The sequence below is a fragment of the Centroberyx gerrardi genome, chromosome 7, assembly GCF_048128805.1.
Source record: "Centroberyx gerrardi isolate f3 chromosome 7, fCenGer3.hap1.cur.20231027, whole genome shotgun sequence".
Classification (NCBI taxonomy): Eukaryota; Metazoa; Chordata; class Actinopteri; order Beryciformes; family Berycidae; genus Centroberyx; species Centroberyx gerrardi.
The window spans coordinates 8909293-8980538 of record NC_136003.1 but is presented as its reverse complement, the minus strand read 5'-3'; the positions used below and the strand labels follow the sequence as shown (position 1 = coordinate 8980538).

The 71246-nt window shown below is 43.5% G+C and overlaps 5 protein-coding genes across 7 annotated transcripts; 2 read left to right on the top strand and 3 right to left on the bottom strand.

Moving 5' to 3' along the window:
• Positions 1–1335: 1335 nt before the first annotated feature.
• syngr3a (synaptogyrin 3a) lies at positions 1336–7629 on the top strand. The gene is made up of 4 exons (XM_071896813.2): positions 1336–1437; positions 5166–5400; positions 7055–7200; positions 7411–7629. The coding sequence occupies exons 1-4, from the start codon at positions 1336–1338 to the stop codon at positions 7627–7629; spliced, it is 702 nt and encodes a 233-aa protein (XP_071752914.2).
• A 6053-nt stretch (positions 7630–13682) lies between these two features.
• znf598 (zinc finger protein 598) lies at positions 13683–26040 on the bottom strand. The gene is made up of 12 exons (XM_071896809.2): positions 25804–26040; positions 24547–24659; positions 22307–22436; positions 21934–22145; positions 20846–21063; positions 20539–20629; positions 19451–19863; positions 19006–19090; positions 17917–18863; positions 17188–17359; positions 16059–16203; positions 13683–15602 (listed from the first exon to the last, which is right to left on the bottom strand). The coding sequence occupies exons 1-12, from the start codon at positions 25975–25977 to the stop codon at positions 15222–15224; spliced, it is 3081 nt and encodes a 1026-aa protein (XP_071752910.2). The 5' UTR covers positions 25978–26040; the 3' UTR covers positions 13683–15221.
• Positions 26041–27683: 1643 nt separating this feature from the next.
• Positions 27684–33225, bottom strand: slc25a17 (solute carrier family 25 member 17). Of its 3 annotated transcripts, none has more exons than XM_071896810.2 (9): positions 32989–33225; positions 32226–32286; positions 32068–32134; positions 31535–31686; positions 31099–31215; positions 30827–30975; positions 30092–30187; positions 29836–29921; positions 27684–29342 (listed from the first exon to the last, which is right to left on the bottom strand). In XM_071896810.2, exons 1-9 carry the CDS (start codon positions 33061–33063, stop codon positions 29189–29191), a joined length of 957 nt encoding a protein of 318 aa, XP_071752911.1. In that variant the 5' UTR covers positions 33064–33225; the 3' UTR covers positions 27684–29188. The 3 variants fall into 3 exon arrangements, with proteins under 3 accessions (XP_071752911.1, XP_071752912.1, XP_078140818.1); XM_071896811.2 differs by having other exon boundaries at positions 32226–32245; XM_078284692.1 differs by lacking the exon at positions 32226–32286.
• A 556-nt stretch (positions 33226–33781) lies between these two features.
• On the bottom strand, positions 33782–39334 carry rpusd1 (RNA pseudouridine synthase domain containing 1). The gene is made up of 6 exons (XM_071896812.2): positions 39275–39334; positions 38476–38680; positions 36955–37078; positions 36536–36638; positions 35807–35908; positions 33782–35630 (listed from the first exon to the last, which is right to left on the bottom strand). The coding sequence occupies exons 2-6, from the start codon at positions 38664–38666 to the stop codon at positions 35215–35217; spliced, it is 936 nt and encodes a 311-aa protein (XP_071752913.1). The 5' UTR covers positions 38667–38680; positions 39275–39334; the 3' UTR covers positions 33782–35214.
• Positions 39335–49965: 10631 nt separating this feature from the next.
• LOC139909621 (uncharacterized) lies at positions 49966–51000 on the top strand. Its single transcript, XM_071896793.2, has one exon. The coding sequence runs from the start codon at positions 49966–49968 to the stop codon at positions 50998–51000; it is 1035 nt and encodes a 344-aa protein (XP_071752894.2).
• The last annotated feature ends 20246 nt before the right edge of the window (positions 51001–71246 follow it).

Below are 71246 nucleotides of genomic sequence, written 5' to 3'. Positions count from 1 at the left end.
GTGGAACGCAGTAGTTTATAGTTATCAGTTGCCACTCTAGGTGTGAATGGGCCTCAACAGCTCAACACCTCAATTTAGGCGCGCTCATAACACAGACTTCTGTCATCCTACTGTGATGCTCTTATTAAACAATAACAACAAACATCTCTGACTGGTAAAGGCAAATAATTGACCTCAGAATAGATGTCTAAGGTGAGCATTGCTTCTGTGTGAAGAATGAATGGAATTATTCTACTGCGCTATCTCAATGTGGCCATACCAGCGATAATTGTAATAATTTTGAGCTTAATGCATTGATTCTAATTTTATATTTCATGGCAAGATGTGGCCTTTCTTATTTCATAGTGCCAGTCGAGCTGTTTAGGTGGTTTGCTTAATTTTGTCTTATGAAAATCCTGGGAATTTTAGCGCCGCCTATGCCTCCAGTCAAGATCAGCGTTTCTCCGTCCCTACTGAGAACAGCCTGGGTCATATCCTGCCTTCCCCTCTTAAGTCACAGAATGGTTTTCCATAACCTCTTTGAGGCCACCTGAAAGTCATTCTCCATAGTCTCTCCATACTCCTCCCACACCTGGGGCTTTTGCTTCTGCACCTACCACAGCTGCAACCTTTTTGGCTTGCCTCTAGCTGGTACTTTTCAACCTCTCACCCCAGTTCAGGCTCCTTCCCCCACCAGAATGGTCATGTTTCATGTTCCACAAGCCACTTTGCCAAAATCCCTCCCAGTGAGCCCACAAGGAAACAGCCTTGCACTGCTTTTTTGGCTTGTGCCCGGCCGAACTATGAGGGTCACCCAGCCACCAGTTGCTCATCAGCGAGCACCACTCCCAGCCTGTCCCTGTTCCAGGCAAGGTTCTTGAAGAGTAGAGAGTAGAGTTTATAGTGTGTCAATGGTACTCAATAGTGAGTTGATAGTGACCTTGTCTAGCCTACTTTTTTTTTTTTTTAAATCTCCTATGGTATCACTTTAATATCCCAAAAATACTCATTATATATGTTTATAGTTCTGTTTGATACTGTGTAGCCTAGTAACCTTCGAAATATATCCCATTCATTCCTCTTTGTTTACACATCTGCAGACTGGGAAGAGGGGAGCAGAGGAACCACAGACTATAGCGCGGGCACGTCAAGTCATGCACGCCCAGCTCGCTCCAGAGAGAGCGCAGCCGTGACCGTGTCCGCGCCCGCGCCCGCTCGCTCTCGGGTGCGCGCAGGACCCGTCCCTACAGTAGCAGCAGCTCCAGCAGCAGCAGCAGCAGCCAGCAGCAGCAGCGTATCCAGCCGTGGAGCCGGGAGCGTGGAGCCGAGAGGAGCGCAGCGAGCGAGCGACAGAAGATGGACGGAGTGGGATCGTTCGGAGCGGGCCGGGCCGGAGCCAATATCGACCCGATTGCCTTCGCCAAGCAGCCGCAGACCATCCTCAGAGTCCTGTCCTGGGTGAGACCGGGTTTTTACGGTACCGATGGTGGTGGTGGTGGTGGTGGTGGTGGTGGGGAGGGGGGGGGGGGGGGGGGTACCTCTCTGTTGTCGTTGCTTCGCGGGACCCGTGACGTGTTCTCACCGCAAATAGGCTCTAGAAAATCCGCCGATAATTGATGGGCAGGGTCTGTATCGAAAGTCACGGTGGAATAACGGTTTATATCAGTGTATATTAATAATGAAATGTGTCATAGGGTGTACGCCTAGTGGCTATTTGTCATTCTGCTGGGTATCAAACTGGACGCGGGCCATAAAATTGATTTCATTACAGATGTTTTAATTGGGCAAGAACCGACCTATCCGCTGTGAAATTAAACTATCTTTTTTTTCAAAGTGCCTGGCAGTGCTTTTACCAATGTGAGATGTGTAATAGGCTGGGCCCGTATATACATTGGTGTTTGTGTAGAAATGAGGAAGACCACCATATTCATCCTACAGCATTCCTCAGCCTCGTCGCTGTTCTCTATACCATCTATTGATTTTTTTTCCCCCTCTCTAAAATCTAATAGCATCCTATACCGCACAGACCCTCTGATTTCATATGCGGGATCATATTTTCAGCGGAGAGCTAATGATCGTGCCGATTTACCCGAAACGGTCGTCGTCCGTCATTCCCACCTGTGATTGGTCGGTGATCATCATTACGCACGCCGGGCTCGCGGGAGACGCGCTGTTTCCTGACGTTTGATTTACCGCATCACCTTTGGGTGACACGGAGAAGGTCTTCTTCACCAGTGCAGCCATGGGGAGGAAATCTGGGATCACACACAGGCTGAAAGCACCGAGGGAAATCCAAGCGTGTGCTCAGTGTGTGTGTGTGTGTGTGTGTGTGTGTGTGTTCAGGCTTGTTGTGAGAGGCTATGGTTTAACCTGGTTGTAGCCTCATGTTTTCCATGATGGCAAGGCGCTATTTTAGGGCAACAGGTTTTTTAGGCTACCCAAGATAAGACAGGGTGTGTGTGTGTGTGTGTGTGTCACTCCTTTGCAATGTGTCCTCCAGCATCCCTTGATTCTTCACACTGCATTTAAAGCACTAACACCTTTACAGTACTTGATAGGTTCACTGTTATTAAAACATTTAAATCATTTTTCATCCAAATGAGAAAGCGAGTCTCTTATTCCAGGACCCAGGTTCATTATATTTTTCATATATTGGGTCTAGTGCGGGTGAATGGGTTAGGGTTAGAGCGGGATGGTTCTGGAGCAACAGAATTTACTACTAAACCTTCTGTAGGTGATGTGGGCCTAATTCAAAGGTCTAAGCTTAAAGGAAGAATCCACCCAAAACACTTTAACATGGTTTAAAACAGCTCTTGGTGATGTACCTTGCATTTCTGGGCCCATATAGTTATTTGGTGGTGTATTTTTCTTATTCCCACTGAATTAAAGAGCGAGGTCTTCTTTCTAGACTCATTTTGCACCAAGAGACGTTCAACAATCATACAGGGAGAAATCCACCGTAGAAGAGGCAGAGAGACCAATTTCTCCACTGACAGCAGCCTCAATAGACCAGAATGCAATGCAGCCACAAGACACATTTTGAGCAAGGCGCCCAACTCTCACTTTTTCTCGACTGAAAAACTCTCACTCCACTATCATCACTATTGCTATCGTTCTCACCACCTGCATGTAAAACCCACAGCTGAATGCAACAAGTTCAGGCTCTTTCTGTGGGTTGTCGAAAGGCATTCTGAGAAATATTGTTAACTAAAGTAGAAGTAAGACGAGGCCAAGAGTGAAATTTTCCTTTTATACCAGAAAGGCCAAGCTGCAGTCGCTTGTAATCAAATATACAGCTACATGAGATTCTGTGTATTAGTAAATGCTTCTCTTTTAATGTGGAGGCCCATCAGTTTGGGTCCCGACCCATATTAAGCAGCACATAATCAACTTTATTATGCCGACTCAGTAATAACAGCTGTGTATCTATTGAAAGCTGTGTAAACACAGATATGGTTCGTTTTAAAATGTGGAGCCGACAGTGTCCCATTGTGGGATTAAAGTGTTCCTCCTCCATCATATGACCTAAACCCCCCAGTGTGAGTGTGTGAGTGTGTGTGTGTGTGTGTGTGGGTCACATGGCCCTATTCTGCCACCAAGTGTTAGTCAGCTGATCAGTGTCAGTACGGGAGGTCAGAATGAAAGAGAGAGGGAAAGACAGAGAGAGTAAGGAAAGAGAGTTAAAGAAGCTTGTTATTGATGGAAAACAATAGAAAAGAGATAGAATGAGAGAGTGTGGCGATAAGGGGATAAACTGAGAGAAAGTAACAGAGAAAGGGAATATTAGCAGAACAGGATTTAGCTGTGTTGGTGGATGACATGACAGAGTAATTGCCCTGATAGCTTAATTTAGTGGAAAATATTGATCAAAAAACATAAAAAAAACCCACTATCGATCTCATGTTCACCTCTGGAGCATGTGATAAACACACACACACGCATGCTTGCACACACACAAACACACCCATAATATACACTGAGACCTCCTCCCTTCCTCTTTCTGTACACATGTGCACACACATTCATATAAACACACACACACACGCGCACACACCGCCTCAGGTCCGTGTGATTCTTCCGGGGAAGTGAAGCATCCACCTCTTCAGTCACTCAGAGAGAGAGAGACAGGAAATTAGGTCATGCCTTTGTTCTGAGCACGCTCACAGAGATGCTCTGGCGTACCGCTGTGTTGCTATGGGGTTTTCCAGTGAGGCTGCAAACGCTGTGTGCGTTTGTTTTGTTTGTGTGTGTGAGAGAGAACGAGAGTACGAGAGAGAGAGAGAGAGAGAGACAGTGAGATTGCGTTTCTTTGAACATATCGCTGTCGTCGGGTGAAAACCTTGTATCTGTGAAATGTCAGCTTTTCAGGAACTGAGAAAAACAGCCTTGTTCTCAGCTTGGTCAACATGTATTTTAGAGTTTATACAGTGGGGTTTGAAAAGGTTTCATAAGCCTAAGGGTTGTAGAATTTTTTCAACCCAAAGAAGAACATTTAATCCTTCAATTGAAGTAAAAACATGAAAATCACTTAAATTGGAGTTACAAGGTTTTCATCTGACAGTGATGATATATTACTTTGTGTGTATCTTGTATGAATCTGCAGCTTGTGTCCTTGCTCACTCACTGACTCACTGACTCACTCACTCACTCTCTCTCACTCAGTCACTCACTCACTCACTCACTCACTCACTCTCTCACTCATTCACTCACTCACTCACTCACTCACTCACTCACTCACTCACTCACTCACTCACTCATTCACTCACTCACTGACTCAAACCTCACAAGATGACATAAAGTGATTTCTACATAGATATGTCAATGTCAACTTCACACAGTTCATAGTTGTAGCCTCATTGCTTTCCATCTCCCTCTTTCTTTCTTTCCCCCTTTCCTTTCCTATTCCACCTTTTCTCACTCCTCTCCCCCCTCACTTCCCCCATTCCCTTCCCCGTTTCCCTCTCTCCATCCAACCCTCTTCTCTTCTTTTACCTCCCTTCCTCCCCCAATCCTCCTTCCCCTCCCCTCTTTCCTCCTCACTCCATCCCCTCTCATCATCTCCTCATCTCCTTTCCCTTCTCCTCTCCTCTCCCCTCTCAACTCCTCCTCTCTCCCCACTCCTCTCCCTCTCTTCCACGGTTACTCCTCCACTCCTTCCTAACCTCTTCCTGCCCCCCTTCCCACAGATATTCTCACTGGTGGTCTTTGCCTCCATCGTGAACGAAGGCTACGTGAACATGGGCAGCGAGCGTCTCCACTGCGTCTTCAACAAGAACGCCGATGCGTGTAACTACGGCGTGTTCGTGGGCCTGGTGGGCCTGCTGGCCTGCTCCTTCTTCTTCCTGCTCGACTACAAGTTCTCCTCCATCAGTTCCGTCAAAGACAGGAAGAAGGCCGTGATGCTGGAGATAGGCTTCTCAGGTAAGGAGACACATGGACACTCATATAGAGGCTTTGTAGCAGCGGCACAAATGTCCTAGTAACCATGTTTTCAAGCCATCATGGAGGTCCGGGGGAGAATTGGCTAGAAAAAGAGAGATACCTGAAAAAGACTGTTGTGGTGTGGGTGTAGGTCAAAAATTGAATCTAGTGAAAGTTGTGAAAGTGAGTCTGATAAGATAGATTTGTTCTCAAATTTAGGTTACTGTGACACAGAAAACTGTTGTCTTTAGCCCATGTCCCTTTGGTGTCAAACCACTACAAGTTGAAGAGTCAGCTCCTAACTGAACAAACACCTGGCTTCGGTAGCTAGCTAACGAGCTAGCAGGCTAATTTAAAAAGCACTGATGTCAATGTTAACATGTCACTAGTCACTACTAACGCGAGATTCTACTAAATACATTAGCTAGTCAGATGTGTTTACAACAAGGTAGTGATGGTTAACTGACCAGATACTATGGTTAGCTAGCAAGTTCACATTATTTAAACACAAAATCAACGTGTTTCACTGGGGAAGTGACCAGTTCCCAGTCAAAAACAGAACAGAAATTAACTAAGTCTGTTTCATACTGTTTGAGACGGCCAAGTTGTACGTGTAGAAACGCCATTCGCCGTTCACAGCCACTGTTGCAACTTGCCAGAGAGCTGAAGACCTCCAATATGGCCGTCCTTCACATCTCTTGAGCTGCAGTTTGGACATTTCATGGTTAGCCTATCCTTGTGTCAAACAGGCTTTTGCAGTGATACACTTTGTTACTAATAGGAATAAGTGAATAAGCCACTAGGCTACTACAATGACGCTAATAGATACAAATATATCAACTTTGAGTTACCTGTAGTGACCGTAATGTGTGGGAATTTTAGTATTCTTTAAAATGAGGGTGGGCCTCCAAACTGTGTGTGAGTGTTGGAGGGGCACCAGTGACTCTCATCTAGATAAACCAGCTACATCCAGACAAACACACACACAAACACACACATACTGTACATACACATACAGTGAGTGGGCACGCATACAGATATCCAATCCAGTGCACTTCCTATATCAGTGCTTGATGTGAAACCAGATCGAAAGGCTGGGTTTCCCCCCCCGAAATGCCTCTAGGCAAACTAGGCCTGCTTCTTTGTTCCAGATGATCAATTTCTTCACCACAAGACCACTAGAGAAAAGGCTATAAATTTCTACAGTAATCTTCAGCCCTCTCTAATAGAGGAAATGAAGAGTTTCGTTCCAAAATGAGATAGCCACCATTTAAAAATAAATGACACCCACTCTCCCATATTGACTGCTAGTATGGTTATTGAAGTTAGGAGTCATCTTACGTAAGACATTGGCTTATAAAATAGTTCATCTTTTGTGGACAGAATCATTTATGTTTTTCAAATATTCCCTGATGTATTTCAGGTAGCAACATTTTTCCAAAATAGATATATAGTAACTTGACATACAAAGTGCCAAAGAAATGAGAATATTTTTCATTTCAAAAGGGAACAAAGACCTTCTTCAGCTGGCCGCGCTTTGAGAAATCAAAACCTGCAGTGCATGCTTTTTTGGTCTCAGCTGTGTCAAAAGTTCACGTGGAAGTTACCTTAATTCTGTTCTAACGTTGCTCCAACTGTTTCTGGTTTCTGGCAGGTTTCTGGGCCTTCCTGTACTTTGTGAGTTTCTGCTTCCTGGCCAATCAGTGGTCTCGAACCACTGCGGACGAGCTGCCACTCAACCAGGGGGCAGATGCAGCCCGGGCCGCTATCGCCTTCTCCTTCTTCTCCATAATCACCTGGGTAAGAACACACACACACACACACACACACACACACACACGCAAACGCAAACAGATGCTCATTACATACACATACACTTGGATAGAACTACTAAAATTAAAAATACACCTGTCTTATCACCCTAAATCACAAAGTGGGGATTCTTCTTCTCTCCTGCTCCCACTCCCTCTTCTTCTATCTTTCTCTCTCTCTCTCTCTGTCTCCCTATAGGCTGGTCTGACGGTGCGCGCGGTCCAGAAGTACCTGCTCGGCACCGACATGACCCTGTTCACCACGGAGCACATGGACGGCGCCGCGCCCGTCCAGCCGTACCCCTCCAACGCACCGGCGGGGGGCACCGCCACCACCACCGAAACCGCGGAAACCTACCAGAGCCCGCCGTTCACCGAGAACAACGCAGCGCCCACGTACCAGGTCCCCATTTACTAGATCAGATAGACGAGACGGTGGAAGAGGAAGACGGGGAGAGGGACACGGAGTGAGAGGAGGGTGGAAGAAAATGGCTTTTCCGTGATGTTGTTCATCCGTTGATCCGGGCTGAGTTTAGATCGTGTCAAAGTGGCCTCCTCCCCCTCCGTCTCCTCCTCTTGTTTCCTTTCCTTCCTTAACATTCCAACTCTTATCTGCACAAACTCCGTAGAATTCGATAGACAGATAGCCTTTAGCGATTTCCAGTGTCTGCAGATCAGTGTAGATGAGAGAGAGAGAAAGAGAGAGAATGAACGAGAGGAGGAAACACAGGAGAGGAGGTCACTTTGCAGCATTCAAACACTGTTTCCACTTCACACAAAAAAAAGAGTCCTACCACAAGTCCTAGTACCAGATATAGTGCAGAAGGCACTCGCATACAGTTCCTTAATATTCCTCATTGTTTAATCCATTCAACACCTTGAAGAAGTGTCAACATCTCCTTTCATGCCAAACAAAATGGGGGATGTTTTAGGTCCCTCCCCCCCCCCCCCCCCCCCGCTGCGGTTAAAAGTGATACGCGTGTTGAATCTGCATGTTTCCGAACTTAGAGATCAACTAAGTGCCATACTGTACTGTGTGTCTCAGACAGTGACTTAATCTAGTAGATTTCCACATGCTGTAAAAAAAACAACAACAACGACGACAATGTTTTGTGACCAAGTGCAATATCTCACATTCTGTAGATATGTAGGTATGTAGGCAGGTTCATAGGTAGGCTAGCTACTGTCAGGTTAGACCAGTCATAGGCATTGTCTCCAATTACATCCTAGCCGCTTCTTTTTAGCGCACTACTTTTTGTCCAGAAGACTGCAGAACCTATTCTCAGGCAAATGTAATTCATTCAAATTGATCGGGGTTTGATTGAGCTCGCCTGGCGCAGCGGAATTAATTAGATGCTGTATATTTTAAAGGAAAACAGTGCCAAGATTCAAAATATTCCTTGAATACATTTATAGCCAAACCCATGTAGTTCTGGTTTAAAGTAATGCAGGGTCAGCTTTCCCAGGCTGATTAAGCCTAGAATCGGACCCACAAATAAAGAAAGACTCAATGGAGAAGCCGTAATCCACACTGAATGACTTCGGAGTCGACTCTGGGTTCAGTGTGTGTGCCGGGGAAAGTCTTTAGTGTGTCATTTGAGACAGTGGCCTATGAGAGTGCTGTGTGTCTAAAACGGGGCGAGTGGGGGGAATCCCGGGGCGGAGTCAGGTCCGTTTATGTTTACGTTTTTAGAAGCTGCCAAACTGCCCTGTGTTCTTATCGCTGTCGTCTGATTATCACATTCGTGCTGCGTTGTTAACGGCTCTATGATTTGATGTGTTCACAAAGCAGGGGCAACGGAGGAGGGGAGATACTGAACGAGGGAGATCAGTTCCTAGATGCAGGTTCGGCGTAGTCTCAGGCAAAAGAGAAATCACCCTGGACTTGAAGTGAAACAGGGATGTGAAGGGGCTGATTCATCGATCCTGCATTGTGAGTGCAGTCCCGCCCGCTGGGGGGGTCAGAGTTTGTTGCCATGGCGACAGGGTCCGGGGGATGAGAGGGTCACTAAGGGGCCCTGATGTAGATAGTAACCATGACAACCATGTCAGTGTATAACAGTGTCTCTGTGTCGTGGTTCACTCACCATCGATGGATCTTGCAGTTTTCGGTGTGTGTGTGTGTGTGTGTGTGAGTGCGTGCGCTCTCGTGTACATGGGGCACACATGCATTGGTGTGTGTGAGAATCTGTCTGTGTGAACATGTGCGTGAATGTAATTAAACTCTGTGGTGTATAAAGTTATTTTCTTGTATCTGTGGAGGTTTTAGCTGGGAGGAAGAAATCTTCTACTCTACAATCTCAATCAGCAGTTCTCCCACTCTGAAACAGGCTGTCAGCGAAATATATATTATCTAACGTCACTTTCAAGAGAACCGAACGACAAAAATATGAACCCAAGACGGTTTCTTTGTTGATGAACAGAGCCAAATATGAAAATTATATGTGTAAAAAATTCATACTAGAGTGATATAATTGACTTGTAGAATGCCTTTGCCTGCTCTCCTGTCTGATCCCAGGTGAACAGCGCCCTCTGCAGGCGGGACGAGGCGCTGCCGCAGGGGGACGCCCGGGCTCTCAGACAGGTTTAGAAGTAATCATGATGATAATGCATGAAATCGTTGTATTGAGCTCGTTACATATTGAATACTATGTAATTCTTAAGTTGATCCAAGATGTGCTTTGATTATGTTTTATTACTTTGAAGAGCTGATTTTGCAATTTGAGATTACCTTGAGATTACCTTCATTGATTTATTGATAGATTTCGCCAGCCATCAGTGCAGCTGACAGAAATCCTGCCTTGTTAACGCTGATCAAACTTTATTGACACAATTGTGTTCATATACGCCCGAACACCTCTTGGTTTCCTCGGTGACATCATCTCAGCCTGACGATCCAATTGGTTGAGGACCAATCGCAGTCATACTAGTGCAGCGTGCGTGTTTGGGATTCAGTCATGTAAGCTCCAGGGTGGAACCGCTCCTGAACGCTGACTGGGGATCAGCTTTTTTTTTTTTGCAACCATTAATCTAACCTTAACCCTTAGTGAAGAAATCGACATGTGGCCCCAGACCCAGGGCCTGAAGTTACAGAATGCTTTCAGATAGAAAATGTTAGCTGACTTTTGCTTATGTGAAGTAATGTGGATTTCCTAGAAGCATCTTAGTACCCGTGACTCTCTGGGTCCATTGGGTTACAATGAGAAAATAAAGTTACTTTCCAAAATGAGAGCCACTCCTACAAAACAATTCATAGTATGAAAGTAAAAGTCATTATTAATGAGGTCATTAGCTATTGTCCAACCTTACAAAGTCATTATACATTCAGGTGAAAGTATTCATCTGCAGTTGTCAAGTTGTCAATGAGATTTGGAAATGAAACCCCTTTATAAAACATCATAAAATACCAGTGTTGGGTATGGATAGAAACGGCCTAGAAATCCTCTATATGTAAGTGATTCACTGCTGACTCAGCTTTGGACCACTTGTCAGTTTAAGAGCCACCCGTGATGAGCATGCTCTCTAGATACATTTCATTCACCAGACTCCCTGTTAGTGAGTGGGTAGTTCAGTGAGGATTTTGTTTTAACCCAGCTGTCTGTATCTGTCCTTCCAGGCTGGTGGTTTGGGGCGGGGTCAAAGCTGCTGGGTGTGACTGGGGTTGCAGGGAGTATTTTGGGGGTTGGGTGGGGTTGGTTTGGGTCTGAATAATTTCAGGTACTTGGGGGGGGGGGGGGTACTGCTGGGTCAAACTGGGTGCAGTAAATTCTAGGTGAGTATTTGGGGGGATATTAACTGTGGTTGGGTGCCACCGGGGTACCGATAGGTGGCATTGGGTACTATTGGGGTAGTTTTGGGGTACTGTTAGGTCAGGTTGTATTACTGTTCTCAGTGCTTCAGTCTCTTCTTCAGTCAGTGTGGTAGATAAAAATAATAATAAAAAGCATTCTCTGTGTTTTGTGCTCTGGTCCTAGGCCCATGTACACTGCCGTGGTATTGGTTGATTGTAAAATTCAGTACGTTATTGAAGTAAATGGAACCTGTGTGTGATGCTGTCCAGGGTCTGGTTTGTCCTGTACTACTACTAATAATAATTACTAATAATGATTAATTATTTATTGATGATGATAATAATGATAATGCACTCTTTGTTGGAAAATGCTTCGTTTGAGCAATCTTAAAGGGGCTGAGGGCGCCAAAATCAAAGTTTTGTCCGATCACGCTGTTATTTTGCTAGATTGAAATAAAAAGAGGTTATGATATGCAGTAATACCATACAATACACTGCAATGATGTCACAATTCCCCCCCCCCCCCGCATACTATCGATGACACGCACCCCGTCAAACCAACAAATGAATGAGCAAGCCTTGATTTTGTAGCGTGCCGCCCCTTTAACGTTGCACTTCTTCTGAGTTGTTTCTTCCTGTTCTGAAGGTGTTTGACCTCTTCAGTGTATAAACGCTGTGTACAGAGATGTGTGTCACTGTCTATTACCTGAATGTCTCTGGACTGCAGTCTGACCGTCACTCCAATAAAAAAGCAGACATGTTTTGGACTGCCTGTCTCTGCTTTCACTTGGAAGTGGGAGGATTTGTGTTTATCATACATGATAAACCTGCTAAAGTCACTCTTAAGTTTATGTGTTGCCATGTGACGTGAGTACGACTGTCTCATCGTCTTGCATCATCAATTACAGAGGATGCTAAAAACACGCGATCATCTGCGTATGTATTACTCCACTCACACACACACACACACACATACACACACACGCACACACTCCGAACAACAAAGATCCACAAACAGTGCGGTGCTGACAGAAACAGCTTTATTGGAGCCAGATAGAAAATACAGAGGAAGCTGCTGTATGATGTATACACAAATTCTGTACATACACACGCACACACACATACATACACACATTTAACAAACACACCCACACCCAGGAGGGCAGCAGTGCAAGCTAACGGTCCTGAGAGAGAAGATGAACAGACTGTGTAATCAGTACTTGGACGCAAACCGGTTCCCCCCCCCCTAACAAACAGAGTAAACATGCCTGGTGTGTCACAGCTAGAATTCAGTCAGAACTACAACAATCTTTCTCTTCAGATCAAGTCTTCATTCACACTTGCATCCAAAAAAAGGAAACGTCCACCATTTGAAAAACAAAATGACTGATAGCACTAGATGAGAATTATAGTACATTGTAATGGTTAACTTAGATCCTGCGTTAACAAAACAACACCTTCACAGTCTGGATGCTCTGTATTTTAGAGATACTGAGTCACAAACGTTGGGTCCATTTTTTTTTTCCTCTGCAAAATGAATACACAGCGTTTTGAAATTACCTTCATTTTTTGATCTAGAATTCAAAGGGGGGACTTCTTCTGTGGAGTCCCCGCGTGGCGAGAATAACAATATGCTGTGATAAAAGGAACATTTTCACTTTGGTCTTGGACTGAGACATTTTTTTAACCCTGTATTTGCTTTACCTCTTTTTCTACTATTCTGTCTTCTGAGGAAACCCATGGTTTCCGGCATCAAGTCAAAGAATCCCTCTTTCCTTGCAGCTTTTTTCGATTCCTTGCCACAACAGCCAACATATTTGCAGTATTTGTAGTCAATGCAGATCATTTGGAGTGTAAATGTTAAATATCACCTGAAAGCGCACAACCAGTCTGTGTTTAACTATGCATGTACACAACACTACACTGTAGTCTTTAGTCTGAAAAGCATCAGGAAATTTTAAATGGACTTATGTGGTTCTTTGATGGCTCCTATTATTTACTAGACAATCTGAACATAGATCCACCTTCAACTACCTTCATAACTGACTGCAGTGACTGAAAGGGGATGAGGGGGTCTTGCTAGCACTTTTGCATGCATGTTCCGGGTTAAATATGGTATTTTATGGGAAAATATAGGAGTAGAATACATCACCCACTGCCTTCAGGGTGTGGTCAGTGAGAGATCACAAAGTCAGCAGCAGCATCTTCTTCATATTGGCTCTCAAAAATGCAGGTTTAAATGCTAGAATTACAAATAAATATTAAAAATAAAATCGTTTTACCCAAGCAGTCTGGTATTTTAAGTTCTGATGGTGACTCCATCTTTACCTAGGTAAAAAAAAAGGTGTGCATTCTATATATCTGTGTGTTGCAAGCATCATGGATGTGTGAAGAGTTTCTTAATTATAAATCATGAAATCAGAATTTATACACAATATTAAAACTAGTAGACTGGAAAAATACAGAGCTACAGGTGACTTCAGTGAGTATTGTCTTCTTGTCTTACTTTCTTATAACAGGGAAACCTTGGATCTTATTTCCTAACACGTGTAAATAGTTCATTTTTCAGACAAAAAACATGAAAAATTTGTAGCACCTACCAGCCCCTACTGCACCTCAAAAAGGCCTGATCACTGAAACTTGAACCACTTGTCCATGGATAATTGAAAGAAACGTGTGGAGAACAGGCAAGGAAACTGTTTAATTAGTTTAGGGCAAATATAAATAGTCCTGTAGTTTCCAATTTAAGGACCATAGAAATTAAGCAACACGGTGGCCCTGAATCATCAAACAAACCAATCAATGAAGCATTCCAATCAACCAATAATCCACATCTTATGCAAACGGAGAGTGCCGAGGACAGATGCGAAAGAGGAAACAGTATACATTAGATTACAATCAATACAGTGGCTTGGGACTTTCAATTCATGAGCAACCCAAAATTAGTCCCAGTTCCTGAACCGTCTTCCTTTCTCTGTCCTCTCACCCTCCTGCACGATGCCTCTAACCAGGAACAAATGATTCACTCAAACAAACAGTCAACCGAAACCACGTGGCCTGCAGCAGGCCTTCTTCTGTACGGAGCGCTCCGAGGGCCATTTAGTAGAAAAAAAAAACAGTTGATGTAGGAATCCGTACTCTCAGATTTGGTATGGTTTGACAATCTGTGCGGTCAGTTTTGTGAACTGCGTACAGTTTAGCAATCTGTGACCTCAAATGAACTTTTCCTGCCGCAAACAGACATTGTTACCGCCAATCACTGCAGCCATCAGCATCGGGCATTGCCGCCCATGTATGTAAAACACAAAACACACACAAAACACAAGAACATATGATGTTCAAATAAAAAGGCCCATACATCTTTCAAAGTGACAAACATGCTTCAAAAACCAGATAAGTGTATTCTACTATACTAGCGTCTGGCTGCAGTTTGTGGCTGGACTGCTTGTTTCAGCTCAGCTTTTGTTTTTTGCCTTTTCATTTTTGCAAATGGTGACAAAATGCCAAAGCTATATCTACGCATATGGATGCATATGGTGCTAAACAGCTGCTTAACAGTGCACACGAGTTTCAAAACAGTACAGATTGCGAAACTGTAAGCACGGGTTTCAAAATTTAAAGTACGGATTTCAACATCAACATTTATTATTCCAGCAAGCGGCCCCTCCTGGAGGCTCCATACCTTCGCCGTCAAATCTGATTTTAATAAAAGCCATTTTCACCATCTTCTGGAAATGTGGAAATGTGAAAGCGCAGAGGAAAGGAAAGAAAAGAGGAAAGAAAAGTGTAAATCAATGTACAGAATTATTTTTGTAAAGGAGCATCGTGTTGTACTCTTCAAGTAAAGCATTAGTTTGTCTCTGCTGTTTCTTTATAAACTGCCAGTTCTGGTTCGGGGGTTGCCAGTTGAGCGCCAGCTGGGAAGGTCCGCGAAGGATCCGAGTTGAAATAGGGGGTTGGAGAAGTGGCAACCCTGTCTGTCTCAAGTGTAGAACCTTTCACACCTGACCCATCGATTCAGTCCTCGTCAGAAAGTAAAAACCAACACATCTCAAATTCACCTTCTTAATGAAATACAGGCCCCAGAATCCTCTGGGACATGGTCACCATGGAAACGGGCTCCTCATTTTCCACGCTGGCTGGTGCCGGGCTTTGATAGGTGCTGTAAGGGCGCTTGGAGGTTTGCCCGCAAGTACCAAGGACTAAACGGGCAGGAGGGGCTAGCTGATGATGCGGCTGATCGACTGCAAGGAAGGGAACTCCTCGCTCTCCCCGATGTGCGAGGTCTTATGGGAGTTGAAGTCTTTGGGGGCCAGCACCTGTCTGCAGGTGGGGCACACCTGGCAGTCCAGCTCGGCGGCGGCGTTAGCGTTGGCCAAAGAAGTGGGCGTCTGCCAGGCGCTCTTCTTGTTCTTGTTCTTCTTCCCTCCTCCGGCCCCCGACTGCTTCTCCGCGGCCTTGGAGTCTCCGTGGGCGGTCAGCAGCTCCTGCTGCTTGCCGGTGTCCGGGAGGAGCACCAGCAGCTCGTTGAAGATGCGGTTGAAGTTTTCTCCCAGCAGGTCCTTGCAGCTGCGGTGGTACTGCGCCGCCGATATCAGACCCTGGAGAGGAAGAGGAGAGGACGAGAGGTAAGGAGTGAGGCTGGTATTTCTGTTGGTTCTCATGTGTAACCAGGAAGCTGACAAGGCCACTGATCAGGGCTGCACACTTCTATTGTGTAATCGTATCGATTTTTGTCTCCACAGTTAATAACTGTAGAGTATTGGCATGTTGTCATTACTGAAGCATTTCATTTCTTTCAGAATGCCCTTTGTAGTTGAAAATTCGCAATATATATTGATATAAGATGGAAAAATAGTGCTGTAAAACAATTCCACTCCTCAAATCATCAAGACCAATAATTGTGATGAACAGACGTGATTGAAACATCTCGCAAAATAAATAGAACTATAATTTTAGCCATAATCTGAAGCCTTATAAGCACTTGGAGTATTTTTTTAAATGCAGCCTGGAAAAAACCCCACAAACACCCCCAAAAACAGCTCCTAGCAGTCTACCTGTCTGAACTGTCCGGAGTAGTTTTTGAACTGGTTGAACTGTGACTCGTCGTTGTGGAGGTAGTTCCTGATGGACTGGATCAGCTCCATGTTCCTCTGCTGGAAGTTCTCTGGCACCAGGTAACCGCCAGCCATCGGAGGGGGCCTGGGGGAAACACACACACACACTCTCAGTACTTGACTACACAAACCAGTTACTAGGAGTAGTAGGTAGGTAGTAGGTAGTAACCCAAGTAGAATAAGGGGGATTGCTTTGCATTTAAGATTATGTTTATTGTAGTATACAGTGTCTAACAGTATTGAATGGTCTATGTATCCTTCAATCCACTTGCTGTAGCCTTTCATTAGACCTTCTTAATGTGATTTGGCCTACAACTCTACTCATCTCTCCATGATACTGAAGGATAATTTTGGTGTGTATTTCAAATTTTTTGTCCAAAGACCAGTTGAGTCAGTCATCTGCTTCATGGTCTTCTGCATAACGTTAGTGTTTCCCACCCCGAATTTGATGTAAATCAAATATGACCACCAATGACGCCAGGAGTTAAATACTTCCTCACTGCCTCCAGTTTTTCAAAGCAAGCTAAAGCTAGCAAGCTGTGCTAACAAACCATTCGATAAGACTGCTAACTTACATGGATAATACTATGTTATGTGTGTTAAGTACTATGGTTTATCACATACCACTGACAAACTGACTATGTTACACAATCTCAGCATTATTGGCAATATCACTTTAGTAGTCAAAACTATGCAAAAAGAGCAAACCATACTTGTGTTTATGCTAAGCTAACATAGCCAGACGACCCTCTCTGCCCTGTCTTTCCTGTCTCTCTCTATTGTGAATGTCTAAAATGAAGCAGAAATGCCCAAAAAATATTCTTTAAAAAAAAACCAAAAAAAAAAACCTCACTGACTAATGTGTTTCAATGTTTTTTTCAACTTTTTTTTTTTGCAAGCAAAATCGTCCGTACTTCCAGTCTCACTCTAGCTATCGCTAGCTGGCCTGACGCAGTTCAGGAAAGGAAACATACGCAGCCAATGCCAAGGAGTTTCCCCAAATTTCCCGAAAACATGAAGTAGATGGAACAAACAGGACTCTACTATGAAAAAGGGGGAAAGGGCTCACCTGTTGCCTGCAGAAGGCACGGGCGCGGGCTCCAGCACGTTGCTGTTGAGGGGGATGCCGGTGAAGCCTGGAGGAGGCTTGCTGGGCGCGCTCCCCAGGCCGGGCGGAGGGGGGGGCATGGTGGAGCTGGGCTCAGGAGACGAGGCCTTCAGCGGGAAGGAGCTCTTGAAGCCTGAGAGAAACAAACACAGCGTGTGTCGTTACTACTAGTAGATGACCTAAACAATTCAATGTGAAGTAGAATCATACTGGAAGTGAGGCAATTCTACCTTCAAAATAAAAGCGGAAAATATCACTCCCCCTCCAATTTAAAAAAAAAAAAAATTAAGTAATGTTGGCATATAAATATGTGGTGTGAACAGGATTTTTCGGAATAATACAACAAGTATATTTTCATTCAGTCCCTCTTAAAATATTAAATTGGCTGCTTTGGTACTTTGTATTACTCAAAAAACTGCATCATGTTACCATTAATATTGGTTTTATTCTGAAATTTTGACCATAAGGTGCCTTTTTTTTCTTATTCTGGTCCGTTTGACACTAGTGGGCAAACCAACAAGAAAATACTGAAATGACATGTTCATTTTCAAATTTATCATTATTATCATAAGCATTTTCTTTTATTTGATTGATAATTCTTACAGTTTTCAGCGCAAATTGTGATCAAATGAAGCACTTGCTCCTGTAATTGTTTTATAATAGGCAGCATGACTGATTATTTCGTTGTACCTGGTGGTGGTTTCTTGGTGGTGAGGGCAGGGAACTCTTCCTCCTCTTCGGGAGGGGGGTCCGGGTTGGGATGAGGCGTTACCAAGGCGACGGTCTTCTTGGTAACGGGCGGCGACGGTTTCTCGGCGTGCCCGTTAGCCAAAGTGCTTGTCACAGCCGAGGCCGTCGTCGCAGCGGCGGAAGAGGGTTTGTTCCGAATCTTTTCCGGAACGTTCTCCTTCTGCGCCGCCGTTTCCATTGAAACGGTAGTTACGGTTGCCGTTGTCCCCGACAGCGATGACGTAGACAGAGAAGGAGCGGGCGTGTTCTTTTGTGGCTGCTGCTGCTGTTGTTTTTTCTTCTTGGCGGCTTTGGAAGCTGGGGGGTTGGTGGTGGGGTTGGGGGTCGGGTTTGAGGGGTTGGGGGTCAAAGTTGCGGGTTTGCTGTTGCCTCCTTTAACGGTGAGCAGAGAGGAGATATCCAGCATGGTGGGCACCGTGCGGAACTCCTGCTGCGTCATTCCTCCGCTCTCCTCGTCCGAAGACGGGAGAGAGCGGGCAGGTGCGGGCTTGGCGTTCTCCCCTCCCTTCTTTTTCCTCCGTGACGACGAAGAAGAGGAGGAGGAGGAGAGGAGCTGAGGACCAGAGGTGGAGGCAAACGAGAGGGGAGGAGGGTGGTGGTTGGATGGGGGTGGTTGTTTGGAGGAGGGAGGGGCCTGGTTGGTGGGTTTTGGCCCGGCGGTGTGGTTGGACCAGGCGGAGTTGCCGCCCGCTGAGGTTTTGAACGGCCGGATCTTGGAGACGAGGGCGGGGAAATCCTCTTCGTGGAAGGAGGAGGTCTTCCTGGGCTGGGCGGAGTAGGCCGGGGTCATGGGGGAGGAGACCACGGTGGTAGCCGACAGGCTGGGGAAGTCGTCCTCCTTCAGAGCGCCGCGGGCTGCTGGGGCCACGGCAGGGACTGGCTTCACACTGGACGGGACACACACACACACACACAAGCAAAAATCAATAACTAACATTTCAGCACAGCCAGACTGTACACAGAAGAAAGGCATAGCAGGAATCCGGTGTGTGTGTGTGTGTGTGTGTGTGTGTGTGTGTGAAGCTGTACCTTGGCATGGGTGTGGCAGCAGTGGCTCCCAAAGCTGGGAAGTCATCTTCTTCCACCAGTGGATTGTTACTCTTCATGGTCCTCACTGTCAAAGGGTCAACAACAAACAGCATCAGACCTTTCTGCTGTTTAAAAGACTAATACTTCACAACACAGACACTTGCAGTGATTTTCAGCATCTTAGCTCCAAGATTATTTTGTTGACTTTCTAAGACACTTGAAACCAAGGATGGGGCTATGGACCAACTTCCAATTAATATCCTATTGCGCAACAGACTAGCGTGAAAACAGAAAGATTAATTAAGATAAAGAAAAAAAAAAAAAAAAAGATTAATAAATATATGACCTGTTACACATTTTCATTTCTACTGGCAAGACACAGAAAAAGAAAAGAAAAAGTTACACCTGGCAATTAATTCATTGGTAATGTTTTGGGTTTTTTTACCTGGAGGTTCGGCTACTGGTTTGATGGGTCCGGTCCTGTATCTGGAATCGTCTGTTTCCATCCTGTCTGTCCTGTCTGTCCTGTCCGTCCTGTCCGTCCTCTCCGTCCTCTCCATCCTCTCCATCCTCTCTGTCCTCTCCGTCCTCTCCGTCCTCTCCATCCTCTCCGTCCTCTCCATCCTCTCCATCCTCTCCATCCTCTCCATCCTCTCCATCCTCTCTGTCCTCTCCGTCCTCTCCATCCTCTCCATCCTCTCCGTCCTCTCCATCCTCTCCATCCTCTCCATCCTCTCCATCCTCTCCTCCTTGCGGTGCTTGGGAGCGCTCCTCTCCTGCACCGCTCCTCTCTCCTCCTGCCTGCGAACTGCCATGGACGCCCTCATGGCAGCTGCCACGTCCCTGTCCTCCTCCTCGCTGCATGCACAAGCATGCACAAGCACACACACACACATACACACACACACACACACACACACACACACACACAGGAACAAATGCACCATGATTGACAATAGATCGGAATTTGATTGCAACACTGAAACACTGTGCAAAAAAGGTGTCTCTTTTGTCTAAGGTTCCAGGTTGATGAGACACCGTCGACCCTATTTTACAGAGCTTACCGACTTTTTCAGTGACTTGTTGGCATGGTGATCTTACAATTAAAGAGAAAAACACTTTAGAGAAGAAAGTAAGAGTGGCCAGTAAGATAGCACAGGTCAGTAGAATCACAAGAATAAGCCTCACGTCTCATTTTTCAGTTTTCTAGGTAGCATGAATGTATTTTAGGAGGGCAGGCGACTAAAATAGCACCAGAGAACACTGCAGAGACTGCCAACATTTCAATACTGAAACTGCATGGAAAGAAATGTCATTCATGCGGTACCGCATAGCCTTGATAATCCAAAACATAATAGTGACCTTGTCGTGCTGCCACACGCCAAATTCCTTCCGTGTTTGTTTCCTCATATAACACCGGCATGGCGCTCATGATGACACCCACACCTTCTCTACCCCGCAATGTTTTTGTTTACTCGTGGTGCACAGTCAGAACCTTGTCCAATCAGCACAGCTTTGCCAACTTGGACTCACCGGGTGTACCTCCAGCTCTTCTGCTGTCCGCCCTGAGACCTTCCTCTTCGATTGTGACGCATCTCCTCGTAGTCCTCTCCTGTCACCATACCTGAGCGCACACACACACACACACAAGCATTTACCTACCACCTCAAAACCACAAATACGTCAACAATAATCCTGACTTGAACAGCAACAGTGGTGACAATCTGACAGCATCGATCCTTAAGGAGAGCTCGAACATATGAAGGTCAGGTCAGTCCTCTCTCTCTCTCTCTCTCTCTCTCTCACACACACACACACACACACACACACCATCACCAACCTTCATTCCTCCTCTGCGGCCTCGGCGCGTAGGTGAACTGCAGGTCGATGTGGCGGTTCTGCCGCGCCTCGGCCCGGTTCTTGCTGTGCGCCGCCGCCTTGTGGGCCTTGTAGTCGATCTCGGTGCGGAAGGCGTGGGTGAACTGCTCGGTGGCGCAGCGGCCCTCCTCGCACAGGTAGTGGCTCTCTCTGAAGTGCTCGCTCAGGTACTGGTAATCACTGTCAACAGGCAGGGTTACCAAAAACAACACTTAGCAGTTGATAAAAACAAAGTGACAAAATACAATGATTGAAGAATAAAAGAAGAAACAAAAATTACTAAAGCTGTGCAGGTGAAATAAAACTCCAAAAGACTCATAAGAACATCTCATCTCAAAACAGAAAAAAACAGCAAAAAAGTAAAGATGACAAGCAAAGACTCAAGTGAATTAATTAACCAAATTCTGACTATGTGTGTGTGCGTATGCGAGTGAGGGAAAGTGAGTGACAGAATGAATGAAAGAGCGAGTTAGAGGGCTACTCAGCACTACTCATGTAGAACTTCAAATACTTTTGTATAGTAGAGTTGGTTACCTTGGTCATTTCTCTACCCTATCAAAATGTCATTACTTTTACTTCCTTGAAAACTGAAGATCTTTAGTGATGACTTCATTGTGTACCAGGAAGCATACATAATCAATTCCAACCAATAAAACCATCACAGATTTTTTAACAAGCCCGCCTCTCCGCCCCTCCCATCAAATAAAACAGCTTTTCTCTCCCTAACTGTTATCCCATTGGTTTACACATTTGAATGACCCTCCCTGCATTATGTGCCGCCCCAACATCCTGTTTCAAGAGGAAATACATCACATTAAGGAAGCAAGATGCTCTCAAAATGCCGTTTCATTGTGACTTTAAATCCTTTTGAGTGTCGTGGGGAGGTTGTAGCTTATCCCAGAATACATTAGGAGGAAAGCAGGGAAACCTCCTGGACAGGTTGCCAGTCCATCACAGGGCTAACACAGATAAACACACAATCACAATTCATACATATGGCCAATTTAGAGTCTCCAATCCACCTCCAACTGTCCATCAGCTGTAACGCACCAGTAGTACTCCTGGGCACCGTCGGCGTCGCAGAAGTGGCAGAAGTAGTGGTCCCGGCGCAAGTGCTTGAGCAGCTCGTCGTTGTCGAGGTAACGGTCGTCGCAGAACTTGCAGAGCGGGTGCCCGCGGTGGCTGGTGTCGTCGGGGTCGCCCTGCGTCCGGTGGCGCGCCAGGTCCTTGCGGTTGTACCATTTGCGCTCGTGGGAGAAGATCTGGTGGGAGAAGAAAACCATGTCCGTTTAGGCCTGGTTAAAAAAAGAACACTCCACCTTCCCTCTACTGGTCAAAGTGTGATAAGAGACTGTCACCGGTTTCATGCACTGATCAATGATTGATAAAGCCATGGATCAGCTGGCTGAGTGATGAGTGTTACCTTGAGGTGCTTGGTGCAGAGCTTGCAGCAGAAGAGTTCGTGCTGCTTCCTCATGTGCTGCTCCAGCTCCTCGAACTTAGAGAAGACCTTGGGCTCCGGACAGTGGGGGCACTCCGGCAACAGCAGCCGCCTGAATTAATCACACACACACACACACACACACACACACACACACACACACACACACACACACACAAGGGGAGAGCTCAGTTAGAGCAAACACACTGGACATACAATCAGATTAGGGCTGGGCAATATATCGATATTATAACGATATCGTGACATGAGACTAGATATCGTCTTAGATTTTGGATATCGTAATATCGTAACCTACCTATCGTAAATATCCTGGTTTTAAAGGCTGCATTACAGTAAAGTGATGTAATTTTCTGAACTTACCAGACGGTTCTAGCTGTTCTATTATTTGCCTTTACCCACTTAGTCATTATATCCACATTACTGATGATTATTTATCAAAAATCTCATTGTGTAAATATTTTGTGAAAGCACCAATAGTCATCCCTACAATATTGTCGCAATATCGATATCGAAGTATTTGGTCAAAAATATTGTGATATTCGATTTTGTCCATTTTGCCCAGCCCTAAATCAGATATGCAGATTTCAGCAAATCTGCGAAGAAAGGGGTGGTAACACACACAGGAGCAAGGAGAAGAATGGATTAGATGATCTCAGTGAATGGGGCATAGCACTAACACTGCCGGGGTCAGGGGTTCGCTTCAAAATGGGGCCACACATACTAAAAATAGATGCACTCATGATGCACTCAGGCCCTTTGGATCAAAGTGTTTCACAGCATATACTGTGAAACTAACTTCAAATTAACAGGAGAATACCAGTGTCATTTAGAGTTATAGTCCATTTATTTCTGTCTACGTCTAGTTTACATTTCCCCCAATCATTTTGCAGTTCATGCAATTATGAGTTTTAAACATTCACTCATTTTTAAAAACACAAACTCTATGGTGTCTAGCTTGAGATTAACTGCTGTCCCAGCTAACAAAGACGCCCTGAAAACAAAGATATGGATGTGACAATAGTGTCATAATAATAGTTTGTAAGGGCATCATTTCCTGGAGGAGACTTCCATTTCTCCCTGTGGGTGTCAGATGATTGACAGTAAGCAGAGCATAGCATAATGTGCACACTGATATGAAAACACTCAACTCGGCACAATGAAATAACTGTAAGTTTTTCCACCAGGAAGAATGTCACTGAGAGGGGAAACTTAAGACGACTGGCACCCACTGGTATTTGAAATCACAGCCAGTTAATAAGCACCAGCACACATGACACATTTTATCAAATTACAACAAGTGGCAAATACACATCATCTCTCCACAGCCAGTAGCCTGGTGGATGTGAGTGACATGACTGATGAGGGCAGACATCTTGCTGCTTCAGGCTCTCAGATGTTTTGACAGACAAGCCAAGAGCCTGGCAGCAGGAAACCGACATGAAATGTACGCCACAAGAGATGAAATATGCAGAGGGTCAGGAAGCACAGCACACACAAGGTATTTTAGCTGGAATCCAAATATAACCAGTTGGTTTAAGAAATAGATGCATAGATGTCTCTAATAATTATATTACAGCCTGTCTGTGATACACAAAGACCCAGGTGCTGTCTGTTGTTAAAGCAAAGAAACATACAAATTGAGAGATTTTGAAATTACTACATCTATACCTGGCTGCTGCAAATTCACACAAAACACACACACACACACACACACACACACATATTGAATGCACACTTTGGCCTAACCGTTAAAAACAAGAACAGCGCCCAGAGCGGAGCTATCCTGAGAAGACAACGCTGGGGGCCTCTCCTAATTTACCCAGCTATTTTTGGTCATGCTTTTTCTGTGTGTGTGTGTGTGCGCACATCTTCCCACTCAGATTAATTCATCATAAGGCTATTGCATACCGAGATGACAAGAGGTCCTTTTAAGACCGTGGTGTCTTAAAAGGACCTGTGTGGTGTCTGTTTATGTGTGTGTGCCAGTCAGGGGTCCTGATCATTGTAGGAAAGACAATGGGCAATATTGCTGGGTAATGGGCAATCTTGCCTTTAACTTGGTTAGGAATTGGCATGAGGGTCAAAAATCAACATTAGTCCATGGGGGAAATGAATATAAAGAAACTATGTTAATGATGATGAGCAGAACTGCCTGTTTATATGGCCTCAGAATGGAAAAGAATGGAGTTTCTGAGCAGTACCTGAACTGGGCATAGATCTTCCCATCACTGAAATAGATGTCATGTTTCTTCTCACACTGGAACTGCTGGTAGGGCAGACTGGCGAAGGTCTCCAGTTTCTTCACAAACACCACCTGAGGACAACATGACAGTCAGAACATCAGAGAGCTGCACATCTCCAGGTCGGTCTACTGATGCAGCTCACACTCCTTAGGGAAGATGGCAGGATTATGCAACTGTGTGCACTTTGGACTATATTAAAATGGTATTATATTGTGAATGATTTCGAGGCAATGGAAGCATACACGGGAAAAAGTATTGTGTCAAAATATACATACATTGCCTCAAAATGTTGCTCATGCACCACCATCATCTGATAAGACTTCTTGAATAATATGTTGAGTATTCTATGGGATAATGTGTGGGCCTGGTTATAAAGCCAAAAATGAGCAAAATCTAGACACTAAATGGGTTTGGGTTGAATTTACACCAAACTCAGCGACGCCTGGTCATTTTTTAGATTACATTCAGCTGTCAGAGTAGTAATAATAACCTAATATCTGCAAGTCTTAACGGTAGCTTCCGAAGTTGTTGACAGCTAGCTAACTTCGTAGGGAGTGGTGGGAAATGATGGCCTCATTTGAATGACACTGTCCAGCTAAGTTGACAGAACGGGACGGTGATGTGTAGAATGGCTGCTAAAGTTACTTTAGCTATCGGTACTTGAGTGGGACACGTTGATTTCCACACGGTAGAGGTGACTGCCAGACAGACATGCTGGTCAGCATTATTACCTGTTACATAATCACCAAGTAGTAACAACTACCTAGCTAGCTACCGCCGACAAGCTATTTAGCGTGCTACTGTTTGCTAATTTGCAAGCTAACTGCTAATTTGTCAGATTAAATAAATAGACAGTTAGCTGAGGCACACATTTCCCTCCCTGTGAAGTAAATGGCATAAGGCTGGCAATGTTGGTCAGACTGGTTACACTTGTCAACTGGTTACTAACGGGACTAACGCGTTACGTTGATGGGTGTGCTAACGTTAGCTACCATGGCTAGATAGTTAGCTAGCTAAGAAAAGTCTGAGTAGTTCGTAGAAACAGTAAGCTATGTTTTGTTTGCCAACAGTGATTTTGATTAATAATTAATAATCATTAATAATTCATCACAACTCTTCGGCTGGTTCTTTTTTCAATCAAACTGCCATAACGATGCGGCCTAGCTAACACAACCAGGCTCCATCCCCGAGGTGGAGTAGCGGAGGACGCCGCACCTTGTCGAGCTCCTCCCGGCAGACGGCGCAGTACTTCTGCTCGCACAGCACCCTCATTTTGGTGGAGCAGCGGTAACACACCGGGTGATCGCATTTTCCTAAGGCGAATATATCGAGGTCTTGGCAGCACAGGACGCAGTTCTTCTCGGCTTCCTTGGTGACTCTTGAATCCATGGCAGTGAAAAGGCACAAATTAACCTTAATACTAGGTATGTTGTCAGATAGGTCCACAGACGTTGAAGTGCTTACGTAATTGTGAAAGTCCGAGCTACAGCCACGCTCAGTGTTGTTACTAGGAGATTTGTATAGCATCGGGATAGACCGATCACCGTTTGACTGCAGTGCTAATCCGTGTGCTTATGCCTATCACTCGTGTGTCCGTTTGCGCAGGCGCTCATTACATTTCCACGTGTCTGTGCCGATGCTGCTTTCAAGTGCTGTCGGGAATATGGGGAATATCACAACGGTTTATACGCACGTGAACGAAACACAGTGGTACATAGACTGGGAAAGTCTGGAATTTTTTATGATTCCCCAAGTTGCGGAGATTTGACGTTTAGAGGGCAGACAGTATTGAATACGTGTCAACAATTGCTGGCAGAAGTACTATATACAACAACTGTTGTCTAATTCATTAAAACATCAGTTTCATAAAGTGCGAGGGGCACATGAAGGCAGCAGAAAACCTTGAAACCGTGATTTGACTATAAAATGACCCTGTCCACTCAACTCCACACAATGACCTACTAGTGACGTAATGGTAAATAACTCTTAACTCCAGCAAATGATTAACAGTTTATATGGTGAACGACCAATATATAAACAAAAGTACAGATTGTATGTGTCATTAACGGTCTATTCTGTCTTCCACTGCCAGCAAAATACACAGTTGCTTACATACTGGTGTGACTGGTGAACACATTCAGTAGGATCTTTGTCCTATTAATTTTCTTGGTCACTGATTTTTTGTTTGTTTACTATTACATATCTGCCAAATCTGCCAATAAATAAATTAACAATGGATGGAGTTCATATTATTTATCTGATGACTAATTTATATCACAAAGATTTACATTATCTTGAGAATGTGGGTAAAATATAAATAGGAAATGTGGCTAACCTGGGTTTATGTGGATTTGTGTTCCACTCTCTTCTGCCAACTCCTTTGGCAGAGGTAAGAGAGTTTCACGCAACACCATGAAACGTTGTGGAAGGTTTGGTCATTGTGGCTTCTCATAAAAGGCACGTAATTTCCATCAAACAACACCATCAAACTTTGTGGCCTATCAGCAGACATAATAAGAGGCAAACCCTCCATTATTAAGAAGGGTCTATCTGCTTGCCATTATTGCCCCAATCAAACAACATGGGGGCACTGGAGAGCTGATTTCCAGTTTAAACATAACCGTCCTGCCAATTTTTCCAAAACATGGTCCAGTGGTAGAAGGGCAGCCCTAATGGAAACTGAACAGATATAGAGCTGATTGGTCACGCAGTGTTGTGATAATCAGATAAAATGATTAAAAGTGGCAAGGATTTGAACAGGCAGATCTCATGTCCCATTTCAGGTCCAGTCATGAAAATGTGTGCATGGAAGAAATGATTAACTTTTGATGGAAATTCGACATGTGGAACTGGCATCTATTGACAATTGCATAGTGTTGGCGGTGGTATGCGCTCTACTGAGTGCCATCTAGTTTCTTTCTGTCTTTGACAAATTTGTTTCAATAGTGGTCTTTGTTGTTCCTTCAGCTTGTAAGGTGATGACATGCATCCTACCAAAACAGCAATACAAGTCAAAGGCATACAGTCACAGTACATCCCTGACTGCTACTCATCAATACAGTTGAAATCAATGGAAGAAAACTACGATATCAATATATGTATTTATTATAAAAAACATTTTGTGGAATTTTATGTTTGCACAGTCATCCATACCCGCCAGCCTACGGAAGTACATTCTCATGACATCTTAGTGCAATTATAATAGGACAAGAACAGCCATGAAATTATGAATAACACCACCGGCACAAACAGACATGTCATCACTGCAGTTTGTTGTTTGTCAAGCCAGCCACTGATTTAAAAGAACTCCCAAATGTCGACTTTAAAATAGCTATCGCGTTAAGACCATGTGCAGTGTAAGAGATAGTCACTATCAATAAATAAAGTAAAACATTAATGTAAAGTAATTAAAGGAGGTACTAATGTACTGAGATGTAGTGGCATTCAGTAATCATATTCATTCAACAGAGGCTGTACTGGTCAATGCAGAGGTCAAAGTTTACTACAGTGCTTTAGGATGAAGGTTCCCAAAACATATTCATGTCAAGGACTCAAAAAATGACACACATACGACCACAGACCCTCATTTGATCATTTTAGCTCCATGGGCCCAATCGAAGAATATTGTTGTTCGTATAGAGTCACATAATAATAAGTTATTATCCTGACACATTCCTTCGTTGTGAAAGCATAGTGAAATTAATCTATTAACTATAATTAATTGATTTTTCTGGAGAAACCCTGGAACAAGGACCACTGGAAATTCCCAGTCCTCACTATGGAAGAATATTGAATAAATGACTAGCACAAGATAAGCATATATATACATACTGTATGTATACACATATACACACACACTGGGTGTTTCAAACTGTATTATTACATATTTTTCCTGTTTCCAGGTGCACCTATTACACTATTGACAGACTACTGACTGATGAATTATTCTGTTAAAATGACTAAAGAAGTTAAAAAATGACTAAAATGATACATCTGTTTTTCATTATAATGATTAAAAACTGTATAGCCATTTTTGAAACATACTGGTATATCACATTTGTCAAACAGACAGATCAAGCCCATGCCAGGTGATGGGAACAACACATCCATCTGTGCTATATCAACAGCTGTTGATAAGGTGATAAGGATAGGGATTGCAGTTGTAGAGGGCAGCACCCAGGTACAGTATGTGTATGCAGGTCACACATCCAGCTCTGTTCCATGACTTTGAAGCCACCTGCTGTATTAATGGACCGTATTCTCATGGAAGAACCTGAAGGCCGAGTGTTACAACAAACAAGACGGATGAATTCAAATGAAAAGAATAAAGTACAAAGCAGAGACTGTCCAGTAGGCCACATATTCCTGAAAAGTCAACAATCTGGAGATACAAGGTTTTCACCCCACAGCGATATGGATTCATTTTGGAACGCTCAACAGCCTTCCATACATGACAAATATCTACCAAGATCTTTTCCTTCTAGTGAAAAACACTAATGTATGCATATGTGTATGCGAGGGAAATGTAAAAACAAACACTTCCTCGGCCAGTAAGCGCTGCGGTTCCTCAGGCGGCCCTGGCTGTGCAGCGTCCGGCCGGCTAGCGTTTCTTGTAGACCGGCCTGGCGAGTCCCATGACTCTGAAGGTGCTGTTGGCGATCTTCTCATAGAGAAGGAACATGAGGGCGGCGGTCAGCACCGTCTGCAGCAGCTTGGCCTCCAGGCCTTTAAACAGACCCAGCATGCCGTACTTCCTGCAGCAGGGCACCAGGGGTCGAGACAGAAAAACTCAGTTAAAGTCTTGTCAACATTTATGCAATTTGAATATCGTGTATTGTCTTCCTGCACAGAGTAGGTTTGAAATACAGCTGCATGATTATGGATATGATGATAGATATTGTGATCACAATTTGAAACACAATCATTTAAAAAACATGTTATTCTACCACTCTTTTTGCATCTTCTATCAACATCTTGACTATTTAATTGATGCAGGCGTTCTTAGTCAAATTCAATATTGCAATATGCATGATTACTGATGCAGAAACTAAAATTGAGCTATACAATTATACACAATTAACTGTGCAACCTTAGTTGAAAACCTAATAATATTAAGCTTAAAAATCATATAAAAAAGTTCAAAAGTAGTTATGTTGGTAATATTTAAAAGCAGTTAATGTTGACTGATTTTGAATATCTTTGTGTGTGTGTGTGTTTGTGTGTGTGTGTGTGTGTGTGTATACCCACCTCACTCTATTGGCCAGCAGACACTTGATAGTCCTCAGACTGGTCAGTAGTTGTGACTTGTCTGTTGGCTCTTTAAGTTGACCAAACTGGTAATAAAAATAGCAAAGAACATACAATTAGGCTTCAGATATCCTTGTATACTCACAAAATCAAAATCGTAACTCTGTAGACTACATGTAGTACACTACATGTAGACATCTACACCATAGGTCATTTTACAAGCATGCGTACACACACACACACACACACAACCTACCCTAAGGATGGACTGTATAGTCTGTAGTGGGTATGTAACAATGGTGGCAACAGCTTTGGCAACGGCGCCGATCAGGAAGACTTCCAGAGATGACAGCTTGTGGGAAAAAAGGAAAATAATCAAGTTTCTACAAAGACAATAAGCTCTATCCATGTTTGATACCTACGCCTACAGATTATGTGCATTGTTATATTTCCAATCAGTGGAGCAGCAGTAGCTTAAAGGTTAGAGAAGCAAGGGGGGGCGCTGGGTTCAAACTCCCACACCAGCTGGGAAAGTGAATGATTAACGCTCTCCCCTCCTTTAACAGCTACCATCAACATGTCCTTAAGCAATACACTCAACCACAATTGCTCCTGTGGCGCTGCTCAGTGGCCAACAAGAGAAGCCTGTGAGTTTACTGGGATGTTCTTAAGTGTGAATATGTGAAAATGTACAAATTGGAACCAGTGTGGTGTGAAAAGGAGCATGCACAGCCAACAAAATTTCCCCTTTTCCCCGATGTTGTTATGATTGCTTCTATATTGCTTCTCTCTTCTGCTTAAGCCGCACATAAATCAGGTGAATAGGATTAACAAGCCAAGTGTTTACTCATCCAGATGATGGGATGATCTGATGCAATTTCCCTCCTTTGCATTCCCACGTTGTTCTTCATAAATCCTCCCTTCTTCCTAAGCTCGTCCTTTCCTTCCCTCACTCGTTTCCCTCCTTCCATCCCTCCTCTCTCTCTCTCACCTCTTTGTGAGCTCCTCTCCTCAGCTGCCTCTTCAGGCCTTCGTAGAGCATGAACTGGATGGCGGGGTTCAGCACCAGCAGCAGGGAGGGGAAGGTGCCGTTCCACAGCGCTCCCAAGCCCTCGTCGCGGACGATCTGCACAAACGCGTCTGCAAAACGGGAAAAAGTGAGAAGCTATGGTGAGAAATGAAAGAGAAAGCTGCCATAACCCGAGAGCATCATGCCACAAAAGTTCAATCAATCAATATCCAACTCTGACAATAGCTACTTACCCAGAATGCCAGAGTAGCTGGTGGGACGGATGTCTGCGTTGCGAAAGTTTGACCCCTGAAGCTTCAGCCTGGTGTTGACCACCCACAGAGGAGTGGTGACCAGTACATTCACAACACCTAGAGAGAGAAGGGGGCGGATTAGAGTTGAAACTCAGGCCTGGTGCCAGTAACATCACTAAAGCAAATACTAACTATACTATTTTTTTTTTGTTTTTATCATGATGTGTACCTTTTAAACTAAACACTATTGTGATGCTCACGTATTTCAGATGACTTGTCAGCTGCCATGTGATTACTTAATAAACGTAATAAACTAAACATCCCAGTGGTAGTTGTGTAGAACAATCAGCGGTCCTGTACAGCATGATGAGTGGAGCATGACAATAGCACTGCCGGGGTTCAGGAGTTCATTTCTCATGGGACGATCCCCTCTCACCTGCAGCGATGCCTATGAGTAAGTCACTGCCGGGCGTGGACTTCTGGCCCCTCAGCCAGCTGGCCTTCAGGCTGTGGAAGCAGTAGAAGTAGATGAAGTTGGAGCAGCACAGGCTGCAGATGACAGGGAACCAACCTCTGTAAGGAGCCAGACTGCAGGGGGCACAGGAAACAGAGGAACACGTGTCACATTCAGGTGAGGCTTATCTTGGTCCAACTGATTGTAGCATGTGTTCTTCTGAAAGCAGCGCGGACTAAAAAATTATTATGATCATTAAAAGTTGGTACATTTTCAAGGTATACACCAGATGTTGGATACTGAAAAAGGTGCCCAGGCTTTCTATTGATCTTGACTCATGTCCGGTGGTGGGGCAAAAGTCCATAAAGTCCATTTGTTTATTTATATCTGCAACCTGACCAAGACCCACGCATCCTTTCTGTTAGTGGGAAACAGACCATAATCAAATCCAGGATTTCCCACTGACTGCCCAAGACTAGGGTTCAAATCCAGTCTGTTAGTGTCATTGTACTCACAGTCCCTCCTCCTTGACAATCTCTGCCAGAATGGCTGGTGTTGACTTGGCCTTCCTCTTCTCATCCACTGAACATAAACAAGAGGGGAGTTTAAATAACAAGAAAATGGTAATTACTATTACTTATGTTAGTATGACTACACCATTACTATTATTTACCTTGAAGTCTTAGTCTGGCACTATCAAGGGGGAAGAACACCGTCATTGCAGTCACACTTCCCTGAAATACAATAAGTGTTCATTAACATGTGACCGTCTATCACGGATAGACAAACCTCAATACGTGCCTTTCAATCGTATGGAGAAAACGTCATGCTAAACTCCATTTAAAAATCTGGCAATTTAATGTGGCCTTGCTTATTGGCAAAGGAACACGTATAAAATGTAACTCAATATATTCACTGAACCGTTAACGGACACTCTTCAATTCGGCATACAGGTGATTCACCAAGTAGCTCACATTTCAATCAAATCCCAATTTTTGTAACTGGCTCACACTACCGCCCTCAGAACTGTATTTTGTTGGGGGAAGTTTGAGGGAAAACCAATTCGAAAAGTTGAAGTTTTACTCAAATAAGTTCTGCTTGGTAGATTATATGCATGCCGAATCGAAAAGTGGATCTTAATGATTCAGAAGTTAAAGATTGAGCCACAATTTCTGAGTATAAAACGGTACCTTTGCGAAAACATAAGGCAACATTCAATTTTGAATGGAGCTTTGTGTGACGTTCACTCCATATGTGAACGACATGTATCAGTTGTATTAGTGAGAAATAACCAAACAGACTGACATTGTTGCATTACCTAAGTGAAAGCCAGCTAAAGAAAGACAACCTCTGTATTTTCCAAATCATATTGTAGAGCTATAATGCTAAACTCATAACAAGGCTATTCGACATAAGGAGTCAAAACGTTTACTTACTACTGCTCCAGCCACAGCATGAACCAAACTCTCATACGAGAAAACCTCAGAGAATCTGAAGTCCTTGGAGCTCATTTTGACCAGGTACCTATTTCTTCCTACCTATAGCTGGGCTAAATGTAAGCTAACAAGTTTTTATTTCAGTTTCATAAACATAACAGCTGTAGTAATCCTACTCTGTGCTACTGGTTTTCAGACTACGGTGCAGGTTCATCCGATTCAGCAGCAATCACTTGTAGTTTCATTTCGCAATGCCAATCGTCAGACTTTCCTCTGACTTCCTGGTTGACCTGCCAACTTTCTACCAAAGCACTGTGGCATTATGGGTAATGTAGTCTTAGCGCGTAATTGCTATGAAATTATGCTTTCTTGCTTTCAGCCAGCCTATTTTAAGTTCACTCCAATCAGAATTTCATCTCAGATCAGTGTTCACTCTCTCCTTTCTCTCTTACTGTTATTTGTACTTGTAGGAGTTTTTAGGGGGGTTAACCTCACTGTTAGCCAGGAATTCACTTTTTATGCAAGTTGAGCTTATGTCAGTAGCCTACAGCAGAAAGCCATGTTTTCATTAAAGTTGGTGGGAGTCATGCATTGAAGGCCGAGCTGTAACTTTCTACTGTTAACAGCAGGAAAATGCTTAAACCAGCTTCTTTCTGTTTGTGTTCTGAATTAGATTTTCATTTCACCCCCCTTCACCTTTTTAGCTTGAAATCAAAGTTTTCATGCAAGTTCACACAATTGAGCCAAACCCTCTTTTCAGCCTCCGTACAGAAAAAAAAGAAGCAGTCCGGGATCAGTGGAAAAAGTCTGATTTAATGGGTTTTCATTTAATCTCCAAGTTGACAAAGCATTTGATCCATTTCAATTTGCAGGTGGTTGTAAGATGCTATACTTATATTACTTCATCTGTGGTATCCACGTCTATAGGCACCAGAGACTCAGAGGCTCCTCTGACTTCTCTTCAGCCTTTAACATCAGCCCTACATACTTGCAGGTAAGCTTGTGTCACATTTCAAGTTAGACATGAGCATTGTGGGCTGGATATAAGCAGATCTCAGTGCGTTCAGGTTAACGGTTCCTTCTTGGAGTGACCGTTTTCATCCACTGGCTCCCCCAGGATTGTGTTCTTTCCACTTTACTAATGATTGCTGCAGGCGATGTGTAGACTGATTTTAGAAGCTTACAACCTCTTCCCATTCCTGCTACAAAAGGCACAAATACTGAACTGGACAACTAGAAATAATTATTGTGGATGAAAAACTATGCTTTGACACAACTACAGATTTTAAATGAACTCTTTTGACGTGGTAAAAAAAACATCCAGAAACGTATTTATCTCCATGGAAATTTGCACATGAAATAATGTAGCTTCTTGTAGCTGTATAGGAACTTTGTATTTTGCATTGAGACACTTTTTTACACCATGTTGAGCTATTACCACCCTGTCTGACCTTATCGAAGGATGTTTGTCTGCATGGTCTATGTTGTGGTGATATTATGCGTCTTTATTGTATTTTATGTTGTGTTATATATGATTGCTGGCATGAAAGAATCATCCTTGTTTTTGAAATGTTGACTGATATTACAGGTAGCAAACATTTTACAAAATGGTTATGTTGCATTTTGGAATGAAACCCTTCATGTGTTGGGACAGTGGTACCTAACAAGGTTTGAGCAGCAGGCTTGTGACTCCAAAGTCACTGGTTCAAATCTCCACATCGGTTGTGGATAAATCCCCTTCCCCCACACCTCATCCAGCTATCCTTGAGCAAGGCACTTAACTCTCAGCTGCTGCAGGGGAGCAACCCAGTGGCCAACAGTAGAAGACTGGTTGTACTGGGCAGCTCCCAGTTGGGAATGTGTGGATCTGCATGAATGTGGAGCAGAAAGAGAGTATACATGCTCATCAAAAGTCTTCCTTTGATACATAAAGATTAAAAAATAGCATTTTATAGAAATTTTAGTGAACAAGGCTAATAGAAACAACCAAGAAATATTCTTCTCTTCTCACTATTCATATAAGTTATTTTCATCTAGCTTAATGTTTTTAGTAGCTTGTATATGACAGTGTTAGGGTGTTGGTGAGCTTCCAGGTATGAATGTGTGTAACTGTGTGAATGTAAAGGAGCGGGTTGCTGCAACAGAACATGCTCAACACGCCTTTCTCAGATAAATAACAGCTAAAATCAACTTAAATAAATAACAACACTGTGCTACTGAACAGCATCAGTCCCCAGCCCATTCACTCAGCCACTCCTGACAGTGCCTCCTCTGCTGCTCGCTCTCCTCCTCGCACCTCTGTCCCCTCTTCCCCTTCCTCCTCTCCTCCCTCTCCCTCCTCTGTCTCTCCTCCTCCTCCTCTCTGCTCTTCCTCTCCTCCTCCACCCTGCGCTCCAGCAGAGCCTCCGCAGTGGCCTCCGGCGTCCGTAGTGAGCGCTGTGGGAGCCACTTGGGGTCCGTGGCGGGAACGAAGGGGTCTCCGGCGGACACCTGCAGGGGCTGGGCTTCCAGGGGGATGTGGAGGAGGTGCGCGTGCAGCATCATGCGGTAGGGGGCGTTGTCCGCTCCCAGGCTGTAGGTGAAGTCTCCGACGATGGGGTGGCCCATGGCGCTACAGTGCACCCTTAGCTGGTGGGTCCGGCCTGGGGGGAAGGGGAGAGGGAGGGAAAGAGAGTTTTTACACATTAAACTTGTTTAAAAGCTGCTACATTCCCTGTCATTTGATATCGACCACTGGAAAAAGTGGCACTCATTCTGATCATTTCTGCCATGAAAGTACAACTTATTACTAAAAAAAAATATTGATGAGTGCAGTTACCAGTGAGCGGTTGCAGCAGCACCTTGGTGACAGGATCTCCATCATACGTTCCATACTCCAACACTGTCACCTCAGTCTGGCAAGGCTTGGGGTTCTCACAGCCTGAAGGGAGGAGGAGGAGGGGAGGAGGGGAGGAGAGAGAGATGATGAGAGAGTCAGAGAATTTATCTATAGCTACGTTTCCATCCAACTGTCAAGTGATTTTTATACAAACTTTTGAAATGTCGCAAAAAATAAAATGCGAATTAGGTGTGTTAGGTGCGAATAAATAGGCTTCTTGAATGTCAATAAAACACATCCACGGGAAGAATAGTGTCTTTCAAGAACTGATTAGTATTGGTCACACACAGACACACACACACACACAGCTAGCTGTGGCAGGTTCATGTTCCGGGACGGCACGGTTGCCTCACAGCAAGAAGGTCCTAGGTTCGAACCCCGGTCCGTCCCAGGTCCTTTCTGTGTGGAGTTTGCATGTTCTCCCCGTGTTTGTGTGGGTTTCTGCCAGGTGCTCCGGTTTCCTCCCACCATCAAAGACATGTACGTTAGGGTTAATACTCCTGTCAGTGCCCCTGACCGAGGCACTGGCAAAAGACCTGGAGTTGGTCCCCGGGCGCTGTACAGCGGCTGCCCACTGCTCCTAGTGTGTGTATAGGATGGGTCAAATGCAGAGGACAAATTTCCCCACGGGGATAATAAAGTATACAAATACAAATACAAAAAATTTACCCTCTGTTCCCTCGATACACATCATGTGTGTTTTGCCCTCTGAGGAGTTCTTGCCAATGGAGAAGTCCAGAGTTCGGGTCTCCTCTTCCACCCAGCCACGCACCTGGAAAACAATAATACTAGTAATTTTGTTTTCTTATCATCTTTTATTATACACAAGTGAGAGTGAGAGGAGTAGGAACCAAGCACTTTCAGATACAATAACAGTTATATGCAATAGGAAATGCAGGTTATAATATAGTTATGTTATAATTAAAAAAAAATGTCAGGAACAAGCAAATGACACACAATAATAATTGGATATATGTAATTCAGACATTTTACTATTAAGATATATTATAGACAGAGTTACACAGACAGTAGATTTGCTGCCTTCTGAATAAGCTCTATAGTGTGTGACCGTGTGTGTGTTTCCATACCAGGGCGAGGTAGGCCTTGGTGACGGTGCGGTCCTTGAAGCAGCGGTAGGCCCGGCCGGCAGCAGCCTTGTTGAGGGCGACACACAGAGCCCCGCTGGTGGAGAAGTCCAACTGGTGACAGAACCTGGTGGGGGGCGAGGGGAACGATGAGTCCCTTTCTCATTAACACTTCTCTGTAATGGTTCTGGTGTCTTTCTGCTGGTCTCTTTGTCTCTCACTGTCTTGCACATATTTCAGTTAGCCTGCCCAGTGAAAAGTACTACAGAAACTACAGAGTAAACTCTCGTAAACTGGGATTAATGATCGATTCTTGCTTTGGCTCATTCATTATGGTATGATACTGATTCTGTAAAAAGCCTTTGAGAGGCTTTACAAACATCAGCCTAGAGTAACTTCATCCTCTAAACACACACACACACACACACACACAATACTGTTGTTTGCTCCCAACCACTGCACATTCACTGCAAGTTTATTTCTGCCAGAGCAATGATTCATATGGCGATTACGATGACCAATACTCCAGTCGTACTACATGTCTCTAGATGGATATATATCAAGTTATGTATACAGCAGCCAGTCACAAGTTTTCTCTCTACTCCTGCATTTTTACGACTCTGCCCTTCGCTGTGGTCTTCTCTCGCTGCCGCCGCAGCAGCTTTTGACGAGTTGATGAGCTGTCATAAACTGTAGTGTCAAATTCTCGCTGCCACACACTCTGTGGATCAGCTGGTGGCCGGGGAGACAGAGGCTCGCACTCGGGCTGCAGTTTATTCTTGCTGACAACTTTGCTGATGTATATGAAGATATGCAATATTTCTGCTCCGCAATGCTGAGGCTGAACAATACGCTATTTGATTCACCCTTTAGGTAACCTTCACTTACCAAATCTCCCCACTGAACCCTTAAACTATTCGGTCTTAGTCTATGTCCGTACACATAGGCACTAGGCTTGGGCAATATCCAAAATTGTATATCACAATACTGTCCCGCCAAAATATCACCATATACAGTTTTATCATGGGGGAGTTCTTTTTTTGGTCAAGTTTTTTTTTTCCTGTTTTGGCATTTTATTTCTTCTACATTAAATCAAATTTCTAGTCTATTAATGTTAATAATAATTATCATAATTATTAGATACCGCCAAATCTTCATGAAATATTGTGATATTCAATATTATCAAATATCAATATCCGATATCGAATATCGGCCCATGCCTAATAGGCACACACATAGACACAGCCTCTCTAGTAATTTTTTGGAGCTGGAAAAAATAAAACACACTTCTGGCTAGTCAATCTCAACACCACTACCCCATATCAACTAATTTCTCACTCACACAAAGATATAGAAAGTTGAAAGTATGTATGTAGAGTGATATGTATAGCTTACAGTCCACAGTACAACTTACACATGCCAATATGTAGTAAGAAATTCTGTAAGTTATCAGCATGTCTCTGCACCAGTGACTAAGACCCATTCCTGTACATGTGTTGTACCTGGTGTTACAGTGGTTCTGACCTGAAGCCATAGTAGGTGTCAGGGTCGGCCAGCTGGGGGAAGCGGAGTCTGAGCTGGGCCTGCACGGTGTGTTTCTCGTACCACATCTTGCTGTCGATGCGGATGTCCCAGTGCTTGTCCACCACGATGTAGTCGTCGTTCTGGTACAGCACGCGCAGGCTCTCCAGGCTGGCAGACTCGGTGGCCGTCATCCTCACTGATGGCCCTGGAGAAACAAGATGGTTGCCTTGATGTCGTGTATGGGGTGTGTTCTTCTTTCTCTTTCGGTTTTATGGCAGTTTGCAACTAACGTCTATTTCTGGCTACTGGCTTCCCACAGAAAACCAACTACTTTTTGTGCGTTTTAAAGTCGAAAGCCATGACCAGGGTTTACCTTTCATATCAATAAAAGAATATGCTCATAAATGCTACTAAATAGTCCAGTTTAACAGAAGTGTATTGTTTGGGCGAGGATTAACTTCGATTCAATTTTTCTTAGTTTAATATTTTTACTCGTGCAGTTACTGTTCTAAGGCTTTGTGGGGCATAAATCGGTAACGTATGCCAAATAATACACATACACCCAAATACACCAAAATGGCATTACTCAAACCACCACTTAAAAAAAACTGGGCAAATACTTGTTAGGGAGCAGCACCACATAAATGATGGTTTCAGCAAACCCCACTGAGAAGCCAACGCTGGTTAGCATGCTAACACAGTTAGCTGTCTGTAAATCAGAGTAACAATGCTATTTGGATAACTAGCCCAGGAAACTACCCACCACTGCCGAAACATAAAATATAGCTAGGTAGTTTACCTTTACAGACGAGATTGCGCAGGACACATGGAAACACGGAGATGTAAACAAAACCACCAACTGTCGTCCGTCAGACGCATGCTCAACGGAAACCCGGAAGACGGCCGGAAGACACGTGCGCATGATGCAAACCCCGCCTGTACTGAAACCAATCTATGACTATGACCGAAACACCTGCTTTCAGTGATTCATATTAATTTAATTGTACCAATACTAATTCTATTGTACACCACTATCTATGACAGCGGGAAACAGTTCCAAAATCAGACCATGTAGTTATACAAACCATATATTATAAGCTATCACCTTAGTGCTAAGAGAAGCACAACATAACATTAATTCAGTAAAGAAAAGAGTGGGAGATGTCACATAACTCGGCACTATTTGTGTCAGGTGCCAGAACTCTTTTGTAAGTATTTAGTTTAGTATATAGGCCTAATGTTTGTACACTTTGAAGCTACACTGTGTTGTTACACTGTTGTAAGTACATTATGTATCAGGGAGATTTTCATCAGGTACCTACACAGTAATATTGTGTGCTTACAACTTTTCCATAGGTCAGTACACAGATTAATACACTAGAAAAAGGCCATTGTAAAGTGCCACCCAGGTTTTAATTAAGTGCATGGGTTGATGCACAGGTTGTTTTGGAAAAGAGAAATTGTACACCTGAAAAGCTGACTTGAAGATGAATAACTTCAGCAAAATCAAATTATTTTCCTAAAGTGTCCCCTCAGATATGATAGCAGGTAAGATTAGAGTGAGCTAACTTGTGGCTTAAAACAGTGAAATGCAATAGGAATGAGCAATTAAATGGTCAAAGATGTTTCCTGCATAAGAAATAGGGTATCTTAATACAAATTCCAAATATTCAGTTATGTGTTTTTTAATCATGTTTAGGTTATAAACCATAAACAAAGTGAGACATCTCTGTCATCAAAGTTTACTGGGGCCTGAGCTTCATCTGATGAATCATAATGCAGCTGGACAGAATGCAGCAGAGTTCATAGAATTTAGAATGTCAGTGTCATAAAGACAGACTGACCTGAACACAGACTCAGACTCACAGTTTCATCTCTGATCGCTGTTCACCTGCACATTGAGACAGAAAACTCACGTTGCATTCGTTTGGAGAAACATCAACAACAATATCTACCTTTTAGAAAGGAAAACATGGAGAGTGATTTCCATCTTGGTAAGCCGCATGTATTTTTAATTTTATTACTTAACAGAAAAAGATTAGTAGGCTACAGAGGATTTTGCTGAACAGACAAACAAGAGACAGACAGTCAGGATAGACTAGTTGTTTGTGCTGAAGTTTTTGCATTTGTGTCTAGTTCTACCTTAGTTTGATTTACATTGTAAATTCACAGTTAGATTTGTTGAAACAAAACTATGATGAAGCATGTTGACCTTGAGTGAAGCTCCATCAGGTGGCCTTATGGTTATTTGATCATTAAGATGCATCAATGCAAATGGTCGCTCAACTCAATGCCCTTAATGACGAAGCAGTGAAAGTGTATTAGTAAATATATGTTGGCCATTAACATTTTCTTTACCTCTATTATTAACAATATAATCAATATTTATTCTAAATGTGGCTGTTTTTTCACTGAGAGACCATTTTGCTTTAATTTTATTATTAAATTTTTATTATAATTGTTTTTTTTTGTTTTGACTTTCCATGATTTTGATTTTTCTTCGGCTATGTCAATATAGCACATATAGGCCAATGGAAATAAAGCATATATATTGATAGATAAATACACAGATAATGAACTATAAACATCGACTACAAGCAATCCTACAAGTATCGACTACAAGCCGGCTTACCTTTTGAGCCGGCTCACGAGGTAATCCTGATATCAGCAAGGTTTCAGAAATGTTTTGGCCGTTCATTTGTAGCACTCAGATTTCAAAACAGCTGGATCCACATGGTTCCACTCATTCAATCAATCAGAGAATACAGTGCAAGAGTAATGGATAACTAAATTGGATTTGTATTTTGAAATTTGAGAAAAGCAAGAAAAAAATCATGGGTACAAGGCTGTGTACATAACAGCCTTAGCTCGGTAAAGGACTGCAGTTTACTGTACTGTAGCAGGCATTATGGAAACACAAACATTATCTCTGAGATATAAAGATACTGGGGTGGCTTGCCTATGCTCAAAATGAGATTTTCTTTTCCTTGTTACATGTTCATTACAGTAATTGAGTAGTAGGGGAGAAAAGAAAGCTCTCGGGTCCTCCGCTCTGACCGCATTATGCAGAGAAAGAAAGAAAGAAGAATTCCAGCCAAATGCAATAGTGTTCTAGCACTACGTGCTTGGACCCCTAAAGCCAAAGCAATGCAGTGCTTCACTTGCAGTAACACTGCAGACATTAACAGTTTGCAATGTTAATAGTTTTATAGTGAATAGCTAATTCGTTTTCAGCACATAAACAATAATATATTAATATCGACAACTATAGCAGCAACAGTACAATCAAAATGTCTGTCTCTCTCTGTCAGGGTCAGAGTTCTACAGCATGACAGTGATGCTAGCATTGGTAATCAATATGTTTCCTCTGTGAACCGGGTCATCACTGGAGATAAAGAAGCAGTAGCTGTTGTTCTCATTTCTACCACTAGAGGGAGATCCTTTCTCAATTTACTGTTTTAAATTGGTAATAAAAACCCAGTCAATCCTGTCTGTCTGTCAGACAGATAGGAGAGACAGAGAAACTGACTAAAAAACAGTCAGACACTATGCTCCATTTGGATATTGTATTAGCCCCAGGCATATATTGATGGGACAAATTGATTTTCCCCCTTCTGTTTCTGCTTGGTCTTACTAGGCCTTCAAACATGGTCAAATGTACTGAGGCATTCCATTCCTTTCCTTTCCTCTCCTCTCCTCTCCTCTCCTCTCCTCGTGTTGTAAAATGTCACATCCTTCTTAACTGTGTTCTGAAAGACTGAATCCCAATGTCCAGACTCTGGATTATGGGCTCTGCCGTTACGAACATTGTGTGAACTCAGTCTCTCTGTCTCTTTATCCTCCAGACATTAACACTGAGCTGCTGCCTTTACCGAGCTTGATGCCTCTGTCTCATGCTGTACTGTAATCTTCTTTCCTTCCCTCTCTATTTTCTCCTCTCCTCTCCTCTCCGCTTCTCTCCCCTCCTCTCCGCTTCTCTCCCCTCCTCTCCTCTCCTCTTCCCCTCCTCTCCGCTCCTCTCCCCTCCTCTCCGCTTCTCTCCCCTCCTCTCCTCTCCTCTCTTGCCCTCCTCTCCGCTCCTCTCCTCTCCTCCCCTCCCCTCTCCCCACTACTCCCTCTACTTTTGCAAACTTTGCGTGAACTTACACCTAAAATCTAGCAGTCCACCATCCATTATTGAGGTTTTTTTTTTTATTTATTTACTTTTTTCCCCTTATTTTTTGCTTCTATCTGTTCACTCACCCATAATTTGTGGCGCCGATAATCCCTCACCTCAACCTCTGACACTTTTATCTTGCAGGGGTCATCGACTCTAATAGCGGTCTCTAAGCAGTAGTGTGTGTGTATGCATGAGAGAGAGAGAGAGAGTTGTGTGTGTGTGTGTGTATGTGTGTGTGTGGTGGATCTGTCCTAATATGGGCCTGCTCTTTTTCCCACAGAAAAAGGCTGTGTGTAGTTGAAGTGCAGCAGGGTTCGCAGCCCCCCGAGAGAGAAACAGAGAGAATAAATGGCCGGAGATCTGAAAGAGAGAGGAGCTGCATACCAGTTTGTAGTTCTGCACGACTTTTTTTTAAGAGCGGCAGAGTTTCATGTGCCAACATTGTCTCCAGCGAGCCAGTTTCTCTGTTGGCACCAACAGGTGTGTGTGTGTGTGTGGTGATTCAGCCCCCTGTGCGTATGCAGTAGGGAACAGCTGATTTAAATTTAGCGTGTGTAGGAGGGAGTTGGCTGGCCCACATACATGTTTAGCATATACATATCACAGAGAATAAGAGCTGCAGAGGAGAAAGGCCATTTTTTTTTTAGAGTTTTTTTTTCTTGGTTTTCTTTGTTAGTTCTGAGTAAGAACATGGTACTTTTTGATGACAAAGGTTTGGGGGAGTAGTTGCAGGAGGTGTGAGAGTTACATATGAATACACTCACACACACCTCAGAGATGCCCAGTACAATCACAATGTATGGTTTTGACAAATGTTTATTTTTTCTCAGCAATATTAATGACAATAATGATAACAACTACAGAAGAAAGAAAGAAAAAAGCCCTCCAATTTTTCTCACCCTTACTCATCTCACAAAAAACAGATACATACTGTAGATACATACAGACATAACCATATGCATACACATAAGAACCTATAATAATAATAATAATAATAACTAGAAAAGACAAAATTTTCTGAAGAAAATTTAAGTGTGCTTGCTGTCCTAGCAACAGTCCCTTTGACTTGGTGTTTGTACATGCACTAGGTAGTGGTAGTAGTTGCAGTAGAACTAGTAGTAGTGATAGAAGTGGTAGCAGTAGTAGTACACGTAGTAGTAGTAGTAGCAGGGTTTCCCATTAATGTATTAAACTGTGGCACACCGCCACAGTTTAATTTCTGCCGCCAGTTTCACGTCGCTGAGAAAGAAAATGTTGCCGTTGTTATTAGTAGTTTTACTATTGTTTTTGAGGTCTTTGCCTTCATAAAACTCAGTCTCCTCTCATGGGGCTGTCCCTCCCCCCCTGCTTTGGCAGGTGCTGCTAAACACACCCCCATCCCAATATGTGTGAGATGAGACGCAAACATACGCACGCGCACACACACTACGTGATACTGCGGACGTCTCTCATTGAGGAACGAAGCACAAGCCACGACCTGGAATAGGGATGTTGGAACGAATTTGGGAATTCTAATATAATTTGAATATTAAAAAAAATAATACTATTCGAATGCTGAAATTGCCATTCGAATGTGTATTTTTTAAAATTTTTTATAAATGTGTTGGCTAACGTTGGCGAATCTCGCCCTTCTCGCCTTGGCCTACCTGCATGTGAAAACGAAATGCTTTTGTCACGTGTGATGAACTATTAAAGTTTTCTGAGTTTGAATCACAATCTCGTTAAACGTTCAATGTGCACACTAACGTTACAATATCAGAAATGGCAGAAAGCGATGCACCGGAGATCACCACTCCTGACCATTTAAGAAGTGATGTGTGGAAAGTTTTTGGATTTCCGTCAACAAACGGGAAAAATAACAAATAAAGATGTGAGTAATCTGCAGAATATGCAAGGTCCAAATAAAATATCACTCGACAACGAGCAACTTGAGGGCACACCTGCTAACACTACACCCTGGTAAGCTAGCCGAGCTAACGGAGTCCGAGGAACAGCAGCTAAAGCAGGCAAGAATTACCTCTTTTTTGCCTCCCTCCTCATCACGAGGCTTACCAGCTACTCGCCAAACGGCGATTACAGACAAATTGACACAGTTTATCTGCAAAGATATGAGACCGATTAACATCTTGCAGGGGTCTGGGTTTAAAGATTTTGTCCACGAGCTTGAGCCAAGGTACGCGGTTCCTAGCCGCGCGACCATCACCGACAGAGTTGTGAAACTCTACGATACCAGAAAAATTATTAGTGGAGAAAAGATCGCCCTGACCACAGATGGGTGGACATCACTAGCCACGGAGGCCTATGTGACAGTCACCGCACATTTTATAGACGAGGAAGCGATACAGTCATGACAAAGATGCCTTCATGCTGCTTAACACTGCTAGCTACCTCGACCCGCGTTTCCATCGGTTGATTCATTTGGAACGAGACCAACAGCAGGAGGTACGTGAGAAAGTAAAAGGGGAGCTGACAGTGATTGCGGAGGAGGAAGACGAGGAGGGAGCAGCCATGGCTATGGGGACACAGCGCCAGGAGAAAACCGCTCTCAGTGCTATGGGGGACCTTTTTGGGAATGTTTATCGCCAAGGCGCAGACGCATCGGGTGGTAGAGTTATTGGAGCTGTGCTACAGCAAGAAATGCTGATGTACGAGAGTGAGACCCCACTACCCACCGACAGCAACCCATTGTCGTGGTGGAAGACGTCAAGGTCTAAGTACCCCCAACTTGCCCAGCTAGCACGGCGCTACTTGAGCATCCCGGGCACCTCGGTTAGAGCAGAAAGGGTTTTCTCCACGGCTGGGATTATAGTAAATAAAAAACGCTCTGCACTAGATTCAGAAAACGTGGATCGCCTTGTGTTTTTGGCCAACAACCTTTAGGACCAAATCTCGCCAATGTTGTTTGAAAATGTATTATTTATCTAATGTTACTATTAGCGCAGTAAGCGCACTTTGATTTATTTTCGTATGACATTTCATTTAATTTGTTTGGCGAGTGGACCAGCGAATGGACTGCAAGTGGACTGTTTTTGACCAACAGTGACAAAATACTTGTTGAAGAGATTTAATTAAAATGTTCATTAAAGTTGACTGTGCAATGTACGAACCATATGTTTGCTTCTTTATTAAACATCATTGCTGGACTATTTCTGATAGCCTATTTTAAATATTCTAGATGTTCCTTCTAGAAGTTTCATATCGTGTTGGACTGCAGTGCATTAACGTGTGCTCATTAAAATACGATGGTATCGATTCGATAAGTATCGATACTAAAAATTTGAAACGGATACAATACTCATTTGCAACACTATCGATACCAGCAGTGCTTTCTCTTAATGAAAAATCAAACATTATTCTCCGCCTCCACTGGCCACACACACACACACACACACACACCCACACACACCCTGCACCGCTGCCCACAGCCCCTCCTCTCACTAGCAGTCAGCTGGGTTGTTGCCTCAGTCAGCAAACAATGCTACAGAGTGGTGCCGACGAAGGGGGGTAACACGTCAAACTTGGCGAAGCACCTTAAGGACCGACAGCCAGTCTATATAAAGAATTTTGAGAGGTTAGCGAAAGCTCCGGTTTCAACATCACTGAAGCATTAAACATTTATCATAAACGTTAACGTACCCTGCACATCATCCGTTTTAGCTAGCAAACCAATCAAGTAGGTTTGCCAGATGCCCGGTTTTTGACCGGACTGTCCGGTTTTCAGATGCATTGTCCGGGCCTGGTCAGAAGGCTCGACCGGACGTTGAAATGTCCGATTAAAATCATTCTGTCAATAATAATCCACTAACTCTCATTGGTGGGTATCTGTTGCTTCAACAAGCTAAAAGTGTTCTGATAGGCTGATGACTAGAGCAGGGTAATCTGCTGTGTAAGTGCAAAGTTTTGAATGAGTTTTATCGGGCCTACGTTATGGAGAAGCATGCGTCTGTCTGTCTGTCCGTCCATCTGTCTCGTTTGCACCGGGATTTCCCCCTGCGTTGTCGGATATTAAGGGACTAGTTTGGGTCTCTGTGTCTGTGTTTTTTGCTTAGTTGCTTACAGTCTATGCTGCAGAGGCCAGGAGGCAATATGATGTTTCACATGCTTGTGCAGTATAAGCTCACTCCCCTCAATAAAAAAGAGCAAATCATGACGGCGATCGACACCTGTCAATCAAAAATGTGTTGTTTGATCTCAGACAACTTAAAATATTGTTTTCATGTTAAAATTATATTTTAACATGAAAACAATATATATATATATATATATAAAAAAAGTTTGAAAATTCATTGTTTTCCCCCGTGGTATCATATTGTATCGAAATTAGAAATTCTAGTATCGTGACAACCCTATTCTGTTCTCATGTCCAATGACAAGATAAGAGAAACCTCTGACCCTAAATTGAAAGAAATATTCTCTGCTCTCTCTGCTACTATAAACCTATTTTATTATTAATATTGACTGTATATATTTCCAAGCTATCTGAATGAACATGAACAGATAACAATTGTTGATGTACAAAATGCACTATTATAACTTTTTAATATGTATAATATTTGACTTCTTAATATGATTGTTTATTGTTGATGATTATTTTCTTTACAGAGAAAGAATTAGGACAATACCCACTAATTATCAAAACTGTGCACTGTGCTGATCTCTGTACATAGACATACTGTACATACATACAGAACAGATACATTTAAATACATTTCTTAGAAAATAATTCACACTTACTTTAACAATGTAAACGTGTGTTTCCCATGCCAATAAAGCCCATTTGAATTTAACTGAATTGAGAGAAGAGAGATACAGAGACAGATAGATAGATAGATAGATAGATAGATAGATAGATAGATAGATAGATAGATAGATAGAGACAGACAGACAGACACAGAGAGAGACAGGCAGAGAAACAGAGAGAGAAACAGACAGACAGGTAAGGGATAGGGGATAGGGACAGATAGGGAGGAGAACCTTTCTCAAAACGCCAAGGCCTCAACTCTCACGGCCAATGAGACTGAAGCAGGCAAGGGGAGTCCCGCCTTCCCCTGGGGCTACAAAAGACCCTGCACAGTCTCTGCTCCTCAATCTTTTTGCACTTCACCTCGCATAACCTGACTCTCGTAGGACCCTTGCTAGCGATTTAACTGTCTGCTTGGAGGTGAGCTAGCTCCCTGCCCAAGGCGTCGCTACCAAGGCTCTCTACACAGCGCTTGTTTAGCTCGCTAACTAGCTACTTTACTGCATTTAGCCCAGCTAACGTGCACCTGTTTAGCCTCGCTAACAGAACCGCCTTTTCCACACCTGTTTAGCAAGCTAACAATTGTTTAGCAAGCTAACTCGCCAGTGGAATGGCACCTGAAATTAGAAAGAAAAGCTCTTCCAGCAGGTCTAGCAAAGTTAGCAAAGCTGTGAAGGCAAAAAATCGTGCGTGCCCCAGTGCTTGCGGGTTTTCTCTCTCCAAGACGGATACCCACGACGCCTGCCCTGTGTGTCTCGGCATGTTGCAAGCTAAAGCGGCACTTGCTAATCCGGAGACCTGTGCGCACTGTCGCCGTCTCCGGAGGACGACACTGGAAAGACATGTGGCGTTCCTGTCGAGGGTGCTGGGAAGCTCAGCCGCGCACAGAGATCCTCTGCTGTCTGAAGCTGTCGAGTCCTCTGTGGAGCTCGAACCCGAAGGCAGGGACTTCGATGAGGGAGTAGGACAGTCATGGGGCGATCACATGGATGATATACTCCCAGATACTAACGTTACTGAGTATGTGGGTATGGAGGAGGACCCAGCCAACTTCACCGTCTCCATCGACAATGTACAGCTCGGCATGCTGTCTGAGGACAAGCTTTCCCTCGCCGCTTCGGGCGGCCTCTCAGAGGAGGAGGCCGAAGTCGGAGGTGGAGGAGATGAAGAGGAGTCTTCCCAGGTCCTCGGTGCTGGAGATCTTCCGACCGAGACCGACGGCACCACCCCGGCCATGATTGACTTGTGCCGCCGCACGGCCAAGCGCCTTGAAGTGCCGTGGCCAGCTCCACCTCCTCGCCAACAGCACACTCGGCTCGCAGGAAATTATTTTCTCCCGCAGCAGCTCGCAGCGGTGAGACACAAATTACCTGTTTTCCCCGACTTTGTGTACGAGCTCACACGGTCCTGGGCATCCCCTAAGGCTCCGCTGTCACTGCCGTTTACCCAGTTCTTGGACTTGGAGGATATGGAGGCTGTGGGGCTAGCTAACATTCCTCTGATGGATGAGACGCTGGCTGTCCACTTGGCACCGAAGCCTAACACCGTGAGCAGCAAACCCACTCTCCCCAGTAAGCAGTGCAGATTCTCCGCCTCTCAGCTCGAGAAAATATACCGCGCACAGGGGCTGGCCGCTCGTGCGCTTAACACGGCCTCGATGTTGCAGGCTTATCAAGCGGAGAAGTTGTGGGATCTCCACGAGGCCCTGGCAAAGGAGGAGAATCCCGCCAGGCTACTGGATGAAGCACGCAGGACGGCGGATTTTATCCTCCGGCTCTCCAGCACAGCGGCCGTCGCTCTGGGCAAAGGCATGGCTGAGACGGTGGTCGCCCAGCGTCACCTGTGGTTGACACTCACGGAGCTGCCAGAAACGCAGCGTGCTGAGTTTCTCCACTGAGCCGCGGCCCCAATCCCAGCCGAAACAGTCCACATGGGGTAAACATCGTTTTGTCCCACGACAAGCGGCAGCCTCTAACTCATCCTCCACAGTGAGAGGGAGGAAACAGTCTTCCGCCTAGCTCTCCCGGGGGGAGCAGGGGAGACGGTCGAGCCGGGGGCGCTCGTGGTCTCCCCTTATACTACGGGCTCTCGACCCACAGGGCTAAACTGAGAGATCCCTCATTTTCAGTTTGCACCGGTGTTAAAGAAACCTCGGTTAAGCAAACAGTTGCACTCAAGCACAGCCCCCACACAAAGTTCACAATGTTCAGAAAACCTGTGTGTCAATAAAGGGCCTTTCCTGCCCCACAATATGTCCTCCGATAGCGGAAATAAATGAGGAAATAGCCCCTTGTCCGCTCCCAAACTTAGCCTCTCAGACCTGTCCTGGTCATTGCTCCAGCCCACCAGCAGAGGCGCTGCGGTACCACGAATGCTCGGCAGACTAGCTGCGAGAGAAACCTCTTGGCAGGCATGCGGAGCGTCGCAGTGGATCATGGGAAATGTAGTTCAGGGCTACAGGCTCCAATTCAGGAAGCGTCCCCCACTATTCATAGGCATTATAATGTCAAAAGTGCATCCATCCTGCACCCCAGTATTAAGAGAAGAAATCCACTCTCTGCTGGAGAAACAGGCTATAAGCAGGGTCCGCATGAACGAAGCTCAGGGCGGATTTTACAGCCGTTACTTTGTGGTACCGAAAAAGTACGGAGGCCTCCATCCTATTTTGGACCTGAGGGTACTAAACAAATACCTGAGAAGGTTCACGTTCAAAATGCTGACATTACGCCAGGTAATGCAGTCGGTTCGACCGGGGGATTGGTTCACTACGGTGGACCTAAAGGATGCCTATTTTCACGTGCCAATATTACCGAGACACAGACAGTTTCTGCGCTTTGCCTACAACGGCACAATGTACGAATACCAAGTTCTGCCATTCGTGAATGGGACCTGGACGGACGAGGAGAGGTCATGGCATATCAATCTGCTGGAGCTCTATGTTGTGTATCTGTCACTAAGACAATTTTACAGTATGGGTCTGCTGTCGGGACAGCATGTTGTAGTACGCAGCGACAATACGTGCGTAATTGCGCACATAAACAAACAGGGAGGGACGTGCTCTCTTCCCCTCCTCTCTCTGTCTCACAGCCTACTGTCATGGAGCAGCATTCACCTGCTGTCTCTCAGAGTAACGCACATCCCGGGGAAACTGAACAGCGGGGCAGACCTTCTCTCCAGGGGGTTTCCACTGGCGAGAGAATGGAAACTGCACCCCGAGGTAGTGGAACAGATATGGGGTCGGTTTGGCAGAGCCACCGTCAATCTGTTTGCCTCGAGAGAAAACGCGCACTGTCCTATGTTCTTCTCGCTACAGGACGGGAGCGCGCCCCTCGGGTTAGATGCGCTGGCTCATCAGTGGCCTCAGACACTCCTGTATGTGTTTCCTCCGGTGGCGCTGATCCAGACCACACTGGAGCTTGTGCGCATAGGGAGATTAACTATGATTCTGATCGCCCCACGTTGGCCCAAGAAAGCATGGTTCACGGAGATCATGTCTCTTCTGAACGGGAGACCGTGGCGCTTCCCCATGTGCAGAGACCTGCTGTCGCAGGCCCAGGGCCAGATTTGGCACCCGCGCCCCGAAATTTGGGATCTGTGGGCCTGGCCCCTGAAAGGGAGAAACTGACAGCGACGGGGTTGCCTGCTAACGTCATTGACACAATACAGAGTGCCAGAGCAGTGTCCACGCAGGGGTTATATACGCTCAAGTGGCGTTTATTCGATGCTTGGTGTCACGAAAGGAATATTATTCCGTTCCAAAGCTCTGTGGTGGATATTTTGACATTTCTCCAAGAATTATTGGAAAGAGGCCTTTCCTTTTCCACTATTAAGGTCTATCTCTCGGCTATTTCTGCCTGGCATGTGGGATTTGACGGAAAATCCCCCGGCTCCCATCCTCTGGTGATGCGTTTTATGAAGGGCGTACAGCGTAAGAGGCTGATGTGCAAAACCATGATTCCCCAGTGGGACCTTACTCTGGTTCTAGATGCACTGTGCGATGTGCCTTTTTTTTTTTGTGATTAACTTTTTATTGATTTTCACAAAAACATCTGGGGGGAGGGGGGAGGGCAAGACGGTTACCAACAAAGCATTTATATGTTTGAGGTGTAAAGTATTGAGTCCATATCTGGGTATAATGGAGCAGTGAAATATTACATTCACATATACATATATATATATATATATACATGTATACACACAACTATGAAAATACCCATATCTAAACAAATACATAGATGGTAGTAGATAAATGAAATGAAAAAAAGAAAAAACAACAACAACACACTCAACGACAACAAAAAATTATATATACATTACATATATAGCCTACAATATCAACATATCACATCATCTCGGATTCTACAAAGGAATTTCTCCCACATTTGTAAAGTGGACTTCTTGGCCTTATTTAATCTGGCCGTATTATATTCCATATTTACAATGTCGTCTAAATAATTTATCCAGAACCTTTGAGGTGATAGCTGAGGACTGATCCATAGCTGTAAAATAGCTTTCTTAGATGCCGTGAAACCTGCCATCAACATTTTCCGTTGGATCATAGTATATCCAAGGTCAGAGTCATCGTTTAATAAACAAAAGTGTGGTGTTCTTGGGACATTGATATCAAGCAATTTAGACAGTTCATCCACCACAAAAGTCCACAGATCTGCAATTTTGGGGCATTCCCAAAACGTGGATAAATGTACCAGGTAGGGCATTACAGATATTGCAATTATAGCTAGGAATTCGATTCATTTTAAATTTTCTATATGGAGTTGCATATGCTCTGTGGATAGTTTTGTAGTGGATCAGCTGATGAGCTAAATTCTTAGAAGTTTGAGATAGATTAAACCAGATTGTATCCCAATCCAGATCTTGATTAAATGTCGAAAGTTCCCTGTCCCATAGCTTTTCTATGGATAAACCTTGAGCAGAATTATGTAATAAAGCATCATAAATAAAAGAGACTCTGCCTCGTAAACATTCAGATGGTTTTACCCACTCTAACATTGAGTGGACTGTTGGTGGACGGTCCCACGGCACACCATATGCTCTGAGAGCAGAACGGAGCTGTAGATAGACAAAATATGATGAAGCAGGAAGATTGAATGAAATTTGGAGGTTCTGAAATGAACATAGGACATTATCACCATACATGTCCCCAAATGTATTGATGCCCTGAGAGGACCATAATGGATTTTGAAACGGCTTGCCACCAATCAAGAACTTAAGGTTATGCCAGAGGGGAGTTTGTGCAGTAGTTTGGAATGGTCCACCCATGCATTTCTCTGCTTTTTTCCAAATATTTAAGGAGTTCGATATTATACTACCTAGTTTTAAGTTCAAGTTCAAGTTTATTTATATAGCACAATTCGTACACAGGGGGCAACTCAAAGTGCTTTACATGATTAAAAGAGAGAGATAAAAACAGAGATGGATAAGATAAAAGTAAATAAATAAAAACCAGAGAAGCAATATGTGATACATTCAGGAAGTTTGGCATATCTGACGATAGAGTCCCCTATTAATAAAAACTTGGGCTTGTCGTCTGGGCATTCGCCATTATAGACGGCAAGTTTGTGCTGATTAGCCAGGTATGCTAGCGCGGGACTATTGGCAGGGCTAATAGAGCTAGTAGCAGCATTGCCGACATTAGCCCTGCTGGCATGTCTTGTTGTAGGCGGAGGACGAGTGGATGGATCAACTGGAGCTGACTGCGAGGAGCTGGACAGTGGGAGGCCGGTGTCGGGCTCCTTATCGGGGGTCATCATCCGCTGTCTCTTAGTTACAGGAGAAGTGGTTGGTGTACTACTGGAGGAGTCGGGACTCGGCGGTGCGCGCTTCCCCAACGGAGGGGCAGCCCCTCGGACATCACGAAGCAGGGCTGAGGAACTCGGGTCGTCATTGAGAGAAGCCAGAGGAGCGTAGGAATTTGACAGCTGAAGGGGATCCTCCACCACTGGGTCGAAGAGAGGGAGGGGCCGCCGCTTTGTCCCTTTAACCACAGAGGACCAGGTGTTCTGGACCAGTGGGCCAGCGGTCTGACCGAATTTCCTCTCTACACCTTGGCTAGTAGTGGGCAGACAGCAGCTGGGCTCCAGTGCAGCTAGCCGGGAATTGAGTTGAGTCTGACAGTGAAGGAGCTCGTTGATTAACCCTTCAATGACCTGCAGCTCGGATCTGATCCCATAGAGGTCTGTGGGACTGGGCAGCACAGCAGTTGACATGTTCCGTCACGAAGAAGGCAATGCAGTGGGTGTCTGACCAGGTAGGTAGGCTAAAGTTTGTTTTTAGCCGTGTTGACAGGGCATGGCAACGGGCACGGCTGCGGTGATCCAGTTTCCAGTTGGTAGCTTCGCCAGTTTCACAGCTCCACACATTGATGAGAGAGAAACGTTCCTCGTTCAAGACGATCGAAGAAACCGGCTTGGTCCAGCTCAAAAAGTGCTTCGGGGTGCGCAGATCAATGGCTGTCGGTCGATGGATGGCTGAGTGCTTTGCAACGACCACTCAATCCAACCACTCCAGCCACTCTGTCATGCAATCCTTTTAGGTGATGATTGGTCCGACCAAGTCCGGTAAAAAGTAAATCTTGCAATCTATGGGGCTTTACCATTGCGTCTTCTATACATCTCCAAGGTACTTTAGATTGGGGATCTGCCCAAATGTGTAAAGCTCTTATTTGGAATGCCCAATGATAAAACTGGAAATTTGGTAGGGCAAGGCCACCAAGTAGTTTGGTTCGCTGTAATGTAGCTAGTTTTATTCTTGTTTACTGCTCCAAATAAATTTAGAGATTAATGAATGGATGTCTTTGTAGTAATTGGGAGGAGGCGATAAAGGAATCATGAAAAATAAAAAGTTAACCCGGGGTAAAATGTTCATTTTTACTATATTCACTCTACCTTGAAGAGATATTGGCAACCCATTCCATCTTTGGATGTCGGTCTGAATATTTTGTAAGACCTTAACAAAATTTTCTTTCACAATCCTTGTAATCGTTGAGTGTGTATGTGAATGCCTAGATAAGTAAAATAATCTTTAGTCGGAATACATGGGGGGATATTAACAACTTTTGCTGTATTGTTGAGTAGCATTAAAATAGACTTATCCCAATTTATCTTATAACCTGAGAAACTTATCAAATAGCTGTAAGACTTGAGGGACTGAGGACTCAACATTGGATAAAAACAAGAGTATATCATCCGCAAAGAATGATATATGATGATCCTTTCCATACAACCTCACAGGATTTATGGAGTTACTTTGTCTAATCATTTGTGCTAAAGGCTCAAGACAAAGACAGAAAAGAATAGGGGAAAGGGGGCACCCTTGACGAGTGCCTCTCTCTAACTTGAAGGGGGATGATATCTTAGAACTGGTCATTACACATGCAGTTGGTGAATTGTACAATGTCTTAATCATATCAATAAACTTGGGTCCAAAACCAAAATTTTCTAGTACAGCCCACATATAGTTCCATTCAATCCTATCAAAGGCTTTCATCGCATCAAGAGTAAAAAGTGCAATAGGGTCAGCAGAAGTATCAGAATTTTTGAATGTGTGAAAGCCTGCATATGTTATTCGATGCCGTGCACCCTCTGATAAAACCCATCTGGTCATAGTTAATTAACTTGCTTACATACACCTCCAATCTGTGCACGAGCACCTTGGCGAAAAGTTTTACATCGCAACAGATCAAGGAAATAGGTCTAGGTTAGCACATTCAAGAGGATCTTTTCCTTTCTTTAATAAGAGAGAGATAAGGGCCATATTTTGGTCTTTCTGGAAAAAGCCAAACTCTAGGGCATAATTAATTGAATTTAAGAGAAGAGGTCCAACTATATCCCATACTAGTAGAAGCAACTCTGGTGGCAAACCATCCAATCCTGGGGATTTGCCTTTGTTAAGAGATTTAAGTGCAGTACTTAGTTCCTCCAGTGTAAGGGGTGATTCCAACGGTTCTGCTTCGTCAGAAGAAAGTTTTGGTAAATCAAGTTGATCAAAGAAAGCTTCACCCTGCGAGTAGTCCCATATAACTTCTGAGGTATAGAGATTGGAATAGAATTTCTTGAATATCTCATTAACAGCGGGAGGATCAGAAATGATTAAGCCTTTTGGGTCTCTGATAGCATATATATTTGCTTTTGATTCGTTGTCTCTCAGCCTCAAAGCTAGAAGGCGGCTAGGTCTCTCTCCCTCAGCATAGTATTTTTGCCTTGTACGATGTAGAATAAACTCTTAAAAAAATTTTATGAGATGAAAAGGAGATGCAGAAGCCCCTTATAAAACATTTGGTGGTTTCCCATAGAATCTGTGGGTTTTTACATTGGTCTTTATTGGCCTCAATGAATTCAATCAGTTTTTCATGTATTTGGGTTACAAATCCGGTATTTAACAATAAAGAATCCTTGAATCGCCATCTTGTGGCCTTTTTGGGCATATCCTTAAGGTGTATATAGCAAAATATCTGGTTGAGCTAAATAGACTAGAGATTGGCTTAAAAATATATAGTCAATGCGAGAAAATGATTTGTGTCTATTGGAAAAAAAAGTATAGTTTCTATTTCTTTCGTTATGAAGTCGCCAAATATCTACAAGGTTTAGGTCCGACATGAAGCTCTTAAGGGCTGAAGAGGATTGCACATCAGTGGTAGAGGAAGTTCTGTCGATGTCATTTATAGTACAATTAAAATCCCCTGCAACAAGCAAATTAGATTCAGGCATCTCTAACAGTTTATCGCGCACCATGAGTAAGAAATCTGGATCAAAATTGTTAGGTGCATAAATTGAGGCTACTACTAATCTGACCTGGTATATAGTGACAACAGCCAAAGTAAAACGGCCCTGGTCATCATTGAAAGTGTGATGAATAATTATCTGAAGATTCCTTTTTGCCAAAATAAGTACTCCTTTCGTTTTATTAGAGGCACAGGAATGAGTTAGAATTTTATAACGCCTGTTTTGAAAGCGAAGAACATCCGAGTTTTTTAAATGTGTCTCCTGAATAATAGCTAGTGAGACTTTTTTATGGTGGAGAAATTCCAGACATCTAGTTCTTTTAACTGGGGAGTTTAACCCGTTTACATTCCACGATATAACGGAGAGATCATCCATTATGTAGTGAACTAAAAGCGTTATACAGTAAAGGCATACCAAAAGTTATTGACTCCCTGTTCTTAATCTTAATAATGTAAGTTGAGTGCGAAACCATCTTATTTTCCTTCACTACCCTTATACCTGTCATGTATGTTATCAAACAAGGAAAGTACCGTCTGCCAAAATAAAGTAAGGGGGGGAAGAGTGGGGAAACTATATACAAAGAACTGCAAGCCGCGAGGACGCAGATCGCTCCTACAGGCTTTGCAAAACATAAACCTACGTAGATCCGTGGCATTATCAGCAGCAACGCAGATCACACAACTCGCTGCAAGACCCCCCAAAACACTAACAAAGCTAATAGCGATTAGCACCTATCCAGGTCTTTGATAACATATTAAATTCCAAATAGCAAAGTAGCAAAATACCCTACCTTTAAGATAACCTATAAAGTAGATAAACAAAGATATACGAGTCCTTGCAGAAACATTCTTATCGACATTGGCAGATTTGTTATAGGACTCAAAAGCATGAGCTAACGTTACATGTCCATGAGTGGTGCAAGACTGGAAGTTACGGTCACTCCGGGAGCTTGGGTCTCAACAGTAGAGCGGCGGGTTACAGATGCTGGGCCTCCCGATGCACTGACATCCAGTGACTGCAAGAGGTTCTCCGCGCCGGCCGGGGAGTTGAAGGTTAGTGGAGATCCTCTATGTTCCACCTTGAGGGTTGCAGGGTACATAAGGAAAGGCTGGAGCCCAGTGGCCTGGAGCTTTTTGATCACCAGGGTGAATTCCCTTCTCTTTGCAGCAGTGGGGGGGCTGTAGTCCGGGAAAAAGTAGAGAGTGGCTTGGCCATGCTTGACAGGGTGAGCTTTACGCGCTCCTTTCAGAATAGTTTGTCTATCCGAATATCTTAGCAGACGGAAGATGACGGTGCGGTGTTTTTGAGAATGGTCTCTGGGCTTGCTGTCGTACAAGTGGTGACAGCGGTCAATCTCGATAATGCGGCCTGCCAAAGACGGTATCCACTTAGGGAGGTTGGTCTGCAGGTAGCCCATGGGATCGGAGCCCTCGACTGATTCAGGAAGGTTGATTAGTCTGAGGTTGTTTCTTCGGCTTCGGTCCTGCATTTCAATCAGACTGTTCTGTAGACTGGCCAGTTTATTGGTCGCATCATTCAGGTCATGTTTATTGGAACGAACTGTTGCTTGAAGAGAATCCACAGTGGCTTGGGTCCTCTGCCCTCTGCTAGCATGACGTTCTAGATCTGTCGCTAATTTTCGTATGGCCTCATTAGCAGATGAGATCTCGTCTTTTAAAGAAGTAAGTTGGGGCATAAGAACAGATTCCAGGGCTTCTTTAACGGCCAGGGCCATCGAGGCATCGAAAATTCGTTGTTGCTCCTTGAGTGCCTGGCTAACTCCACTCAAAATGGCAGCATCGAGGTCGTCTCTGGATATTGTGGTGTTATCTCTGTGTTTTTTCTTCGCTGGCAATAATTCCAGTTCTCTCTTTTGACCACTTTTGGTAGGCGTGGAAGTCATAGTAGAGTTGGGTTGCAAAGTTGGATAAGAATAACTAAGATATAATAACTTTTGAAGGGTTTTGGGGTAAATCTTGTGTGAGCTCAAGACTTTACATCTGCATCGCAGCCGAGATGTCACGTGACTCCCTGCGCCTTTTGAGCCATTACAGTCTATGGGCATTGATGTGCTTTCATATAAGACAGCATTCTTATTGGCACTGTGCTCAGCGAAACGCGTGGGAGACATCCATGCGCTCTCTGTTCATCCTTCATGTTTACAGTTTGCACTGGACAGCTCTAAGGTGATACTGCGTCCCTACATCCCTAAAGTACCTGCCTTGTCATACAGGGCATTATCTTTTGAGCTCACGTCCTTTTCACCACCCCCATTTGCATCAACCGAGCAACGGCGTCTGCATAACCTATGCCCGGTACGTGCATTTCGCGTGTATGTTGAGCATACGAGGGAAATACGCACAACTGACCAGCTTTTTGTCTGTTTTGCTAACCCAGTTAAAGGGAAGGCACTTTCCAAGCAACGCCTTTCTCACTGGATCGTGTTGCTATGTCCCCATACTAATGTGTTGTACCGAGTGTACAGACCGAAAGAGAACTGGGGGTTATGCATATAACCATGTTCCCTGAGGGAGGGAAACGAGGTACAACACAAGTTAGCCCCTCACCGCCTATTATTTGGCTCGGTGAAGTGCGGTCTGGCTTTACACGGTGAAACTTTCACGCAACTAGTTGCAGGTTGCAAATTGCATGAAACATAATTTCCATGCAACTTGACAGTTACACGAAGCAATTCAAAAATAATCAGTCTCATGCAACACGATTTAATAATTTATTTCACTAAAATTGGCTAGCTAGATTGGTAATTTTTCATCTGTCGTATTGTTTTCTCGCTAGATTATATCAAGTGGGAAGTGTCATTGTAACTACATTTGCATCTTTGTATCTTATTTCGTATCGTTTTCTCGCTGGATAATATCAATTCGGATGTGTTGTTTCGCTTTTTCTTCTGGCACTGGCTGGCTACTTTGTTTCATAATGGCTGTCCTGGAGAATAGGAAGAGAGCTATCGGTGCATTAATGCTTATTGATATGCTGGAGGAAAAAACACGATCTAAAAAGGCTAAACGTCTGTGGGTGAAGGACTGGCTACTCAAAAGAGAGACCAATGGATCATTTCACACTCTATTCAAGGAGCTTGATCCAATGAGCCTCCGGTGAGTGCATTCTCCCTTTGATTCAAGGAAAATAAATAAATAAATAGCTCTTTGTTGCCACCTTGTGACATCAGTATGAAATTGTAGCTTGATATGTGATTGTATTTTAGATGACAGCTCTGATTCTCATCAAAACTTTAGAAAAACTTTAGCATTACCAACCTTGCATGAAGTCTATGAGGATAATCTCCTTCTAAAGAGACCATATTCTGTTTTATTATTTTGTTCATTTTGGTGATAAGCCATTGTCGAGTTGAAATCAATCAGTTGAAATCGGTTGAAATGATACCGCATCAACGGTAGTTTGCCTAGCTCACGTTCGTTTGTTGACATGGCTCAGCTGTTTGACGTCATCATCTGACACGTTATCAGCGTTTTGATTGGCTGTTGCGTGAAACTAGTTTCACAAAGTTGAGAATTGTTGCGGCTGAGTTTCAGACAAGTTTCAAGTGTGTTGCAGAGGGCTTTACACCATGCAACTCAATTGCAACTTAGTTTCACCTAAGTTTCAACCAACTAAAGTTGCGTGAAAGTTTCACCGTGTAAAGCCACCCTTATTAGATTGAGGAGCAGAGACTGTGCAGGGTTTTTTGTAGCCCCAGGGGAAGGCGGGACTCCCCTTGCCTGCTTCAGTCTCATTGTGGCGCATCAGGCGTTTTGAGAAAGGTTCTTCAGGTTGGTCTCGCGAAGACGCAATCCTGATACTAATGTGTTGTACCTCGTTTCCCTCCCTCAGGGAACATTGGTTATATGCATAACCCCCAGTTTTCTGTTTTCCTCTGTCTTGTCAGCTGTTGATCTGTGTATGAAAGTGTTCGTTCGAAAGTTTCAAAGCGGCACATTGTCGCTACTCATTGTCACAATGTAGAATATTAGTCACCTGCTTTAAAAAATACTAATCTGACAAATCGTGCAGAAAAATTAGAGTTTGCATGTACACACACACACACACAAACACACACAGTGGGAGAGAGAGAGAGGGAGAGTTTATATGGAGACGAGATCGGCGGCCGGGGCTTGCGTTCCCCAAATTAGAGAAATTCAGAATCGTTTACACAAAAATACCTTTCTGCTAGCTCAATCTTGTTGTAACTAAACATTCGGCCGCAAAAATAGTTTTCTTCAGCACATATTACAGCATAGAACCGTTCGAAAGTTCCGTAGCGGTCTCATTACCAGCCTTTGTGCACATATATGCATCTGAATAAACGGCAATATAATATAGATGTATAGATTTTGTGTGTGTGTGTGTGTGTGTGTGTTCACACGGCCTACCGGCTTTCCCTCTGTGTTGAAAATCCCGACAATGGCCAGAACCGTAATAGATGAAGGCCCGTGCAGCCTAACTCTGCTGACTTCTCATGATTCCATACATCCATAATTGATCTCGTGGAACTGTTGGAAGTGTTCCAGAGTAACAGCCCAGTCTTCTAACTCTCTCTCCCTGAATCCCCCGCAGCAGACGAGCCATAGCCGCGGCGTCAGCGCTGCATGCATCGGTAAAACGGCGATATGATATAAATGTATAGATTTCACTTTTCATGCTTCAGTTTAATACAATGCATGATACTGGTCCCTCTGCTCTGGAAAATACTTATTGGACAAACTGTGGGACAAAATGAGAGCGCTGCTGTCCCGGTGTGTAGATAAACGTCAGTGGCGGAAAAACCAGATCTCCACTGTCACAAACTACACATCCTTCCTGTAGCAGAACATGTGCTGCCATTAAGGGTTGCCAGATAAGATATAAGTATCAGCTTAGATTTATAGTTAATATCTCCGAAACCTCGAGACAGATCTCTTAGAAAAATACACGCGCACTCACCCGACGTAGAACGCACATTTTGATGTATGATATGTCTATGTAACGTAAAAACTGTAGACGAATAAAGGTGCCAAAAAAATGTCTGCCAGAAAAAAGACAATAGTAATAGTGTGCTTTGCCTACAGCAAGCACACTAATTACAGGCTCTTGCTATTTCTACACCATCATTTTTTACCTTGATATTCTCTCTTTAAAGTCACTTCTTTCTTCTTAAAAAAGGTCTACAGATGTCCCTTATTTTTGTATTCATATGCCATATCTCATGACTGTGTTCCCATGACATAATACAATCAGTGGAGCATATGGGTTCAGTGACTTGCTCAAGGGCACTTCCAGAGTAGCTGTTGAGGGAAAACAGCTGGTTTGAGGATCTCAACCAGCAACCACTCACAAACTCGCTTCTCCAACCATTAGATAGCGGGAATAAAGAGGAAAGAGACAGGAAAATGTGAGTAATAATCGAGGATGGGAGATGTTTTCCCTAGACTTCAACAGAGCATCATCACGGGGAAAAGACATATGACGCCATGCGCTCGCAATGTCATGGGTTCGATTCCAGCTTGTGACCATCGGTAGCCAATCAGATTGCTGGGCTGAAACTAGACTTAGACTTAGATAAATGTTATTATCCCACACAGGGAAATTCAATTCTGTGAGACAATAGAGAAACATAGAAACACAAAGGACAAAATTAGATAAGACAAGACGCAGTAAAATAGTCATAAGAACAGTCGCCATACAAATCCAATCCCCACAGGTACTGAGCTAACTGAGCATTAAACAAAGAAATAACAGTATAGGTACAAATGAATAGCAGTAGGTACAAATGTACAGAAACTACATGCTGAAACTACATGTTGTACAATACGGTATACAGTGTAGTTTGTGTAGCTTTATGCTGATAGAGAGTAAGCCTTATTATAATGCTGGTGTGCCCAAATAATTAATTCTTGAGTTTTATATTACCAAGATGCTTCTTCTAACATGCCCTGAAATTAGCCAGTTATCTTTAAATATGTTTTACGGAAATAAATTCAATGGAAATGGATCAAATATTGGACATGTTATTCCCTTGGAGCCAAGGTCAACATCTGGTTTACAAAGTTGAATATGGCCTCTAGGTAATCCCCGAACACAACCAGGTACGACTGCGTTTTCAACTAAGAAGATCAATACAAGAATTATTATATAACAAATTGGCATTTCATAATCCAATCTGCTCCCCTCCCTGTGTGTGTGTGTGTGTGTGTGTGTGCGTGCATGAGGGGGATTGAGATGCAGCATTATGTCTCTGGTTATTGTTGGGTTTCTGGTTATTGTTGCGTAATATTTCAGCGCAACTCATCTCAGAGCTGATTGGCAGATTTGGTAGGGTTTACCTGGGCACACTCTATGACAAGGGAGCATCACCGGGTGGAGCTTACACACATGCACACGCACACCCACACACCCACACACACACACACACAAACACCCCCACATACACCCACAAGGCACTACGCAGTTGCAGTTGAGTCAAAAACCTTTCAGACAGACGACCTTAAATCACATCTACTTGGGAAAGGAACAAGTAGAGTGAGGTAGAGAGAAGAGAAGACAAGAGAAGAGAAGAGAAGAGAAAAGAAGAGAAGAGAAAAGAAGAGAAGACAAGAGAAGAGAAGAGAAGAGAAGAGAAGAGACATCACAGGGGGGAACAGAGATTCCTGAAGATCCCTTTCAATAACAAGGATGCATAAATTCTTTTTCCTTTTCCTTTGATTCAGGTTTAATTAATCCTTGCCAAACTGTGAAGAGATTAGGGGAAAGGCCTTTCGTCTATTGGTTTGGGTTCCGTCAATGAAGACCTACCTGGACAGTGTGTTTTCCTGGATTTAGCTGAAGCCATGTTGTTGGAGCCAACTGGGTCCATCTTGGATCTGCTCTTCACACTCTCTGGACCTGTTGAGGGATTTTAACACTCGGTGCTGGACTGAAACTCAACTGATTAATTTGCCTTCAGTGTGCCAGCTGTGTCTCAGGCCTTTTTCTGGACTGGTGTGGTCTGTTGTCTCCTCAACACGCTGTGTGGATCTGGGTACTGTGACCTGACTTCAATCATGAATGAATGAATGAATTCAATCAAAATCTCCAACGTGTAGAGGATCCAGGTTGTACAAGCATTATCATTTCATCAGCTAAGGACTTGATTTGATTTAAATTGTGTGCTATCAGTCATTTTGGCAGGAACAGGTGTTGTGGAGAACTCTTCAGTTCCTTTGTGTGTGTGCTTGACTAGAAGTGCTTGAGTTTCTCTTCAGACTATTTTAGTCCACTCTACTTCCAGTTTCTCCATATAGTCAGCCTTTTCTCCCGCAGTTTAAGTGTGTGCAGACGTATCCCAGACGCACCATGCAGAACAAATCGTTCCTGCAGGCTCGATGCGAAGAGCCCATCATGACCACGGACTGGGGCGTCCCTCTGCTGCTGGCCCTGCTGCTGCTGGGCCTGCTGTACGCCTTCCTCTACCTGCCCGCCATGGCCCAGCGGGCCCTGCTGGAGCAGGCGCTCAGCAACAGCACCATGGAAGTGAGCACACCCGAGCCGGGCAAGGAGGACTGAAGCACAGATAGACGAACAGGACGACAGGTAGAAGGGCGGATATGCTGATAGACAGACGGAGGGTGACGCAGATGGACATAACACGTGGGAGCAGAGCGGTCACACATGTGCTTCCCCTATCATGGAGTAGGTGGGGTGGATCGCCCTGCCTTAAAGGGGCGATAAGTACAATTTCTACTGCACCCTATGTGATCTGGCATCGCTCATTCTCAAACTCAATTTCTTTTCATTCCACCAGGGAGAGCACTTCTTGCAGGTCAAAGTTTATAAGTATGGGGAGTATTTTTGCTCCTAGTTATGCCAATCTGTATGTTGGCTATGTTGAGCAATTGTTTATTTTCAATGAGAACAGAAATCCCTTTTATCACAATATCATTAGATATTTCAGATACCTTGATGATATCCTGTGCCTCCTTAAAGGGTCTCAAACAGAGTTTAGAGAATTTGCCACTAATCTCTTGCCTGATATCACACAGAATTGTCAACTCATTACACTCCATTTCCATCTTCAGTCTGACATTGCCTCAACTCTAACCGATTTCCGTGGGGGAGGGGGATTCGATTTTCCCTAACCAATCACTAGAGACCAACGTATCCGCCTGAATCATCGTCATTTTAAGTCAACACTGATGTGAAAAAAACATCTCCCCTTTGAATAAATGCCTTCAAAGCAGAGTGCTGTTCGGATTTCAAAGTAATTGGCACTTTTAATTGATTTAGAACAGCCTCGATAGCAGCGTCTATCTTGTCTATAGCGGTCGCCATTGTTGTTATTACTCCTCCTTGGTTCCGGCGCACAGCTTGACAGCGCTTGACAACGGCGTAAGTCCCGCCTGTGGCGCTGATTGGCTAATCGTTAGTCCCCCCGGCGCTCATTGGAGCGATCATTTTTCAACCGAGAAACCGCTGTTTCATGTCACGATGCCAGACCAGAATCAGTCAACTCGGTGGAGTGGGTGGATTCAAAGGTCTGGACCCAGGCAAACTTATCTCAATACTATGAGCCCAGATTTAAAATTTTTGGTTGAGTCTGATCCCAAATGTGTACATTTCCTTGATATGTGGATCAAATTAGAAGATGGAAAACTTTATACCTCCCTTTACCAGAAGGAGCCTGATCGTAACTCCTTCCTTCTGGCTAGTAGTTCTCATCCTAAGGCACTTAAACATGGCCTACCTAAGAGCCAATTCTATAGGCTTAGACGTATTTGCCATTCTACTGAGGACTTCATTGAGAGTGCTACTGATATGAAACAACGCTTCTTGGCCAGGGGCTATTCCTCTTGATGAGGCTTACAATATTGCACTCTCAGCACCACGATCTGACCTATAGGCCATATCAGCGTGACGTCACAACAACAAAGAACTAACTTCCGGGTGGATAACGTCGGTGGTGCTGGACCGGAGCGACAGTATTTTTTGTGTTATTTAACCAAAGTAAGAACACTTTTTAAGCTCTTGTGATTAGAAACACACAGACATTATGTAGCTCTGGCTGTCCACCGAAAACGAGACATTCCTGATGTCGTTGCTGTTGATATTTGTTAGTGTATAACCTAACATAACCTAAATATATAGCCTATTTAAGCATGTGTCCACAAACTACTATATTTTACCAAAATGTTTAGAAATGCTTAAAAGTTCTGTTTTGGCCACTGTCTTATACAAATTAACCATAACTTTCTGTTTTTATTTTATATTATGTTATATAGCCAAACAGTGACAGCCAGTGACACAAAATAGGCTGTTAGTGTCAGCGAGCAGAAATTCAAATTCAAGTGCTGATCTAACAAAGCAACCTCAAACCAGTCATTCTTTAGTGTTTTGCTTTATAGTAGAAACTGTGGACTGTTCGTTATTTACTTTCAGACTCGATTGTAAAGCAGCTTGACTGTAAAGCAGGGTACGATAGCAAAGCCAGATCACAAACCACTGCGTGTGTTGTGCTACTTGTGCTGTGCTAGAACCGCGGCCCTTTAAAAACCGTGCGGATAAAACATTTGTGGCACTTTGACAATATGTTTTACTCTTGTAACAGAAAATGGCTCAAGGATTTCAGAAAGCTTATCATGTTGGCAAAATTTTGGTCAGGAAACCTTACCTGCCTGAAGTGAAAGATTTTACCGGAACGGTTTTTAATGGAACGCCTTGGGACTGGCAGTGCAGTGCCAGTCGCAACGGAGCTACTGCTGTGCTAGACCCAAACGGGACTAGCAAAACTGAGAGACTGTATTACTGTCACTCTAGCAAGCTTGCACGTTATGCTACCCAACAGCGACGTTTATCATTTTTATTACTGACCTGTAACAAAATGTGTTTGCTGCCAGCCTGTCCTCAGTTCTGTAGATGCAGACGGCCTGTAAACTATTATCTGTATCCACCGATTCCGTTAGGTTGCTTTAAAACTTGAAAAAAACTTGAAAAAACCTAAACCTAATCCATTATGTACCAAGATATATTTGGCATTACAGCCCCAAACACAACCCGATTTCGGCATAATTGCTAATGTTTTGTTTAGTTGACTCGTATTTACCGCTGCTTAAAATGAATGATTTACGCTGCCGACAGGTGCGAGTTATCCACCCGGAAGTATAGCCAATCTGTTTGTTTACAAACATTCTGATTTGGACTATTAAAAAAGACTGTAAAAAAGGATAAGAAGTTTTCTGTCTCATGCATCACTACTTATACTCCTAAAGCCTATTTGGTAAAAAACACCATCATGAAACACTGGCATCTAATTTCTAATGACTCATCTCTTAATAACAAATTTAAGGAGCCACCATTGTTTGTATATAGACGGGGACCTAACCTCTGTAACAGGGTGGTCAAGGCCAATATAGAAACAGTCCCTAACCAGACCCTCTTGGCACCTCTGAGAAACGGCAACTATCCATGTGGCAATTGTGCTCAATGCAATAATACCCATAAAGCTTTTGACTTTAAACATCCCAGATCTGGGAAATGCTACCCGGTGAGGGGTTTCATTACATGCAACACTAAGAATGTGATTTATATACTAAGATGCCCCTGTGACAAGGTGTATGTTGGTAAAACCACATGTTGTCTAAAACAGAGGATTAGTGAACACAAAAGTTCCATCAGACGCGTTGATCCCAACTACTCTGTTGCCAGTCACTTTATGGCTTGCTCTCACACCATTTCTTCCCTTCGTTTCCAGGGTATTGAGCAAGTACAATTGCCAAAAGGCTGTATCAAAGGGAACTCTTTTGGATACACACACTAGGCCACTTATATCCTATGGGTTTAAATGTTGATTTTGACATGAGCGTCATGTTATAATGTGGAGTTTTTGTGAGATTTCATCGGTTTACCTGATAACCTAGGGCTTTAGGAACTGCACTTTATGACGGCCTTCCTGATGTCTGTGCAGTTCCTTTACCCCTTAAATATATAAGTAATTAATTTTTTTATTATTATTATTTTTTCATTTCTATTTTCTGGTTGTTTGTCATTTTTTTGCACACTGTGCTTACTGAGTGTTCGCACTTGTGATGCGGATTATACATCCTCTTGTGTTCCATCTAGTTAATGTATGTATTTTCTTGTGTGCATCTAGAGAGGACTACACACTAAGTATCTGCTGAACTACACTTCCCATCTGAGCAAGAGCAATACAGCACAGGTGTTATCTATATAGCTGTTTGCATTGATGATCATATATGGACCTAGTTCATTGTGAAGGCTGCTTTGCCCTGATGAAGGTCTTGTGACCGAAAGCTTGGCACTGGATTTATTAAAGAAACTTGCATGGATCTAAGTGTGCAGAACCTTCTTCCTTAATACTGCACCCTAGCACAAAATGACCCTCATACGGGTTTAGGGTTGTGGATCAATACCAATGACTCAACTGTTGCTTTGCCAGGTGCTGAGATTTCTGGCTTTCAAAACTCACTTTCTGGCCTGTACTTTGTTTTGAAACAGAAACTCCTCGGCCGTTGAAGTCCAAAGTCTCTCTTCCCCCACCTACCTGCATTTTCTACTGCTCAACGATGGAGGACGGTGCTACAAATCAGTGACATTTCAATAACGAAGGCTAAAGAGCCTTGTTGTCCAGCCAAGAAAGCAGACTACAAAACATTTTGCATCGTGATACCTCTTCACTAGATGTTTCTATTGGATCTCTGCTCGAATCAGTGACTTCATTGTTTGTGTCACTTACAGGCCACTGTAGATCGAGGGGAAGAGAGTTGTTTGGGGTGGAGGCTGTGCCAGAGACTTATACAGTATGTCTATGCTTATCTATGCTTATGTATAGGAGGAGAGAAGCTTTATCATTGTTGTTGCAATTCCTACTGGTCGCCAATTTAGGTCTTAAATTACTTAATGCCCCTTTAAGGAGCTGCCAACCCATCTAAAAGCATTTAATTATTATGGATTTCAGCGGAGAGATTTAGTGTCTCATGATCTAAATGTGGTTTCAGAGGCCGAGTGTTTCCCACCCTGACAAGAATAAAATCAGGGGGGAAACACTGGTGCACATGCTCTCACACACATGCAAACACTCACACAACGGACATGGGATGGTGACTCTGACAGGCAGAAAGCAAAAAGTTGTGTTAAAAAAGAAACATGTATTATTAAATATCTATGGAGAGTTATTCTACTCACTATTTTTGAAGAGTAAAACACAAAGACTTTAAAATCCTGAAGCGACTAAACAAAAACCAGCTCTGCAAAGAGTTATTGACTGTTGTGATATTGCAACTTACTGATCCCACTGAAGCCATCCAAATAAAAAAATGTGTACACTTACTGTAAGATGCTTTGAATGACAGCATTTCCCCAAAACATAAATATAGTAATAATACTTCTGTAGAAATGTTTTAAATTTGTACATTTTGTAGATTTGTAACTCTCTGATCTGCTAAATGTGTGGGTTAAGTGGGACTGAATCTTACCAAAATGTTACAATGTTACAATGATACTGTACATCTATGCTACGAATTCACAGTACATTCATCCACTGTGTATATATTATATATATATTATATATACAGATAAAATCAGCACAAGCCACTTTAGACTTTAGACTCACATCTCATGTTCAGAGGTTGAATGTTGGACTCCATTAGTTCTACTATGGAAGTTGAAGTTCTCTGCCATGATTACATCATCATCATCATCATCATCATCATAGTATGTGTTCAACATGAATGGAGAGTTCTTTTCCAAACCACTATTCATCCAATTTTGAAAAAAGAAAAAAAAAAAAAGTTCAATCTGTAAGTGTTATAATTGTATTAACCAAAGACTAAAGTTACCTTCTGTCCTTCAAAAAGCACCATGATTTGTTTTCTCTCAGTTTTTTCAATCATTTTCTAAGAGTAGGTGTCACCTATTGTCAAATGGCGGAAATGTTTTTTTTTAGAACGAAACTATCTACCAAACTATTTCCCACCTACACGCAATCCCCTTTCTTCCTCTCCCTGTGGAATCGAGGATTGGCAAGGAAACAGAGGGAGATTATGTGTGTTGCGTAATCTCGATGATACAGCCTTTTGTGTTATCTGAGACTGTGGTGGAAGAAGGCAGGCTGAGTCATTGAAGCGGTTACGGAAGCACTGACACCTCTCCGCTTCAGACAGCGAGGAGCGATCTGACAGTGAGGGCAGAACTGTCTGTTGACCTGATGGATATGATTTATTATTTATTATTTAGTTTGAAGTGTGGGATCTTTTTCCTTTAAATGGCTTGGAAGAGGATTTACAGAAAACTGATCATCTCACTGAGTCGCCTGTTGATTAATTGATTTATGTATGGCTTGATGGATTGATTATTTGTTTGAAAACAATGGTATGAAGTATAAAGTTGAAATCATCACCTAGCGCATTCATGTATATGACATTTTACTTAATGTATAAATGTACAATGTAGTGAAATATGTAACCACATATTCATATTTCAAATCAAGGTAATAATGTAATATAATAAAACTCCATCAGTGTACAGTCTTTGGTGTGTTTTTCCATCTTTTATTCTTAATATACATCAAGTCAAAAGTTCTGTACTCTATGCATCCATCTTGAGGAGAAAAAAATCTTCACCTGAAGTTCATTGTTCAATATCTCTGAAATTTCAATATGATGTGTTTTGATTTTGTACTAACAATCATTTTGTAAAAAAAAAACCTCACAGTTTTCAAAGTTGTATATGGTGGATGTCTCATTTTGTAATGAAATTTCATAGAGCTAAAACCCTCATCTCATATGTAAAATTAGCCACAATAATTAATCAACCAGTTCCATTTATTAACATACAGTAGTAACCATCAGTTATTAGGATTCAGCCTCTGTTTTGAAACAGGTTCTTGTGGTCAAATCCCAATAATCAATGGTCATTACATCAATATATGCTACTACTGTATTTCACAATCTCAGAGAACCACTGTTTCTTCTTTCGCTGGAAAATCCCAGTGTCTAACGCATAGTGCTAGTGCATGTTTGAGCTTTGTGTAATATGGAAGATTATCAGGAGATAAGGTGTAGTGCAATTAAAAACATTTTCATTGAGCTGACACGTACAGTGAGTGATGAGTTGGAGGTTCAATGTCTTGCCGAAGGAAGCACAGACAGGAACACATGAGTGGAAACACTGAATGTTGTTGGGATCAAAGTTGTCACCCTCCAGTTATGGGACAGTCTCCCCCCCCATCTCCCTTCCCCTCTGCTGCACCCAAATAACATTTTATTGACATTGCAGTCAATAGCAACAAATTAAACATGAACTTGATGCTTCTGCTATGTTTGCTGGCACATTGTCTTTGTGCAAATGAAAAATCATGGCAAAAGTGTCCAAAAGTTTCAACTGTAATAAATGCAGAGAAACAAACTTTGTAGTGTTAAACAAATCTGTCCACAGAGTACAGACTGAAGCACAAGCTAGAAAATAAATCTGGAGGTGGTCTGTCTTGTCAGCATCCAGCTCTTATCAAGACACACACACACACACACACACACACACACACACACACACACAAACTCTGACAGCACCGCTGTACAGTTTTCAGATGTAGGCAGCAGGGGGCAGAGTTCAACTACTGGCAGAGAATACTGCAGAATGAAGAGAGAGAGAGAGAGAGAGAGAGAGAGAGAGAGAGCAAAAGTCCATTATCAAAAGGTAAAACAGGAAACCATATGACAAATGTCATATTATGTATTCCAGAAAACACATCTTGTAACCTAAAAAAGAAAAACCAAGATATCATAAGCAAACAAACAATTAAAGCACCCACACTCACACACACACACACACACACACAGAAAGAAAGAAAGAAAGAAAGAAAGAAAGAAAAAGAAAGAAAGAAAGAAATGTGCTAATTGAGACTATAACTTTAGAAAACAACTGTGTTGTGTTTGTGTGTATTAGATAAAATAGAGGTGTCTACACCTGGTACCATGTCCCAGCCACTGTGTGTGTGTGTGTGTGTGTGTGTGTGTGTGTGCGTGTGTGTGTGTGTGTCAGTATTTATCCGCCCAGGGTGCTTGTAGTTTTTAACCCCCAGATGGCGGGCGAAGTGATTTAGTGAGTGGACCAGGTTGGGGTTAAGGTAAGCTCCTTACATCAAGAG

Coding starts and splice junctions, on each gene's coding strand:
- slc25a17 (XM_071896810.2), bottom strand. CDS start 33,063: ATGAGCTCCAAGGACTTCAGATTCTCTGAGGTTTTCTCGTATGAGAGT. Junction 31,216..31,534: donor ACTCATAGGCATCGCTGCAG/GTGAGAGGGGAT, acceptor TTCTCTCTCTAG/GTGTTGTGAATGTACTGGTC. Junction 29,922..30,091: donor CTATACAGTCCATCCTTAGG/GTAGGTTGTGTG, acceptor TTTTATTACCAG/TTTGGTCAACTTAAAGAGCC.
- znf598 (XM_071896809.2), bottom strand. CDS start 25,977: ATGGATTCAAGAGTCACCAAGGAAGCCGAGAAGAACTGCGTCCTGTGC. Junction 22,146..22,306: donor TCTGCACCAAGCACCTCAAG/GTAACACTCATC, acceptor TTCTCCCACCAG/ATCTTCTCCCACGAGCGCAA. Junction 18,864..19,005: donor GCTGCCACACCCATGCCAAG/GTACAGCTTCAC, acceptor TGTCCCGTCCAG/TGTGAAGCCAGTCCCTGCCG.
- rpusd1 (XM_071896812.2), bottom strand. CDS start 38,666: ATGACGGCCACCGAGTCTGCCAGCCTGGAGAGCCTGCGCGTGCTGTAC. Junction 36,639..36,954: donor CCAAGGCCTACCTCGCCCTG/GTATGGAAACAC, acceptor ATTGTTTTCCAG/GTGCGTGGCTGGGTGGAAGA. Junction 35,631..35,806: donor GCTGCTGCAACCGCTCACTG/GTAACTGCACTC, acceptor CCTTCCCCCCAG/GCCGGACCCACCAGCTAAGG.
- LOC139909621 (XM_071896793.2), top strand. CDS start 49,966: ATGAACGAAGCTCAGGGCGGATTTTACAGCCGTTACTTTGTGGTACCG.
- syngr3a (XM_071896813.2), top strand. CDS start 1,336: ATGGACGGAGTGGGATCGTTCGGAGCGGGCCGGGCCGGAGCCAATATC. Junction 5,401..7,054: donor GCTGGAGATAGGCTTCTCAG/GTAAGGAGACAC, acceptor GGTTTCTGGCAG/GTTTCTGGGCCTTCCTGTAC. Junction 7,201..7,410: donor TCTTCTCCATAATCACCTGG/GTAAGAACACAC, acceptor GTCTCCCTATAG/GCTGGTCTGACGGTGCGCGC.